This window comes from Cupressus sempervirens, chromosome 8, assembly GCF_028749045.1.
Source record: "Cupressus sempervirens isolate cs-2001-9-10 chromosome 8, ASM2874904v1, whole genome shotgun sequence".
Lineage (NCBI taxonomy): Eukaryota > Viridiplantae > Streptophyta > Pinopsida > Cupressales > Cupressaceae > Cupressus > Cupressus sempervirens.
The window spans coordinates 60,004,452-60,076,540 of NC_143125.1; the positions used below are offsets into that span (position 1 = coordinate 60,004,452).

The 72,089-nt window shown below is 33.3% G+C and overlaps 2 protein-coding genes across 2 annotated transcripts; both read right to left on the bottom strand.

The window, feature by feature from the left end:
* Positions 1-32,497: 32,497 nt before the first annotated feature.
* Positions 32,498-34,183, bottom strand: LOC149541596 (uncharacterized). The gene is made up of 4 exons (XM_089796090.1): positions 33,937-34,183; positions 33,125-33,441; positions 32,886-33,033; positions 32,498-32,805 (listed from the first exon to the last, which is right to left on the bottom strand). Exons 1-4 carry the CDS (start codon positions 34,061-34,063, stop codon positions 32,744-32,746), a joined length of 654 nt encoding a protein of 217 aa, XP_089652216.1. The 5' UTR covers positions 34,064-34,183; the 3' UTR covers positions 32,498-32,743.
* A 4,656-nt stretch (positions 34,184-38,839) lies between these two features.
* LOC149541597 (uncharacterized) lies at positions 38,840-40,552 on the bottom strand. The gene is made up of 4 exons (XM_089796091.1): positions 40,356-40,552; positions 39,534-39,850; positions 39,325-39,442; positions 38,840-39,240 (listed from the first exon to the last, which is right to left on the bottom strand). The coding sequence occupies exons 1-4, from the start codon at positions 40,480-40,482 to the stop codon at positions 39,179-39,181; spliced, it is 624 nt and encodes a 207-aa protein (XP_089652217.1). The 5' UTR covers positions 40,483-40,552; the 3' UTR covers positions 38,840-39,178.
* Between the last annotated feature and the right edge of the window lie 31,537 nt (positions 40,553-72,089).

The following is a 72,089-nucleotide window of genomic DNA, read 5'->3' on the forward strand; positions in this document are numbered from 1 at the left end:
AGTTAAATCGAAATTGATTTGAGCCACTAGGGATTTTTTCAGAACTAGAAAGATGCTAAGGAGGATCAACAAAACCTTTATTGCTTTAGTTCCTAAAATCCCTACTCCTTTGAGCCTACTTGACTTTAGACCTATCAGCTTATGTAATACTATTTATAAGATCTTTGCCAAACTTTTGGTGAACAAATTAAGCCTTTCTTGGAAAAAATTATTGGTAGCCCTCAAAAAGGATTTGTCCCGAGAAGATAGATATTGGATGTGGCTATAACCACACATGAGGTTATTCATTCTATGGAGAAAAATAGAAAATTGGGGATGTCATTTAAATTAGATATTTCCAAAGCTTATGATAAGGTCAATTGGGACTTCCATCAGGATGTGCTACAAAGAGTGGGATTTAATAAAAAGATTATAAACTTGATCACGATGATAGTTAGCTTAGTGCAATATTCTATCTTTCTTAATGGTTCCAGCTGGGGCAACTTTGCTATGGAGAAAGGGTTAAGATAGGGCGATCCACTTTCCCCTTATCTCTTTATAATGGTTGCTGAAGTCTTAGGGAGGTCATTCTATAAATTAGTGAATATGGGCTATGTCAAAGGGGTAAAACCTGCTACTACTGCTGAAATTGAGATCATTTAGTAGTTTGTTGATGACACTTTCCTATTTGGAGAATCTTCAGTAATGGAGACAAAAGCTTGGAAGATGATATTACATAAGTATGAAGAAAGTTCAAGACAACGATTTAATTACCAAAAGAGTAAGATTTATTTCTTTAATACTCAAGACTCATTACAAAGGAGGATAAGGAAAATTCTAGAATGCCAATCTGCTAGCCTCCCTAATACTTATCTTGGATTACCACTTACTACTAAGGAAGTGACTAATGACTTCTAGAATACGATAGTGGAGAGAATTCAGAGGAAGCTTGCAGGGTGGAAAGGGAAGATATTAAGCAATGATGGAAAATTACAACTGCTCTCTTCTGCTCTTCAAGGAATCCCTATTTACTTCTTATCCATCTTCAAAATTAATCAAATTATGGTGGAGAAAATTGAGAGAATACAAAGGAATTTCCTTTGGTCATGGATAGAGGAGAAAAATAAATTGAGCTTAGTTAATTGGAAGGAGGTGTATAAACTAAAGAGTAAGGTGGGGTTGGGTGTAAGAAGGCTTCGAGACCTTAACAAAGCTTTCCTTATGAAAGTTGGCTAGAGACTGGCTAAAGAAAATATGAATTGGGGCAATATCATGAAAGCTAAATATTTTTCTAATACCTCCTTTAAGTGGAATCTATTTAGTAATGACCTTCCAAGAGTTTCAAAAATCTAGTAGAATATTGTTAGAAATAGAGGTTTATTAAGAGAAGGTTTGAGGTAGATTGTGGGAAATGGATTTAATATCAAATTTTGGGAAGACAAGTGGATGGGTAGGAAACTGTTGGTCTTCAGTAAATTCATAAGATTAATGGAATTGCTTAAAGAAGATGTGGGGAGAAAAGTCGAAGATTATATTGATCAGGGGAGGAGGTGGAAGAAGCTTTATAAGGAAGATTACTCCCAAGAGGATATTCTTCTCCTTAAGTAATTGGAAGAGTTGATAAAGGAATAGAGACTCCCCTTACTACGTCAAGAGGACACTACGGTTTGGGACTTAACTTCAATTGGTAACTTCACTATCAAATCAGCATACACATTCATGTTTATTAAGGACCCCTGCCCAACATTGTGGCATAAAGTATGGATTATTGACCTTATTCCTAAAATTAATTTCTTTTGGTGGATGGCTCAGCATGGTAAAATCTTAACTTTGGACAACTTGAAAAGAAGGGGTTTTTATATAATAAATCATTGTTGTCTTTGTAAAGAAAAGGAAGAAAGTATCTCCCACCTCTTCTTAGAATGCTAGTATGCTTTAGGGATTTGGACTAAGGTCTAGGAAATATTTGTCTTGGATTGGGTTATGAAAGATAATCTAGGACAATTTGTGGAGAAATGGTGTTGTCCCTTTTATCACCCTAGATTAGTTTTTCTATGGAAAATTATTCCACCATATGTTTGTTGGCACATATGGAAAGAAAGAAATAACAGATTATTTAGGGAGGAGAGTAAACCATAGGAAGAGGTTTTTGGAATTATGGACAAATTGTTGAAGGAAAATTTAAGAGTGGCTAAATGTAAAATGCCAAAGGAAGAACTAGTTAGACATGAAGGCTTAGTTGCTGAAAGATGGGGTTGTCATGAGGATTTTTTCCTCTTTGATAACTCAAAAATGATAATGAGATAGTAGACGAGATGGAGACCCCCCACCCTAATGCAGTATAAACTAAACTTTGATGTTATTGCTAAAGGGGATTTAGGAGCAGCAAGAGGAGTGTTGTAGGATAAGAATGGTGATGTGTTGTTGGTGTATGTAGGAAAGGTGGGAAATGGAAGCAATAACTTGGCTGAGGCCATGGTGCTATTATCAGGCCTTCAGCTGACTAGGCAAATATAAATTAATAAGCTAACCATTGAGGGGGACTCCAAGTTAATCATTGACTTGGTTAACGGAGTGGCTAGACTGGGTTGGAATATTCAAAACACCATTATAGACATCAAGAAAGTCTTGAACAGAATGGAAAGTGTCCACTTGCAACACATCTATAGGGAAGGTAATAAGGTGGCAGAAGCGATAGTTGCAATGGGGTTTAATGCTATGGCAACCAAGTGGTGGAGGAATTGGGTTGATCTCAACAAAGATATCAAGTTGTTGATAATCAAGGAGAGAGGCAAGAATAATATATGATGATAACTACAAATTTTAAAAGTAGGGGCAAATTTGGCAACAAGGTGATAATGTTTGCTGAATTTAACAATGGCTTTTTGGAAATAAAAGGAAAATGTGGTTGTACAAATAGTAATTGGAGTGATTATGAATTAAGAGAGATGTCATTTCACAATTATGGTAACCCGTTACGAGCTTCAAATTACTTCCCAGTTGGAAGTACGAAAGATATCATTAATCAGGATGTCAGAAAGTGTCGGGGCACAAAAATTATGATTTTATACATTCATGAATCTCATAATTATCTCGCATGGGATTTTGGAGCTTATCAAGCGTGGGTCTGCAAATTTTATTTTCTTGTTGTTAAAGGGCTTAAGGTGGAGTATAGTTGTAGAGAGATTGTAATTGAGAAGGTTCAAATGAGTATTACTGAAGAAGGGGAGCCAAAAATTGGTGAAATAGAGATGGGTAGGGACTTGAATAGGCTAGAACCCATGAAAATGGAAATGATTTAAGATAGGATGGCCACTTAGGTTCTTCTGAAGGAAGGGGGGTTTTTTCCCTACATGCAGTTGATGGTGAAGTACAACAAGAACTGTGTGCTCCAATTTGTTAATGGATGGAATGATAGAAAGGTCACCATTAATGAAATCACCTTCCAAATCACTAAGGAAATGATTTCCATTGCAACTAACCTCTCAATGAAAGGGAAAAAATGGAGAAAGGTAACCAAAATTTTTGATGAGGCTAGTATGAATAGCTTCTTTGTGGAAGATGAGGAGATGATTCATTATAGAGGAGGGTTTAAAAGAGACAAGCTACCCACCCCATGGGATGATGTGTGCTTGGTCCTTATGAGGTATTTGACACTAGAGGGCAGGTTCAGTGTCTACTATTACTATCATTTCCCTTTGTTGAATCATTTTAGGAATAGGGATTTCATTTCTATCCCTTTTTATCTTCTGCATTCTCTTGAGGATATGATTGTTGATGTTAGAGAAAAAAGGAGTAAAGGTTTAAATTTTACCATAATTCATCAAGGTTTAATCTTTCACCTCTATCAGTTTCACCTTGCCCTATGCCCCCCTAGGGTGGTGGTGGTGGATAACAAGTGCCACCGCCAGAATTCACCCCTGAGCTCTAGTACAAGCACTAAAATTCATAGCCCCTGACCCTCCCCTAATAGGGAAAATAAGAAAAAGAAAAAATCTGATATAACAGTGGAACAAAAGGGAAACAAGAAGATAAAAATTGAAAAACCAGTTGAGGTTGATGGAGTAGATTTAGAGGAGGAGACTGGGGATAAGGCTAGGAGGAGATCTGGTAGGATTGCACAATGTTAGGCTAGGTGCAAATAGAAATCCATTAGAGATCTGGTTGAGGAGGTTGAGGAAGATAGTTCTGAAAACAATAATGAAGGAAGGGAGGAGGAAGATATTTCCAACTCCAAGAAGGATGATGGAAAGGAGGAGGGAGAGAAAAGTTTTAATTCGGGGGACAATTTGGTGGACAGCACTCAGACCCAAGCATCTACTGGTAATGCTATGAATATGGAGATCACCCATGTGTCTACCAGCTTATCCCTCAAACCCATTACCTTTTGTGAAGAGAGTAGAAAGATGGACACCTCCCACATAACTATTTCCTCCATAGTTAAGGATAATTCTAAGGTTTCCTCTAACCCAAGGTTTTTTTAGGATGATATCTAGGTGCAAAAAGGTAAGGAGGAAGCAGAGACTAAGGAAGGGACTAAGGTGCTAGAAGACCGGTATGCTAATCTGGAAAGGAGTGTTAAAACTTTGGAGGAAGGGTTTTTTACCTTCTCCAAATTTGGTCTCAAAGTCACACATGCTATGGCTACCACCCTCTAGTTGCTGACACAGGAAAAGGAGGACACAGATATGGATATGGAGGACCACAAGTTGCTCTTCAAGTTCCTTATAGATGACTAGGCTCAAATCCTATTGGACATGAAAGGAAAGGGGAAAAAAGAAAATTATGTTTCTTAGTTTACTGGGATCCTTGGATCCAAGATTTTTTATGTTTTACTATTGGTTAAGGTTTTGCTAGTATACAGCTGTTATTAAGACTCGGGTTGGCCTATTATGCCAATTTTGGTTATGTTGAACTTTTGTAGTTTGCTAGCTATCTTTGTTTGGTTCTAGCTTAGTTTCTCTTAAACTCTATTGGATTTTTGTAGACATTTGGAACTATGTTGATGTTTAGTTAGTCTTTTGTCTATTGGTGGTTTCTGCTAGTAATGTGTTGGATACCATCTTTTTGCTTGTATGGGATGACCCCCTCATTTTGGTCACTTTTAATTTCAAAAACATTGATCAATTGTGCATATAAGGAAATATATGCAATGGAATACATGTGAGTGCCCATTACAATTGGTATTCTACAATGGCAGATCTAACATATAGAATTAATGAAACCTTGAGAATCTTATTAGGCTCTACATCATAACTAAACCTTGAGAATCCTATTAGGCTCTACATTGTAACTAAACCTTGGAATTAATGTCATGTATTCTTTTCAATTTCAGATTTGTTATATGTCTGTAATAATAATTTATGATAAATGTTTAGATGCATAACATAGAAGGCAGGCTTTAAACATGAACAAGAAGATCATAAATCAATATGACAATGACATAAATTGCAAATGATAAATTTTTGGCTATATGTAATAATTTATGTTTTGAACTGAAATTTTGTTTTGACTCTTGAAGTATGATTTTATATTTATATATATATATATATATATATATATATATATATATATATATATATATATATATATATATATATATATATATATATATATATATATATATATATATATATATATATATATATAAGTTATTTAAAAACTAAAATAAACTAGTAGTAAATTTAACTTGCTTGTAAGTTTTGTGGCCTATCTACACCTAAAGAATCAAAGGCATCACAAGCCTCAATTTCAATAACCACAATATTAGAAGAAATCCATCTAGTAATCTAATAAATCTAGAGAGTAATTCTTCCTTGTATCCCCTAGTAGGTAACCTAAGAGATCACATAACTAATAAGGGTAAAAGTGGAATAAATTTTATTCTATTTTTTAAACCAAAATTGAAGCACATACATTTCATTTTCAATTCTTCTAACATTAAATATTTTGATATATCTCATTGATTAAATATATGAATATTCTATATTAACTCAACAATCAAGTTCTTATAGGTTCCCAAACATCACTACTAGAAACGCATACATAATTTCCCATAAGTAAAAACCATCATAAATATATGAACGAGATTTCATTATAAATAATTGAATCCACTATTATGATTAGATAGCATAAAAATCACATAAGCATACCAAGGACAATCATCTTGATAGACCCATTCTTCTTTATTGCAACTAAGCACGTGTAAATATACATATTACAAGGAGCAAGTAATCATTATATATCTTGTTTTCATGTAATTCTAACATTTTTCTCCTCCAACATAATCTCTATACAAAATGGATACATAAGTATTATATCATAGTCATGTTACAAAAATATGATGTTGCAACATCTAGTCACACACAAGAAAAGATGCAAAATTGTAATGTGTGAAGAAAGATCATCCAAGGCTCTTGAAAAACTCTAGAAAAATACTCAATGGATAAAAGACTTTCCACCCAACCATGGAGCCTTATGGCTCCACTCCCTTAAGCTGGGAGATAACACAAGGCCCTACACCAAGTTCAAACATAAGAAAGGGGATAAAATAGCTACTTTAACATTGATAAAGTTTATTGTTGATCAATATTGTATAAAAATTTCAAACTGATTAGGTATTGAATTAAACTTGATAAACAAATGATAGAGAAGGAAAAATTTAAACATGAACAAGATCATAAATCATATGACGATGACATATTGGAAACGATAAACTTATGCTTAAACAGTGATAAAGTTTATTGTTAATCATTATTCTATCAAAGTTTCAAACTGATTGGGTATTGAATTTAATGTCATACATGAACATATCTAATTTAATGTCATACATGATCATATCTAAGTTAATGTCATACATGAACATATCTAATTTAATGTCACACATGAACAAACATATAATATAAATGATAACCAATAATGTCATGTGCATTAACAAACACATAATATATTATGATAACCAATAATGTTGTACATGAACAAACATATCATATATAATTAACCAATAATTTCATAAGTCTAATAATGTCATGCATCAAATAAATGTCATACATCAAATATAAAATGTCATATATACATCAAATGTATATCAAATATGTCCACTGACATAAAATCCAACATATATCTCCGCTGATGCCTATACATGTACATGTCTATCAACTATATCTTCTCCTTCCCATGAGGGGAAGGAAAAAAATATCTAGAGGCCTTCGGTCATCGTGTGGAGGGAGACGGTGGCAATGATGGGGTCCTCCTCACACGCTCACTTGTCCTCTTGTTGAGGCTCTTCTCTAAGTCAAGATGATACAAACAAAGTAGATATGAATCAATAATTCTTATACATTGAAATCAAATATATGTACACACAAAATTAATTATTTTCTTACCGCCATCATATAGTCGCTCTGCAAGTCCACCTCAAAGGCTCATGGACGATCAGGTGTAAAAAGACCCTACAAAAATTGAATCAATATAATCACTTATAAATAAAATTAGAAATTTTGATACTAACTATTATGAATAACAACTAAAACCAAGAAATTTTTTTCATACCTCAGTCAATGGCTATGAACTAGCCATAGCTACAGCCACTTCATGATTGATGAACTGCCGAAGATGAGGAGGAGTCTCTGATGTCAAGAACTGCATGTCATACAATACACATTAAATTTAACATAAAACATGAAAAAAATATAGTCAAATTAATTAAATTAACATGAAACAAATGTACCTCTATGAAGCTCGTGTTGCATCTAGGCTCAAAGTCTGTAGTGAATGTCGATAGTCCTATAGAGAACTAATGCACATCCATAAATTTTTTGTCAATCCTTCATATTATTACTTAATAAATATATGTATTAATTTAAATGATTAAATTGATACATACCTCTGGACTCATCGAGGGGACAAAAAATGGGGCCAAGGAATCGCTACTACGCCTGCCAACACTCTAACCCTAAATTTTGAATAATATCAATAGATCCTAATTAATTAATCATTCACTATACATATGAAATGTGATCAAATTAGTAAATTATAATTGTAATTTACCTATGTATCAATGCCAAATGTCTCATTCAGGAACTGATCAGTGACAAGCCCATCATTTGCACCATCTCCAATATGAGTGCCAAATGTGCATAAGGATCTGCATGATGTGCACATGTGGCCATGATGCAAAAAAGGCTCCCCCTCAAATAATGGGCTCGTGCAATGAGTGAGGGTCTGCGTCAAAGCATTAATGGTCCTTAGAGTGTTGGCCTCTACATGTTCCTTCATAATTGAAGGAATAGTAACATGCTCACCCTGTGGCTTGACCACAAGTGCCCTAACTACATTAGGGTCATGATCTGCCCCCAACCTCTCAAATGATGACCTCCCACTTATACCCTAGGAGTATAATATATCAAAATAATTAGGGATCTCCCCAAGGACAAACTCACAATACAATTTCTTTAAAAAATGCATGGGGACCTCATGATTGTTGCAAGGAGGGGCATCAAAAACCATCCACCATCTATCCCAAAAATTATTTCTAATTGCATCGTATATGCACCAATGGATGGGGAACCATCTAGTACCCTCTCTAACAGTATTTTGTTCACTGAGTTTTCTAAATAATGCACATATTGCACCTTTTGGTATTTCTTTTTTTTTAACATCTTGATATGACAATTTATTTGCATAATATCTTTTTTGTTCATCCCTCTTAACCCATCAAACATCTAATTGACCACTGATAGAAGCTATGTGGGTCTTAATGGATTTGAGGGATGATGCCAATTGAGCTCTCATTGGATTGGTTTGTCCACATTGTTTGAACCGACAAATGAGTCCTTCTAATTTCTAATTGGTTCAGGTTGTGAAATTTTTTGTTCTTCTTGTGGAGGGTTTCAAGTTTTATTTTCTTGAGGGTTTTGAGCTTCTTGAGGATTTTCCTATTCATTATTGACATTTCCTGATAAGAAATCTAAATAAATAAACAAATCTAAAGAAAAATTGTAAAAAACCTACAAAACAATATAAAAAACCTACAAAACAATATAAAAACCATATCAAACAATGAAAAAAGGAATTTAGATGACATACAACATGCTTGTGATCTCAAACTTTGATGGTGAGGAGGCATATTTGCAAGGTGGGTGGTGAAATGCCTGGTTTGATGCAATCCACATATGTGTTGCTATGAGGAGAAGTAGGAAAAATAAGTTAAAATGAATGGGCTATGGGTATGCAACCCATTTATAATTTTTTTTTTAAAAGCATGTACATGTTATGGCTCAGGTTACCCAAGCCATAGCGTGTGTGCACTATAGCCCATACATGTTATTGAATTTTTTAAAAAAAAATGTGTCACCATTTTGGCACCACAACTTGGTGCACTTATCCTATAGCTCAGTTCCTAAATGCAACTCGACATTCATAGTATGTGACTCAGTATTCACTAAAACTTGTTGTTTATCTGCAACTTGATTTACAACATCTTCATCAACAGGCATACCTTCATAAAAGTATATAAATGATTTTTTTTCTTCTAGTTCCTTCATAGGTTCAACCTCATTTACTTCTATATATTCATCAAATTTCACATTTCCACTTTCCATAACTTTGTTAGTGTTAGTATTTAAACACTTATAAACTTTACTTCTTGTGGAATAACCAAGGAATATAACTTCTTCACTTTTTGCATCTAATTTACCATTTTTCAAATCTTTGAGAATATAACACTTGTTTCCAAATACCTTAAAATATTTTACATCAGGTGAGTATCCATACCATAGTTCAAAAGGTGTTGAATGAGTACCTTTCTTGACTTGCACATGATTCAAGGTATAGATAGTTGTACTTACAACTTATCTCTAGTATTTCAAAGCAACATTTTTCTCCATCATGAGTACCCTAGCATAGTCCATTACAAATTTGTTCCTCCTTTCAGCAATTCCATTTTGTAGAGGGGTCTTAGGAATAAATATCTATCTTTTGATTCCTCTATCATTAAAAAATACCTCAAACTCATTTGATGTAAATTCTCCTCCTTTGTCAAATCTCAAACATTTCAAAATTTTACTTGTTTCCTTCTCAACTCTTACTAAGTACCATTTAAACATTGGGAAAGCATCGAATTTTAGTTTTAGAAATATAACTATCATCATTCTAGAATAATCATCAACAAGTAGCATAATGTACTTATCTCCTTTGTAGCTTTGCACTTCAATTGGTCCACACAAGTTAGTATGAACAATCTATAATATTCCTTTAGAAGTCCGAGTGTTACTCTTAAAACTTGACTTTGTCATTTTGCCTAACTGACATTCTTTGCAAAATATATTGTCAGACTTCTTCAACTTAGGAAAACCTCTGACTCTTCTCATGTTACTGATACTAACTAAGTTATCAACATTAAAATGACATAACCTCTTGTACCATAGCCACACATCATCAAATTCTACAATTATCAAGGCATAATAGATTACCTCTAGTTTGATTACCTTTCCCAATTAGTTTTCCATCAGTATCATATATCTTAGAAATCTTGTTTTCAAACTCAACCTTAAAACCTGAATTATTCAGTTGTGACACACTCAAAAAACTATAGTTAAGTCCTTTAACATAATAAGCATTGTCACACAAAATCTTTTCTATGAGTTTGATAGAACATTTTCCTTTTATTAGACAGGGTGCATCATTACCAAACCAAGTACACTATTTCCATCATAATAATTCAAGGTAATGAACTTACTTTTATCTCTAGTCTTGTGATGTAAATACCCATTGTTAATGATCCATCTTTCATTCTTGTTCACACAAAACACTAGTGCAGTTGTCTCATTCTCATCAAATTCATCCTTGATTGCAAAAAAAATCACTTCATCATCATGATTGTCAGATCCATCTTTTTTTTCCTCTTCAACAATGTAGCAAGACTTCTTGCCTTTAGGTTACATCATTACCAAACCTTACACTATTTCCATCATAATAATTCAAGGTAATGAACTTACATATATCTCTAGTCTTGTGATGTAAACACCCATTGTTAATGATCCATCTTTCATTCTTGTTCACACAAAAAACTAGTGCAGTTGTCTCATTCTTATCAAATTCATCCTTCATTGAAAAATACATCACTTCATCATCATGATTGTCAGATCCATATTTTGTTTCCTCTTCAACAATCTAGCAAGACTTCTTGCATTTGTCTTTGTAATCTTTGTTGTCTTCATCTCTTCAACTTTTTTACCTATCTCCACCTCTATAATTCTTCTTCTCTGGACATCTAGTAGCAATATGACCAACCTCATTGCAATTGAAAAAAATGATAGGTAACTTACCTTTGAATTTTTCTTTACCTCTATGAAATATCCTTGCTAGTAGTGCTTCAAGTTGATCTACATCTTCCTCATTTGTATCACTATCACTGGACATATATTTTTCCTTTTCCTTCTTCTTTTCATTAGGTTCCTTCAATGATAGCTTGGCTTTGAAAGTAGATTCAGCATTGCCAAGTTTTTAATTATCAAAATTAGATAGCTAAAAAGAAGTGATCCTACCTACTAGACCTTCAAGAGTCAGATCATTCATTAGTATACATCTCAGTTCTTAAATTGAAGAAACTATAATAGCATAAATAGGCAACAATGTTCTCAAAACTTTTCTTAGTATAGTCTCATCATCTATCTTACCAATAGTTCCTCTTATTGCATTAACAACATCTTTTATCCTAGAGCAATATTGAGCAATATTCTCACCTTCTTGCATTCTCATATCATCAAACTTACCTCTAAGACTTTTAGATTTGGCTCTTAAAACATTTTTGTCACATCCATACATAGTGTGTAGAGTATACCACATTTTCTTTGCACTATCACAACACTTTATATCATCAAACTTGGCATAACTTAGGATAGAGGAAATCTCCAACATTTTATGGTTGTGTTTCTTTTTCTTTTTCAAATCTTCAGTAGGTAGGTATCTAGCAGGATCAATATGCTCAACACCAATAGTAGATTGTGCATGATCTCCAAGATCTCTGAGGTGTAACTTAACTAGAATTTTTCATGCAGTAAATTTATCTCTATTAATCTTGGGTAACTCTCTCTTTGACATCTTGATATTTTTCTTCTATTACCTTCAAACTAGTCCTCTTAAGTAGATGGTTATGATACCAATTGTTGGAATTCTTTAGAATAAATGAGATGTGGGGTGAACTAGTTATCCAAGATCTAGATGTACAATTAAATTTTTTCACAATTTAGTGAACCCATATCCATAAAAAAAAAAGTATCACGCATGTATCCATTAAATCATACAATCTCTTAAACTTGTAGGTTATTGTCAAATCAACTTTGCAAAAATGTAAACATGAAACACGTCAAACTCAATAACACATTTGATGCAATGATTTAACATGGAAACCCAATTCGGGAAAAACCACTAACTTAACATGCTACTCATTCTCACTCTTTTAAAGTGATTCCCTATGAAAGGCCAACCCTATTAAAGGTTACAATGCATAATATTAAATGTGACTTGGTTAAAAGAATTCAATTACCCTATTAGAAGTAGGCCTTCACCCTACTAGGAGTGAGCCTTGTTATAGGACTTTAGATTATTCACTTGGAATGTCACCTGGTTAAAGGATTTAAAAATGACTATTAGTTCAAACTTAATCCAATGTACAATGATTAGAAAGTAATAGTAAGGCTTGATCTGACAACAACTTACAACACACTTGCAAATTATAGATCTTTGTTTTCAGTCCTCCATTTTGCTTGGTTTTCAAACACTTCATCTCTGATAGCAGTTCATCCTTCAAGCATTGAAACCATTAAGCCTTCTTGCTTTGCTTTCCAATGTAGTCTCTACTCTTAGGTCACTAAATGAAGCAATACCCTAGACTCCTTGTCTTCCTTAGGTTCTTGGACATGACAACCTTTGCTCCTAACTAGCCATCTCTACCAATAGAAAATTAAGATATTTTGCCATTCATCCTCCATCATCAATTTTAGGGTTAGGTTATATTAGGTAGAATTCAATGAATCTACCCATCATTTCTTTCATCCCCTTTCTAAAAATTTCTCTTTCAATCCTCTTTGAATTCACTTCCCTTGGCACATGTTGTGTTGCTCGGCATCCACTGTCAAAACACTCGGCACAAACTAAAGTTTACTGTGCTTGGAATCAACTAAACTTTACTCAACTTATATTGTATCACTCAGCTTACACTAAAGTTAACTTTGCTTAGCTCCAACTGATTTTTTGCTTGGGTTACACTAACTTTACTTGGAACCTACTATGCAGATTGTTAAGCTTGGCAGACATACTTCATTTAACTTGCTCTTTTGAACTTAATTAGTGTATCCATCCTTTGCAACCTTAAGTATATTATTAATGCACTATAATATCACTATCTTAATTGATCCTTGTACTCCTTTTCCATATCATAACTCAACCTTTCCTCTAGGTTCCATTGTTAACTTATTTGATCAAATCCTCTTCACAAGTCAAATAAATGATAGTACTCAAGTCATATAAGAAATTGTCTTGCCAGCAAGTAGTAGGTTTGATATTAGTGAAAAAATAATGATTGAAACACACATATCATACTTGTATCAATCTATTTTCAACAAGCCTATCCCTTTTCCTGTAGTTTTTATGTTTTTGAAGCTCATATTGAGGGCTCAAATGGAACACTACTAAAAAACCAAATGGATGATGGTAGTACCTATAATGATCTTCTTAATGGTAATTGTTGAATTTGACCAAGGATCAACCCCATAGCTCCCAAGAAGCCCTACATGCAAACACCTATCATAGAAAGAAAGAAGTAAAAGCTATGGACGCTAGAATTCCTAGACCTATAGATGAGACATTCTTGATGAGTAAAATGATAAATTGGTATAATCAAAATTAAATGAATCAATTACAAAGAGAGATTAATCCTTATAAAAGGAGATCAAAAACCCTAAAAGGTAAAATCTAGGTTGCATTATAATAATATAATCTAACACCCCCCCCAAGAATCCTAAGAAAAAAACTTGACGATGTACCCAACAACAACCAAAACTCTATAAAGAGGAGAAATAGAGAAAACCACATCGGAAAAACCCTACTCCAAGAAGAGATTGAAATAATGTTGAAAAGAACTAGTGAAGGACTAAAGAAGCCTCCAAGCTAGGAAATGTCACAGATGATAGGAACAAAAGGATGATCATGTGGAGAAAAGGTAGGTGAGTGTTGTACTAATTGCATGGGTCACTTATTCTACCAATCACATGGGTTGCTCAACAAAACATGTGCTCCCTCCAAGTCCAAGAATAAATAGTGAGGTATTCAATTATGCACATGGATGCATACAATCATGGGTCCATTGATGTGGCCAAAAATGCCACACATGAAAGGAGTTGACGCAACATGGGTGCCAAGAAATAGCATGGAGATCTCAGGCACTTCGAGGCTACACCAAAATTAAGACCCAATTTTGTGAAAAATTAATGCCAACATAACAAAGCATCCCACCAATAGAGCACATGGACACTGGCAGAACTCCAAGCCATAGGTGCTAAACTTTTATCAAGGACCTATGCATTGGAAGAGGAGGCTAGTGTACAAGTACAAAGTGTAGACTGGGGAGCCCAATGCACTGCCAACAAAGGATTTTGAGAGTACCTTCGAAGGGGTATATTGGGGGCCACATCAACTAGCGCTCCCCCAATCATACAAGTGCAACACCCTAAACAATTAGGTAGGAAAAAGGGATATAATGCATGCACTTTGTGAATAAAGACATGCAATTTTGTCAAGAAAAAGTCCCATGCACTCTATGTTAAAAATCAAACTTGTATTTTTTTTCAATCACTTAAAAAATCACCACCTTGATTTTTGAGCCCAAGGTTGTCTGGCCTTGGATTAAAATTTTTGCCTTAGACTTTAATAGCATCCAAATTAGACATATTTTATATGAAAATGGGTATTTTTGAACACTCTAAGCTCAACGGAGATGTTCGTTTGGGCTCAAAGTGCTCCAAAAAATAGGTCACCCTAGGATCCAATACAAAAGACTTCTAAAACTTGAAACCCTCTAAAAGAGAAAACACATATTTGAAAACCAAGTCGAGATCTAGTGCTCTAATACCTTGTTGAAGTTGATGAAGCATCAACCCCATAGCTCACAATAATCACCTATATGCAAGGACCTATCATAAAAAGAGAGAAGCAAAAGCTATGGAGGCTACAATTTAGAGATCCATAGATGAGACATTTTTTTATGAGAAAAAAGATAAATTGCTATAATCAAAACTGAATGAATCAATTACAAAGAGAGATAAATCCTTATAAAAGGAGATCAAAAACCCTAAAAGGTAAAACCTAAGTTGCATTATAATAATTAATAAAAGAATTAACTATTAGATGCCTATAGTTTAGCTTAAGTAGAATAGAGTTAATTAGAAAATATCTAATTACTCTAACAATTATTATTTTAATGTTACAGGTTTTATTACAATTTATAAAGATTAATTAATTGTAGTTTTCTCACAAAACATTGACCCCTGCATTCATTTCTTATGGAAAAGGATTAAACAAGTGAAAATAAAATATAAAATATATATACATAACCAAAAGTAAATTATATTTTTAATAATAAATAAATAAATAAATTTGGACATATATACAACAAGTTACAATGGAACAAATGAAAATATGCCAAAATTATTGTTAACTCAACTTTAATCCTTTAATAAAATAGTACATATTATGGATGCTTACCTTAGGATAGTACAACATTATAGTGATTTTATTTAAGAAAATTTTGCACTTAATTAAATTTAGAATTCATATAGCTATAACCTTTTTTTAAAATCCCTTTGTTAAAAATTAAAATGTTCTTAAATTTTTTTAAAAAAATCATGTTGAAGAATGTGGAGACATTGTTAAGAAAATGATTGTCAGAAATCAATAGCATTTTTCTTTTATGATGTCATTTGTGCAAAAAAGGTATTCAAATGCTTATCATGAAACTAAGAAAATTAATGCATAAAGAAAGACATATAACAAAAGAGAAGAACCAATTTTTTTAATAAATAAATAAAACACATATACAATAAAGCATTATATTTTTTTACCAAAAAAAAGAAGAAGAAAACTATGTACTAATAACTTGAAATACAAAAACACAAAAGATAAGGCTTTTTTTTTAAATTAAAAATAATTATTATTATTATCGTTATTGAAACTAGAAGAAATCATCACAACATGCTTTTGGTTTATGTGGGTTTGTAGATGTGTGCTAGAAACCATTAATATTCTATACTAGTATTTTATATTAGCACACTCCATAATTAAAGCATCAATGTGTGTGTCTATCTACAACCACACACAAACATGTATAGACATAGCCACACATGCACACAATTTGGACCATGGAAGCACTTTATTATGCATATGTAAGTATAAATGTAATCAAATATTCATAAACTAGCAATTGCAAATTTTTGTATGTGCAACAATGAGCTGATAGGAGTGACTTGTTTTGTACAATAAGAAAAATTGACCATAAATACTAATGAAAATAGAAATAAATGATTTCCTAGAGATTTAATAAGTTAATTTTTTTATATTAAAAATAGGTATAAAATTGTTATTATTGTTCATTTATGAAAATATATAAGTATTTACTCCAAATTAGAAAAGAAAAACTTGCTATCACCACTATGATCTTGGTCTTACATTTGCATTGGTCAAATGATGATGGTCTCTTTTATCAAGATTTGATGATAGTTTCCCTCAATAATTTAAAATTATTAATCAAATTAAGTTTAAAAGTTTTTATATACAACAATAATTTACCTCTTCACTTTTTCATATCTCGACTCATTTCACAATATTACAAAGACAATTGATTAATAGATCAAATATATGTATTTCAGTATTTCAGCTTTCCAAAAACTAGTTCAAATCAAAACTTCAGTTCAAAGCATATTAGAGCAAGTCTAACCATATCACAAATTTCTAAAATATTTAATCTATGCTAATTTATAAATATGATTCAAATGTTTATGTTATTAAATCTAAAAGCTTACAAATTATATAAAAATCTATTCTACCAAATTCTATGCATCTCATCATAAGTGATAATTATTTATACAATCAAATTCAAAATTAATTTGCATCTTTGATCCTTTAGAGCTGAATTGATTTAATGAAAACAGAAAGATTGTACAACAAGTGTGGGGAATGTTAGCCTTCTGTTGAATAGATTGAAGACCTATTCACTTTTAAATAAAAGCATGCAAAGCTTCATTTCAAAATATAATATTCAAATAAATAATTACAAAATATATCTAAACAAACCCATTAGAACAAATAATTTTTCTAAGACATTGACCTAAAATAATATGAAACCACATTCCACAAAATTTACATGATCAAATCCAAACATTTCTTTCAAATTCAATTACCAATTGCCTCTTCAATTTATAGTATCTCAATTCATTTGCACTTTCATATAAACAAAGATTCTTTGAACAAATTAAAAATTCACCTATTTTTCCAAAGGTGACCTACAATACATGTTTAATTTATTTCAAAACAAACTAGGACATATCAACTGAGATTTGTTTTTCAAACATTTGTCTTCCTTCACATCTTAAAATACACACTAGATCTACAATTTGTATTCCAACATATTAAAACTAATTTTAGACAAAATGTATAATACACATTCTCCCAAAACCCATCTCAAATGGAATGGAGAACAACATAAACTCAACACAAGTGAAGCATATGCTTCGCAAAAATGAAGTTAAAAAATTAAAGCTCTGTAATTCAACCCACCAATTATTGGTTTAGTGATTTAAGAACTAGAGAAGACTTTTCAAAAAAAATCATAATATCTAAAAGAATTAGCAAAGAGATAATTAGATCTCACATAATGAATAAGAAAAATTCTAAAATACTTATTACAATGGATTTTTTTGTTGCAGAATCCAAATGCTTAGTAGATGAAACAAAAAATAAGAAACATTTTGTTTTTATAAAAAAAGCTATATAAAATCTAGTAAATAATGAGTGGAAAATAGAAACTCAATATATAATTAGAAATATAGAGCATGCATGATGATTAAAAAGTGAACACTTAAAAACGTAATTCTGAGTAAATATATTTGAAAAATATAAAATAGAATAAAGTAACTTGCCAAAATGATATGTTGATATTTTCATTCCAGGTAAAATTTATTAGTCAAGAAGGCTTGACAATTTTTTGATGAAATTTTTTAAAATCTAGGAGCAAAGCTCCCTTATATAAGCCTATCAGCTTAAAAATTCATGCAGTTTTCCAAACTAATAGAGATATATTTCATGTTGATGGTAAAGCATGATCATTGTTATTATGATGACATCCAATTCCATGTCGAATTAGGTTCCATAGGTATAAACAAGTCTATGATTCATGATACGATTAATTATTTATTTGCAAAAAATGAACTTGCACAAATCTATAGCATTACTTTCATTTCAACTATCTCAATCAACTTATACTTAAAATCAAAAGACAACTCTTGTTATCTTTTCTTCTCTCGACAACCACAAAAAGAAAAACCCAATGATTTAATTCATTGTCAAACTAACTGCAAAAATAAATATTTTATGATTTACATATAAAATAATTAAGAGAAGGAAAATATGAAATTGTATATCTATTTTATCTTATGTGATAACTCTTTTATGTTATTATGTTTTTAGATTCATGTCTACTTTTTTAATGTACATAAAATTGGCAGGCTAAACTCTCTAAACTCTAGATAATGATGTTTTTTTGGTTTAAAGTATTTTTTCTTCTATGTGAAATAAAATTCATCAATTATTTTTTCATTAGGTTTGTTAAAAGAATAATATGACAATATTATTGTATATTTCATGTAGTACTTTGTCAGATATATTGAATTTCTTGTTTATTTTTATTTATTTTTCCTTAGATTCCCAAAAGGAGCATAAAACTTCAAGGTTGGAATAAAATCCACCATTGATAGCATTGTGGTTGATGTTTATGCTTTGATCCAAAGCTCCATTTTTCCACACAGTGAACTTCATACATGTAACTAGCATGGAGATAATCTAGCAATCACAAACATTTTTATTTTTGTAATACATTTGGATATCTAGATTAGCAGTCCTTGTGATGGATTAGCATTCCTTATTGTCCCTTGACATCCTATAAAATATCCATTCCCTAAAACATTTACATTTTTTTTTTTGAAATTGCTTATGGGATGGAAATTTTTTCTTCCCATTCCTATACCCTTGTTGTGTTCCACATCAAAGAAAAAGGTTAGATCATGTAGGGGATAGATTCTTGTGGTAGATCCCAAAAGTGCTCCCACACATTTGCTTCATCGAGTAATTTATCTTATCTCAACACAAGACTATGATTTCAACAGAACCATTATTTTCTTAGATAATTTTAGAATAATTGAACCTTCCATTTCAAATTCCTTTCATGAAAGACAATATTCAACCAATATCTTCTCTATATTATACGTTAATCATTCCCTCAACCTAGAATTATGGGTTTTTGTACTAGTCTATATATTATTGTGCATACATTAATACCATAATGTAAATTAGGTAATATATACATATCATCAATAATCTTTTGGATCAACTTAAATAGGTGAAGAATATTTATAAACATCAATCTTAATTCTAATCCAACTAGATTCTTAGCTTGGATTTCATTTTCATATCTCTTAATATAGAATTTTTTTTTTGAAGAGTGTAATTAGTAATGTGAATTTTAGTGTTGCAAGGAATATATCTAATGTAACAAATAGAAAAGATCCAACTTTTTTAGCTGTTGATTTAAATTTAGGATGAAATCATCTAGATGACATCATGACACCCAAATGTTTACCTATCATGATAATATCCTAGAAGGTTTTGATATTCAAACAAGCATATTCCATTTACAATTTTTTTCTAAAACACGCATAATGATTCCTTACACCCATTCTAAGGAAATGTGATAGTTTATTCATTGTTATTTTTAATTGACTATGTAAGAATTATTCAATAGAAACAACCCAATATCTAAAGGCCAATGAATAACATGCAAAAGAAAGAGAGATCTAAATTGGCCAATAAAAAATTATATTCTCATCAATGACGTAACAACTAAATTGAATTGTAGAACTACAATAGATGAATTACATGAATCTATTATTGAGTACAATGTAGATGTGCATTCTTATATAGGTAAGGTAATAGGAAAAATTTGTAGCAAGGAGATATGTTGTCACCCACATAAGGTGAAATCACATGTTTGCTAATAGATGGTCATTCTTCATTGTGCAATGAACTATATGAAACATGTGAAAAATGAGTGAAATGTGATAACTGCTACAACCACCTAAAGTGGAATTCCTCCTAGACACCATGTGTAACTTATATGTCATGTCCTAAGTGTCTCGAACAAAAACTATTATGGAGTGCATTATTGTAGGTAAGCTTAATTAAAGTACAATTAGGTAATATATTAATTACACCAATAAAATAATTTTGATCAAGTAAATTAGTAGTTTAGACTAACCATTAGATTTACTTCTATTTAGTTAATCACACTTGAGGAAGAATTTTATGAAATATAAATAATTATATAAAATAATTATACAACCTAGATCATAATTAATTAAATACAATAGAATCAATTATTGGAATGAGGAGAATTAACATAAATGAATTTGAAGCAATAAGAAGATGCATCTTAATAAATTCAAGCACTTGAAATTAGGGTGTCTGTAAAGTAAAAGATGAATTAGATAAATAATAAATATATTTTTTAATTAGATAGAATATGATAAAGTCAATTGTGCTTGGGTATCAATAAATTCAAGTTTTTACACCTACTAGTAGTCCTAAAATATGAATATGGCTTCAAGAGATAACCCAACTCTGATTCTAATTTTATCTCTTATCTAATCCTAGCCTTCACCTAAATTCTATAGATCTAACTCTATCCTTTTTCGTAATCCTAATATAATATTTCTAATAAAATTTCTAACCCAAATCATAATGTTAACCAAAACTCTTAACTCTAATATCGTGTCTCCATTTTATGCTTAAATATAATCAATTGGAGTGTTCGCATGGAGAATCATGTGTAGAAAAAGGGTAATATAGAATATTATCTAACTTTTATCGAGTCACTATTATTTAGGGAGTGAAAATAAGCTATGAAGAAAATAGAAAGGGAGCGGGGGGCTTAAAACAAGTGAAGGTTTCTTATTGGGAAAAGTTCATGTGTCATCATGAATTTATTTCCTCCCTTTTTTATTTCTAATTTTTATTTTACTTTTCTGTATCACCAAATTTTCTAGCGAGGTTTTACACAACTTTTTAATATTAAAATGGTTAGTAGATTTATTAATAGAAAATGACTACTCATAAAAAAAAAATGATTAGTGGCAATATTAGCAGTTGCATTGGGTCCTTAGCTCCTCAAAATACTCCTAAAATATCTATGCATTAGCTTCTAGGAAAAATAAGTCTAGCTTCTAGGAAAAATAAGTCTAACCTTTTACCTTACCATGAAAAGAATCTAAAGTTGAACTCTAATTTTACCTTGAACATTGCCTTAATCCTAATTTTAAGCCTACCCTTAACTTTATTTCTCTCACTCCTTTTGGCCCTAACCATAATCATAATAATGACTTGAACCCTAATCTTAATTCCTCTAATATAATTCTAAACTTAATACTAACATTAAACTTAACCATAATCTTGAACCTAACCCTAAGATTATATCTTGTGAAATATATTAACTATATTACCCAAACATAATCCTAACCCTAACCTTAAATGCAACTCTAATATTAATGCAACACAAATTCAAATACATTAATATTATTATCCTAAGTATATCACTAACCATAACCCTAGGCATAATTTATATCTAGATTTCTAATCCTAACCTCAATACTAAATCTAATCGCAAGTATAGTAGTAGCATGAAGCACATTTCTATATCTTATCCTAATACTAACCCTAAATTTAACCAAAAAAAATTATTGTTACTAAATATAATATAATATATCATATATTATATATTATCTATTCTATGTTGAATATTATATATTATAGAATTGATATTAACATATTTATACTTATGCCAATAGTGGCATGTTGTGATGGTTAAGTTGTTGTGTTGTTATCCTTGCCATCCAGGTTCAAATCTCATGGGGATGAGGTCCCCCATTTGTGGCCTCACTGGTTCATAGCTCCAGGTCAAAGCGTTTACCCCTCTTTAAAAAAAAAAAAACATATTTATACTTATAATATATAGTTTCAAGTGCTCCTCATAATGTTTGCTTCCGCATGCAAAGATTGATCAAAAAATATTTTGCTCGTAGGAAAATGCTCCTTGAAAATCTACACAATTTGTTGACAAATTAATTGAATTTACTCTGGAGAAAAAACTAGAGGGATTTCTTCTTTAATATTGAAAGCTTTGTGTGACATGGTTATTTCATTTGCTTGTTACAACAATGGGAAAAAATGTGACAAATAAACTAGAAACAATTTTATTTTTTACAAATTCAGTTCGAGCAGTTTCTTCAATGCGAATTGGCATTACTTCCAATATTAAAGCACATATATTTGATGAATATTCCTATAAAAATTGAAGCACGTGTATATCAGAGATTCAAAGATATTTGATGAAAATTCCAATTAATTGAAGCACATATCTGCAACAATATCAATATCAAGGATCTAAAGGTATTTGATGAAAATTTCTATAAATATTGAAGCGCAAATCGACATCAACACCAATATTAAGGATTTAGAGATGTTTGATGAAAATTTGTGTAAAGATTGAAACACAGATTGAAGATTTGAAAATATTTTATAAAAAATCTTATAAATATTAAAGTACAAATCAACATCAACATCAATATTAGGATTTAAAGTTATTTGATGAATTTCCTTGTCAATATTGAAGCACAAACCAAGGATTCAAAGATATTTGATAAAAATTCTTGTAAATATTGAAGCACAAATCGACTTCAATGTCAATATTTAGGATTTAAAGGTATCTGATGAAATTAAAAAATGAAGAAAACAACTTACCTAGTCTCCTTATAATTTGTCAATGGAACTAGTATTTTCTGTGGCACTTTTTGTTGGAGTTAATTTTCCAAAAGTCATAAGTGATTGTTGCATATCTTTGGCAACCTATGTTTGAATAGCTGGCAACATAAGTTCAATTCAATTATATGTGTCATAGAGTTTTAGTTTGAAACAATAACTAGTGTCCATTTTAATGTGTGTGTTGTCAATTATGAAATAGTAGTTGTCAATTAATTTAACCAATTTATAAGAAAGTAGGTCGTGTCTATGATTGTATAAATAAGAACCATTTTGATCAAATATAATATAACATATTATTTCTTTGTTTTATCTTCTCTATTTCTACTATTTCCAATTTCTAATACTTTCATCACTACTAGTTCCTTAAAAAAAGAAGAACGATTGTGACCAGCTGAGGTTCTGACATTTCTTATCAAAACAGATCTAATATAATGTGTCCCTGCAAATAATTAAGATAATGGGAGGATTCATAGTTATGGTATTGAAAGAGTATTGAAACTAAAGAAAAATAATGGCTGATATTTCACAGTAGCTAAGAAACGTGAGGCAATTTCATATGTAAATTAGAGCACGTGTGAGAAAGTAGCCATGAAAATCTCATTATCATTTAGCCGCTGAAAAAGCGTTGTCATGGGCGGCAATAGTGAAACTCATTCCAATTGGATACGAAGACTAGAGGATCGCCCCATGCATGTTTTACATATTCATCTATCTAAAAAAAGTAGTCTTTCTTACAAATGGATATCACACTTTGTGACCACGTTATGGTTGGGTCCATACCTCTTCCTAAAATGACATTTTATGCATGAATAACATTGCTACTCTATGGATCTCCTCATTTTTGTTTTTAAGTGGATCATATAAAAGGAGGTTTTATAGTTATATTCATTTTGATTTAAAAGAAGATTTAATGGTTCTACGAGTTTTAATTTATATCAAATATTTTATAAATTTTATAAAGTATGTGTTTGAATATATATTTATTCATTTTATAAGTAATGTTCCAATAAGGTATGGGAAATAATATTAGTCATTCATAAGACGTGATGAGTTTTAATGTGTCATTTTTAAAATTTGATACAACATTAGATACAAAGTCTTGATATGAGTTACAAAAATCTTGTATTTTATATCTATCAATATTTCTTATATTGATTTTTATTATTTATGGTATTCTATTGAACTCGTGATTCTATTATTGAAATCTCCAATATACCATATAAGGTTAAAATCCCACCATGGAACTGCAACACTTCATTGCAGTCACCATGACTCACTTATTGGAAATAATGTCCAACATTCTTAATACATTTTTCCTACCTCATACAATCACCTTCCTTACATCACTACCTTGCCTCTTTTATATTTGTAATGCATTTCATGTCTCTAATTGCTACCATATCTAATGTAACATATAAAGAAAGGTGGCATTGTAGCTACAATTTTGAAGTAGAAGACTATGTATAGATAAACTGATGGAGAGAACAATTCAATGAAGGCCACAACTAATTAGTTTATGTTTTAAAGAACAAGCATCAAACTTATGTACCATGTGTGACTTTTTGTGAGAGAGCTATTATTTTATGTTGAAATGAAACTTATCAACAAAAAATAAAATACACCAAAACAAGACCTATGTCTAAAATAAAATATATGTCAATATATAACAATTTTAAAGGAACTGGTTCAAATGTTTTCTTTTTGAAAGTACGAATAATATCATTACAGATACTGTCAGAGATTTCAGGGACATTGGATTTATGATGCAAAGTATGCATGAATCCCATAATGAAAAGGGATGGGATTTCGAAGCACCTAGAAAAATAGCTTATAGGATGTTTAATGGCCCTAAAGATATTATTTTCAACATCATAGTGTTGCCATCGATGAAAAATATCTTTGTTGTTAGCAAGTTTGAGGTAAGAAAGTTCAAATGCAAATTACTTAGGTGGGGGGGTCAAGAGTTAGCAAGGAAGAAATGGGTGGGAATTTGAATTGATTAGAGCCAATAAAGATAGAAATTTTTTAAGATAGAATGGTGACCCGGTTCTTGTTGAAAGAAGGGGAATTTCTTCTGTATATGTAGGCAATGGTGAGTTACGATGAAAATTGTGCTCTTTAGTTTGTGAATGGATGGAATGATCATAGAGTTACCATTAATGGTATCACATTCCAAGTGAATGAGGAGGTTATTGCAATGGCCATTGGGTTGTCCCTAAAAGGGAAAAAATGGAAAAAGGTTATGAAAACAACAGACGAAGCCAGCATGAATAGCTTTTTTGTAGAGGATGAAGAACTTGTTCACTATAGGGGAGGCTTTCAAAGGGATTAGCTACTGGCTCCTTGGGATGATGTTTGCCTCATGATCATGAAATAGCCCACACTCAAAGGAAAGTTTGGAGTTTATTATTATTATCACTTCCCTATCTTGAACCATTTTAGAAAAAAAGATTTTATTTCTATCCCATTCTTTTTGTTACACTCTTTTGAGGACATGATAAGTGATGTTAGGGAGAAAAGAAGTAAGGGTAATAATTTCACCATCATTCACCAAGTCTAATTTTTAGATTTTACTAGTTTCATCTTGCCCTCTATCCCCCTAAGGTTGTTGTTATTGATAATCAATGTCACCATCGTAATTCCCCTCCAAGTACCAATACTCGAACCAAAATTCACATGTAACACGCTTCCCCTAGTAGGGATAATAAGAAAAAGGAAAATCTAGACGAAATATTTGAACAAAAGGGTAGTAAACAAATCAAAATTGAAAAGCTAGTTGAGGTGGACATTAGGGATTCAGAGGAGGAGGAGGGAGGAAATGGCAAGAGAAGGTCGGGAAGGTTAGCCAAAACACAAGCAAGGTATAAAAAAAAGTCTAATAGATTTAGGGTTGAGGAGGCGGAAGAGGAGAATTTTGAAAATAATGAAAGAGAACTAGAGGAGGAGAAACATTTTGACTCCAAGAAAGAAAAGGAGAATGAGGAGAAAGAAAAAAGTGAAAATTCTATTGATAACACCTGGGTGTCTACTGATAATGTCAATACCATTGAGACAAAAAATGTGTAAGCTAGCTTTACCTTGCAACCTATTGCCTTCTATGAAGACAAAAATAAAGTGGATACCTCCCTCATTACCATCTCATCCCCGGCTAAGGAAAAAACCAATGTTTTTACTAACCCCCAGGTTTTGTAGGATGAAAACTAGCTATTGGCAAAGACTAAGGAGGCACATAAGAATGTTGAGAAAGGAAACAAGGAGAAAGAAGAGGAGCAGAATGAGAAGAATGCACAAATAGAGAGAAGGGTCAAACCTTTAGAGGATGGGTTTTACTCCTCTAATTTTCCTTGAAGGTTACCCATGCTACTGCTACAACCCTTTAATTATTGGCTCAGGAGAAGGACAAGATGGGGTTCGACGGGGAGGACAACAAGCTCCTATATATAATTCATTGCTAAGGTTTGAGCTAGAGTGCTTCTAGTTGGGAAGAAAAAGATAAAAATGAAAAATAGTGTGGAGGTTTCTAGGAGTTTTTTTAGCCCTAGTTGTTTATTTGTTTTTTGATGCTATCTAGTTTGGTAGTTTACAGCTCATTTACAGACTTGGGTTGGCTTGTTTATGCCAACAAATTCAAAAATTGAACTTTAATAGTATGCTTGGTACTATAGTCTTTAGATTTACTATAAATGATATGTTGATAGATGTAAATGATCATTTGTTGTTTTTGGATTAGGTTGGTTTTGTTTATGCCAACAATTCATGTTTTGAACAATCATAGTATGATTAGTATTATAGTTTATGAATTAGTATAGTTGACTCTTTGTTAGCTATGTTTTTTCGTTATTAGTTGCAGTCATCTAATGTAGGTGACTGCCTTCTACTTTTTGATGGTAGTATGTTAGTTGACAACTTTTTGCATGTAAGGGTCACTTTTTATTTCAAAACAATTTTAAAAGAACTACATTCGAACCTCTTGAAAAGCTAACGAATTATAACATTGAATTAATTTATAGAGAAAATCATTATAAGTATCTAGCCATTATACATTACAATATTGCATAGGTGTCTTGAAACTTATGGCACTATAGCCCCAAACATAAGAAAACATTCTTCTACTATATAAAACTTCATAGAACAAAATATACTAGTGAAATAAATAATAGAATTAAGAAATCTTGTATTGCTACATTTTAAAGTGAGAATCAATTGAAAACATTACACCACCACTACAAGATAAAAGAAAAATAATTTAAATGCAATGGATTTAATTAGACACAATTACATTACATCAACATGTCTTATAAAGCTTTATTTTTAATTCAAAAACTTACCAATAAGAATAACTTCCCAGAAACTTAGAGGTACCAAATTATTTATTTATTTTATCTAAATCATAAAACTAAACTAGATTAATGTAAAACACAAAAATTTTCCCCTTAATAGATTAATCCAAATGAGAGGGTACTAATGCAAGGCTTTAAACCAAACCCTTCTACAAACTTAGATCAATGGCCTTAACTAGTCATCTTTTCTCACCCTTGAAAGAAAATACAATTTTTCCCACCCTCTATGCATGATGATTACCATCTCCTTTTAAAGTTTACATCTCCTCTAAGCATGTCTAATTCCTCCTCTACTACACATCAAACTCATTTCCTTTGAGTGGATCTAATGCCTCCTCAAGTGACATTAAAATATTTTTTCTCCTAGATACTACATAAAAAAACAACTAAACATATGCTCATGAGAAACCTTTCCTCTATAAGTCCACATTTGTAATTTTGTTCTAGGTGTGTCAAATGTCCCTTCAAGTGCCTGTAGAGTAGGGGATTTTCTACATTTAGAATATTAAGCTCCTTAAAAGAAAATGTACCTTACCTACCTCACTTCTAATAGCACTCCAATAAGATAGGTTGATCAAGATGAATAATTGATATATTTAAGAGATAAGGACTTAATGGAATCATAATGCAATATTAAGAAGCTATGTCAACTAAACTATGTTTAAAAAATCTCTCAAAATAGAATTGAAGTCAAAATACTAAAATAAATAGAAAATTTGAAAGGCCATAAATATTTTGGCTATAGGATCTAAAAGTAGAAATAGAAAAGTTTACACCATAAATTTAGCAAGGTCTAAGCCACGGGCACGAGTGTGCCATAGTAAGACCTATAAAGACATAAATATTATAACTCTAGAACAACTCATGTGCATACTTCTTCACTTTATATTCATGTTCATCTGCCACAAAAAAAAAAGGGAGAGGTATTAGAGTTTCAAATGGACATGCTATAGGGAAATTTTCATTTTGGTTTGTATACTTCTATAAACAATTAGATAAGAAGATGGAGATAAATTTGATAAATTTGATCTAGCTTAATAGGGGGGGAAAAAAGAAAAAAAAACCTCTTAATGGAGGAAAATCCTATTTTATAAGACATGCAAATATTTTTTTTCTAGACCCACTCAATGAAGGAAAACCCTATTGTATAAGGTAAAATATATAGAAAAGAAATAAAAATTAACTCTACTTGATTGAGAAACTATTGCACAAAGACCGTCACATAAATAGAAAATAATTTAAACTGATTAATAAAATAACAAATTGATAGATAAGTAAGAAGAAATTTCATTACATATAGTTTAGACCCCTCTCTAAGGTTGACATATTTCTAGGCATAAACAAGAAGACAAAATTGCAATAGCAATAGTTATAGAGTATGGATTTAGTAGAGTTTCACTTGGAAGAACAAAATAAGAGGCAAGAGAGGGAGGTTTAGAAAGTCAGGGAGTCAAGATCCAAAGATTTGAAAACTAAGAATGGATCTTTTTTGCTTAGATTGGCAATGATAGCCATTTTGAATGTGCCCAAGAGGATAGATACACATCAAAATAGGTTCAAAATAAAATAGCCTTTTTTAAATATAGAATCTTTTGGGGATAAATTCACACTACATAAACAAATGTATGTTGCACTTTTTTTGGCCACATTACTCCAAATTTCGTGGGTCATTAATGCCTTGTTATTATAAATCAGGATTTCATAATATGAATATTTGATCATATATTTTGACATAAATGCACTAGGATTAGTGCCTAGGTTTTAAAATGAACAAGGTGTAAATTGTGACACTACAAAAGAAAAAAATTAATGCACCATTGTTGTTTTAAAATGTTTGGAGCATTGAAGATGCAATATTTTACATAAAAGGAGTTGGCTAATAGATTTTTTTTTTTACATATAATGTCATGTAAGTGTATGTCTCATTTGTGAGGGAAGAGTGTTGATTGTAAAAATAACCTCAAGTGTACGAAACTAGTAACAATTTCTTTTTTGAGATTTTTTTCTTTTTTTAAGTTGGTTGATCTCATAGATTTGTATTATATGAATTATGTTAGATGGTACCAAGTATGTTAATTAGAATTTCAAGATATAGACTTTAATGGAGTGTCACAATGTTTGGGCCACTATAAATGATAAATAGGCCAAACCTACAACACCTTTAGTTAATGTTAGTGATTGTTTATCAAGAGGTAAGGAATTAAGGGTTAAATTACTTAATGTTTGTGAACAAGCTTCTAGTAACTATATAGTAAAAGCTACTTTGAATGAGATGATTAGTGACAATCATCCATTTGTTACTAGTTTGGCTACAAGGGTAGATGTTATTGACTTGGTGATCAACACATCCTTGGAGATGTGTGAGATGGCTTAACCTCCTCACATTGGTTGGGTTAATCCTGGCATTTGTATTGGTCATTGATAGTTCTAGCTTTTGGTCCAATGACTAATGATTATAATAATTAGTATTAGAGCCTTAGGTCATGGGTTTGAGTCTCCCTTCAGTTAGTGCCAAAGGCTTAAGTAGTACTAAGGGGAGATTAATGTCAAAGCTTTAGGTAGTACTAAGGGGAGATTGTTGACTTTGTGGTCAACACAAAGTTGTGTCACCTTTCAGGTTGACTTATCAAAATGACTGAATTTGACTATTTCTATCTAAAACTTAGTTTTGTTCAAACATATGATCTTGATAAATTTATTCTAGCTAAGTTATATATGGTCTCACACTTTTCCAATTGGAAATGTCTATTAAAATGCATGTATTATACTAGTTAGTATCAAATTACTAAAGAAATACAATTATTTAAGAAAACTCATATTTCAATAACTCTTACTATTTTTTATGATTTTTTTTAATAACATATAAACACCATCTTATAGAGCTCAAAGTCAAGAATATTCACATATAGAGTTCATAGTGTTTTAATTAGATATAGTAATTTGTAATTAAAAAATTCTACAAGTACGTATTTTAACAATCGGGAATATGTTGATTTTAACAAAGAAAAAATATTAAATCAAATCAATACAAATTAAAAATTATATGATGTTCTAGAGGAGAGAGTCCTTTTTCGAAATCTATAACTTTTGGTTAGAATATAATTATTTTGAAAATTGTGGTGGGAGATGAAAACTATCAATTTTAATAAGTTGAAGTTTGAATCATTATAAAAGAGAAAATATAGGTCTAAAGCCAATTTTATTTTTGATTATTCTAGTTACATATGTTATCTATAAAATAATATGAAATCAAAAGGAAATAAGTTTTTTCTCCATGTAGTTTTGTGGTGGGAACTAGACCCCTGATTTCTAGTGTTTTTCAGTAACTAAAAAGTTATCATTAAAAAATAGGAAAATATATATTTCTTATTCCAAATAATTATTAAAAATTATAATCCTAAAATTCATCCATTTCTACACATTTCATTAGTTTACTTCATTTTCAAATTCTAAATAATAAGACCAGTTTTATGTCATTGAAGGTGAACAATTATAGTTTTATTAGCCTTTTCCTTTGTAAAAGGGTGACATAGGTTTGTGCTTTTACCACATTGCCTTGGAGATTTTTAACTTGGCTTACCTTCCTCTCATAGATCACGTTAAATATTGCATTTGTATTGTGTTTTGAAAGATCGAGCATTTGGCAAAATGATAAATGATTCAAAAAAATGCACCTTTTTGAGAACTTGGTAGGTATCTTTACATAAAAGAAGCTTCTGGATAACATATTTCAAAGTGTAGATTCATAATTGATGATGAGAGACAAGAATCGATCTAACTTAGGAAAGAAATGTAATCAAAGAACAAAGAAATGGGTAAATTTGACAACCAAAAGAACAAAGAGGATAAAAGGTATCATGATAAGGTAGCTTCCAAATCAAATGTAAAGAAAATAAGAATTGTAATTATTATGGAAAATTATGACATTATGAATGGTAGAAAAAGAAGTGTAATAAGTCTAAAAGTAACAAACATGAAGGTAATTATGTGAATGGATGTGCTAAGTTAAATGACAACCTTCATAATTTAAATTTTCTTGTTTCTAATAATACTCTCTTTACTCAAATATTTGTGAGAGAAATGATGGAAGTGAGATTTATTAAAGAGATGATAGGTCTCATGATATAAAAGGTTATGGTGATATAAGTGTTCATCTACCTAATGGAAATGTAAAATAACTTTCCAATGTCATACGCATGTCTTTGGAATTAAGAGAAAATTGATATCAATTTAAAATATCATTGATCAAGGTCTAGAAGTTGAGTTCTTCAACACAAGTTGTCTTTGAAGTTAAAGATATAAAAAATCACAATAATGTAGTTGTTGAAAGAATTGGGAAATAGAGTTTGTATAATATCGATGTCCAAATTGAAAGTAATTATGTAATAACTTTTAGATGTATACTTCTACTTAAGAGTTATGCCATAAGAAGCATGGTTATTTAAGTGTTAAAGATCTTATTTCTCTACAAAGAAAAGAGATAGTGTAAGATCTTGTAATATTTAAAAATGAATAAATTTATTGTGATAATTTTACATCAAATAATTAACAAAATAATCAATTTTCAATAAGAACAATCAAAAAATTAAACAATAAAACATATATAAAATAAATATAAAAAGAGAGTTGCATATATATATATACAAATTTGTACATACACATCAACATACTATGTTCTTTCTATTGCCAATTCCCAAAGTTATATTCATTTTTCACATTAAGAGGATTCTTAGAAGTCATTTCATTGCTTTCAATATCTTTCATCTAAATTGAAAGATAATTTAAGGTGTCGTAGATATTGTACTTTACTGAATACAAACATTCCATTCAACCGGAAAACTAATTACATGTCAAATACCATTATATTATATATAAACAAAAAAAAGTTCAAATATAGCTTTGGTTGACCAGTCAGGTAACGTGATTGACAAGTATTCTTTATTAGTCGGCAACGAACACAATATATATTGAAATCCAGTGCCCCAATATAGAAAATTAAACTTCGCCGCCTACGGTGGAACAATGCTTTGAACTCCTTTCTCTAAAAGTGAAACGAATATGTCAAAAAGATGTGGCACAATGCTCAACTGCTTCGCAATATTTGCTTCCACACCCCCAAAAAAATCAACTACCACACTGTCCTCTAACAAATATGTGACGCCCTCTCGCAGAGAAATAATCCCTAAAAATTCGCGCATACAGCGGACAAATTAAGCGAATTTACTGTACAAAATATTATCCTTTTTGTCATTCAATCTTCATCGCAAATCAACAAGAAGCTCAATCTACCTAGCCGTCCGCTTCTGGAGAAAGCGTCCAAGAGATTTTTTCTTCGCTAATGGAAGTTCTGCATAACAGATTCCCTCGTTAATTCATTGAAAACAATTTTAACCTCTTAACATGTAACAAATTAATTCGAGCACTTACTCCAATGCGCTATGCCAAAAGGATGTCTTTGACTTGCCGATCCTTCTAATTTGAAAACACTTTCTCTTAATCCCTTTGAAAAATCTACAGAACCTGAAATATTTGCCGCATTTCCGTTACGCGCTGCCATGGTAATTATAGCCTTTGCCTGTTAATAAATAAGAATGTGAGTTCCATGTTGAAAGCGAAATAAGTCTCCGTGATGCTAAGAAATCTCAAGGTTAAAAATTACTTCTTACTTTCTCAGAAGAAACGTTATAGACATTTGCTGCTCCGTTGTAGAAAAGCATTAGCTGAGAAGACGAGGTTTTGGTAGGGGCTTTGAAATTCAATGCTTTGGAAATGCTGATTTCTGTGTCGAGGAAAGGCTTTTCGCTGTCTTTGGTATCCGATCGAGATTCTGCGGCATATTGCGGAAACAACTCCAGTGCCTTTAAATCTTCAGAAACCCCGCAGTGAAGCTCCTTCTGAGAATGCTCTGGATTGCTCAAATGTTCATCAGAGAGCACTTGATGCACCATATGTGGTTTAATCTTTCGCAGGCAAGACTGTATTCCTGTAAATATTGAAGTACAAATAGGCATCGATATCAATATTAAGGATTTAAGATAATTCAAAGGATATTGCTTTAAATATTGAAGAACAGATCCAGGATTCAAAGATATTTGATCAATATTCCCGTAAATATTGAATCACAGATCCAGAATTTAAAGATATTTAATGAAAAATCCTGTAAGTATTGAAGCACAAATTGGTATGGATATTAATATTAAGATATTTCATGAACATTACTGTAAATATTAAAGCGCAGATCTAAGATTTAAACATATCAATGAAAATTCCTGTAAACATTGAAGCGCAGATCAGCGTAAACATCGTATTAAGGATTTTAAGGTATTTGATAGATCCTGCTGTAAATATTGAAGCACGATTTGAGGATTTAAAGATATTTGATGGAAATTCATGTAAATATTGAAGCGCAAACCGGCATAAATATCAATATTAAGGATTTAATGATATTTGACGAAGTAAAATCAACAAAATAACATACCTCGCCTATTAATAATTTGTCGCTGACAATGCGTGGCAGAACTGGTATTTTCTGTGGCATTCCCGTCACTTCCTATTCCCAAGAAATCGATTGTGACCAGGTGAGACTGAGATTGAGATTGAGCCATCTCTTAATCAAAAGAAATGCGTGATCTAATGTAATGAATGAAGTCATTGTCCTGGCATTTAGATAGATAGATAAAATTTTAACGTCCGCGAGGCTAAAACAGTTTATAAGAGATTAAAAACTGGACGAACACAGTGGCTGGCGTTTCAGACTAGTAGAGAACGTGAGGGAATTTAAGCACGTGTGAGAATGCCGCCATTTGGCAATCAAACCATTCAGTCGAGTCCTTTGGTGAAAGAGCGGCGTCGCGGGGGGGATTGCGCCGACCTGTTCAAAAAGCCACGTGCCTATTTTAGACTCTGAAAATTCTAAAAAGGAAGTGTGCTGTACAAGCGGATAGCACACGCTATCGAAGCGGAGATTACGCGATGTGAATGGCTTATCGACGATCCACGTCGGTGACATCTCACATCATGTAGGGCAATCAGGGCGGGTTCTTTCGTTTTCCTCACATTAAAAATTCATTTGCCAAGGTAGTAGGTCTTACTTTAATGGAGTACAGAGGATGTTCGTTGTAGTGTAGCTAATGAAGTCAAGATAGGTAGTCTATTTATTTATTTCTATGATAGTGCTATATCTAACTTTTATTTTATTATAAAAAACCAATATCCAATTTTAAAACTTGGTGCTATATGATTTTGAAGGTCAAGTCTATGAGATAATGGTTAAGTTTTAACAATATTGAAATGTCAAGCAAAAATTGGATTGACAAATATTTTTTATTGAGTTTTTTTAATGTATCTTCAAGGACAATATTACCATTAGACTCCAAATAATCAGGGAGAGTTCATTATTATTTAGGAGTAATTTCTTATATTGAATGAGCATGGATTAAGGAGATAACCAAATCTAAGTATGGAACTTTGTCATACTCAAGACACCCAACAGTAGCATTGCCACAAGAGGTAGTTCTTGAGAAGATGGAAACCATCCTCCATGAGTGTTATCTATGGTATCTAGACTCCAAATAATCAGGGAGAGTTCATTATTATTTAGGAGTAATTTCTTATATTGAATGAGCATGGATTAAGGAGATAACCAAATATAAGTATGGAACTTTGTCATACTCAAGACACCCAACAGTAGCATTGCCACAAGAGGTAGTTCTTGAGAAGATGGAAACCATCCTCCATGAGTGTTATCTATGGTATCTAGACTCCCAATAATCAGGGAGAGTTCATTATTATTTAGGAGTAATTTCTTATATTGAATGAGCATGGATTAAGGAGATAACCAAATATAAGTATGGAACTTTGTCATACTCAAGACACCCAACAATAGCATTGCCACAAGAGGTAGTTCTTGAGAAGATGGAAACCATCCTCCATGAGTGTTATCTATGGTATCTAGACATTATGAGCTATAAGGTTCAGAACCTCTCAACACATTTACAAAATCAGCTACAACCACAAATGTCTTTAAGGAAAAAGGGGTCAAGAGGAACTCTAGGGCAACAATACAAAGAATATTCTCCCAATGCTCTAAACTCTTTTGCAAATGATTCATAGGAAAATAAATTTGTAGTGCTAGCAAAGAACTAATCAAAGAGAAATTGATTGAAGGTACCGTAAGGATGAAAAGGAAAATCCAAGAGAAAGCATACGAATATCCAAGAAGAAGACACAAGATTTGCAAGAGAAAGAAAAGATCCCCATGATTATGTAGATGGCATAAGGCTTGAAGAAAATGCAATGAGGGAGAGTGTAATTAACATATAAATATTTCCATCTAAGAAAGAAAATTAATAGATGTATGAGAGAATAGTTAAAAACTCTCAAGTGTAAGCATGATATCTAGCACCCTATGTGGGCACAATGTATCACCTCATAAGGAGGAAATGTGTAATTTTAAATATTTAAAATAAACAAAATGAGTTGTGAGAACTTATATAGGACAATAGACTTTTAGGTATTCCTTTGGAATACTCCTACTAGAGATAAAAGGAGGAAATTAACTTTACCAAGTAAAGATTAATTTCTAACATTGAGCAACTTCAACTATTACTTTACAAGCTTGAGTTGTAATTCATATAAGAATATTATAACATATAATTATTTTAGTATACATAGAAAAATGTTTATTTGTAGAAGAATATGAAAAAGGAGTTGTATGTCTATCTTTCCAAATGTTGAAGAAGATTTTTACCATAAAAGAACTCTAAATTTATGTTTACTTGAAATGAAGACAAGACCAACCTCCCAAATAAACTATATTCCAAGGTAATTTGAAAGTCTAAAATTTCAAATGCCCTAGGTCCAATACCTTGAGCTTTTTGAGATTTATTACAAATTTAACAAAAAAGACACTTGAGACTTTCAATTGGCCCCCAAAAATGGGTGAGTATTGATAATCCCAAAAGGAGCCAAATAAGCACCTAAGAAAAGATATTGATAAAAAAATGCACTAAGAATCATATTCAATATTATATTCAAGAATAATCAACTAGACAAAATAGAAATAATATGTTGGAGAACTAGAGCATTGGGTCGGGGGTGAATGAACTATCACTAAAAAAATTAATAAGAATGATGAATGCTTAAGAACTATACCTTTCTAGAACTATTGCATCTATTAAAATAAATAATGTGCATTGAAACAAATGAAACATGTCATATCAAACCATTTAACCAAAAAATAGTACAGTACTAAGAAACATAGAATATAATTGTAATATTCATAAGGCACAAACACAGTTATTTGAATGGAAAAAATTTAACATAGTTGTTGTCTTAGGTAATCCAAGAACAAAATACATACTAATGTCACTTCAAGGATTAATGGAAATAGGTGTATGCAATCCAATATTCTAATTTACTCCTTTTGCAACTTGAGAAATTCCACAACTCCTTACAAACTTCTGAGCATCCTTATACATTTGTGGCCCATAATACTTATAAGAAAACTTTAAATATCTTATCAATTTCAAGATGTCTAGCCAAGTCACCACAATGATTTTCCTTTATTAAATTAACTCTCATAGAACTTCTTGGTATACACAATTGAATTCCTTTGAATAACATACCTTCTTGAATGAAATACTCATCAAACTTATCTCATTTGATCTAATATATTTGGTTCTCTACACTCTTTCCATGCCTTGGAAAAATTAGGGTCAATATCACAAAATTCCTTCATTTCATCAAAACCAAGAACTTCAACTTTCATCTCAATCAACAAAGAATGTCTTCTGCTCAATGCATTAACAACTAGGTTAGTAACTCCACTCTTATGCTTTATAAAAACTGTGAAACTCTACAAATATTCAACCAACTTCATATGTCTCTGATTCAACTAATCTTGACTTTCCAAATACTATAAAACTTTATGATCAATATACAACACAAACTCCTTAGGAATCAAATAATGTCTCCACTTCTTCTAGGTTTGAACAATTGCATAAACCTCTTGATCATACATAGAATGCTTCCTTTTAGCATCGTTCAACTTCTCATTAAAGAAAGTAACAAGTTTACCTTCTTGACTCAACATAGCTCCTATTGCATTGCCACTTGCATCACATTCAACTTTAAATACCTTATTGAAATCATGAAAAGTCAATACAAGTAACTCAACAACCTTTTGTTTCAAAGTCTCAAAACTTTTATCAGCCCCATACGCCCACTTAAATTTTTTTGTATCTACTCTCATTGTCCCAATCATAGCATTACAAATAGAACTGAAATTCTTTATAAACTGTCTATACTTGACTAACCAAACAATGAAATGTTCTTACCTGACCCACATTCTCTAGTGTAGGCCATTCCAAAGTTGCTTTAACCTTTTCAGGATTCATTCTCAAACCATTAGCTGAAATCACAAATCCAAAATATACAATCTCCTCTTGCATAATAGAACACATCTTCAAATTAATCAATAACTTTTTTTCTTTCAATCGCTTCAATACTTGTCTAACATGCTCAAGATATTCTTCCTTAGTCTTATTGAATATCAAAATATCATCCAAATAAACAATCATGAACTTACCCAAAAATCTTTTGAGAAATTTTTTCATTAACCTCATGAAAGTATTTGGTGCATTAGTTAAACCCAAAAACATAACCAACCATTCATACAAACTATGTTTTTTTCTTAAAAGAAGCCTTACATTCATCACCTTCTTTAATTCTGATATGATGATAACCACTCTTCAAATCAATCTTGATAAAATACTTTGCTCCACTCAAACAATTCATTATGTCATCCATCCTCAGCATAGAAAACCTATATTTCACTAGGATCTTTTTAAAAGCTCTAAAATTAGTATATTTTCTCCATTCTCCATTCTTCTTAGGTGCCAATACAACAAGTACATCACATAGACTCAAACTTCTCTAATCAAACCTTTTTGCAACAACTCTTGCTTTTGTCTAATAAGAACAATCGAAAAAAAATTAAACAATAAAGCACATATAAAATAAATATAAAAAGAGACTTCCATATAAATTTATATATACACCCAAAAAAATTACATATAAATTTGTACATACACATCAACATAATATGTTCTTTCTATTACCAAAGTTATATTCATATTCTACATTAACATGATTCTTAGAAGTCATTTCATTGCTTTCAATATCTTTCATCTAAATTGAAAGATAGTTTAGTGTGTCGTAGATATTGTAATACAATGAATAAAAACATTCCATTCAACCGGAAAACTGATCACAAGTCGAATACCATTTTATCATATAAACAACAAAATTCAAATATAGCTTTGGTTGACCAATCCGGTAACGTGATTGACAAGTATTCTTTATTAGTTGGCAACGAACCGTTGTCAAACACAATATATATTAAAATTTAGTGCCTCAGATATACAAAGTTAGTCTTCGCCGCCTACAGTGGGACAACGCTTTGAACTCCTCTGTCTAAAAGAGAAACGAATATGTCAAAAAGATGTGGCACAATGCTTAACTGCTTCGCAATATTTGCTTCCACACCCCCAAAAAAATCAACTGCCACACTGCCCTCCAACAAATATGTGACGCCCTCTCGTAGAGAAATAATCCCTAAAAATCCGCGCATATAGCGGACAAATTAAGCGAATTTACTGTACAAAATATTATCCTTTTTGTCATTCAATCTTCATCGCAAATCAACCAAGAAGCTCAAACTACCTAGCCGTCCGCTTCTGGAGAAAGCGTCCAAGAGATTTTTTCTTCGCTAATGGAAGTTCTGCATAACAGATTCATTCCCTCGTTAATTCATTGAAAACAATTTTAACCTCGTAAAATGTAAGAAATTATTTCGAGCACTTACTCCAATGCGCTATGCCAAGCGGATGTCTTTGATTTGCTGATCCTTCTAATTTGAAAACACTTTCTCCAATATTTGCGGTATTTCCGTTACCCGCTGCCATAGTAATTATCGCCTTTGCCTGTCAATAAATAAGAATGTGAGTTCCATGTTGAAAGCGAAATAAAACTCCGTGATGCTAAGAAATTTCAAGGTTAAAAATTACTTCTTACCTTGTCAGAAGAAACGTTGTAGACATTTGCTGCTCCATTGTAGAAAAGCATTAGCTTAGAAGATGAGGGTTCGGTAGGGCTCTTGAAATTCAATGCTTCAGAAATGCTGATTTCTCTATCGAGGAAACGCTTTTCGCTGTCCTTATTGTCCGTTCGAGAATCGGTGGCATATTGCGGAAACAATTCCATTGTCTTTAAATCTCCAGAAACCCCGCCGAAAAGCTCCTTCTGAGAATGCTTTGGATTGGTCAAATGTTCATCAGAGAGCACTTGTTGCAGCATATGTGGTTTAATCTTTCGCAGGCAAGATTGTATTCCTGTAAATATTGAAGTAATAATCGGCTTCAATATCAATATTAAGGATTTAAAAGTATTAAAAAAATATTGCTTTACATATTGAGGAACAAATCCAGGATTCAAATATATTTGATCAATATTCCCGTAAATATTCAAGCATAGATCCAGAATTTGAAGATATTTAACGAAAATTCCCGTAAATATTGAAGCACAAATCGACATCGATATTAATATTAAGAATTTAAAGATATTTGATGAACATTACTGTAAATATTAAAGCACAGATCCAGGATTTTAACATATTCAGTGAGAATTCCTGTAAATATTGAAGCGCAAATCAGCGTAAATATCGTATTAAGGATTTAAAGTATTTGATGGATACTGCTGTATATATTGAAGCACAATTTGAGAATTTAAAGATATTTGATGAAGACTCATGTTAATATTGAAGCGCAAACAGGCATGTATGTCAATATTAAGGATTTTACGTTATTTGATGAAATTAAAATGAAGAAATCGACTTACCACGCCTATTCATAATTTGTCGCTGGCAATCCATGGCAGAACTGGTATTTTCTGGGGCATTCCCGTCACTTCCGATTCCCAAGAAGTCGATTGTTACCGGGTGAGAATGAGCTTGAGATTGAGCCATCTCTTAATCAAAACAGATGCGTGATCTAATCTAATGAATGTCAATTGCAATGAAGGGAGTCATAGGCATGGTATTTATAAGAGCTTAAAAGCTGGACGACAGCAGAGGCCGGCGTTTCAAAATGGTAGAGAAACGTGAGACAATTTAAGCACGTGCGAGAATACCGCCATTCGGGTCTCGATGAAAGAGCGGCGTCGCGGGCGAAACTACGCCGAGCTGTTAAAAGAGCCACGTTCATAATTTAGAGATTGAACATGGTAAAAAGGTCGTGTGGTGTACAAGCGGATAACACACGCTGTCTAGGCGGAGATCACGGGATGCGAACGGTTCATCGACAGTCCACGTCGGTGACATCTCACATCATGTTTTCCAATCAGGGCGGGTTCTTTCTTTTTACTCACATTTTAAATTCATTTGCCACGGCGGTAGGTCTTACGTCAATGGAGTGCAAATGATGTTTGTTGTCGCGTAGCTAATGCAAGTCAAGGTAGGTAGTCAATTTATTTATTTCTATGAAACAGTTATATCTAACTTTTTATTATATAAAAAATAAAACAATATGCAATTTTAAAACTTGGTGCTATTTAAATATATGATTTTGAAGGTTAAGTCAATCTATGAGCTGACGGTTAAGTTTTAACAACATTCACTAGTGAAGCAAAATTTTGATTGACAAATATTTGTTATTAAGTTTTTAATATATATCTTTGGGGACAATATCATCATTAGACTCCTAATAATAATCAAGGAGAGCTCATTCTTATTTAGGAGTATTTTCTTAGGTTGATTGAACATGGATTAAGGAGATAGCCAAATCTAGGCATGGAACTTTGTATTAATCAAGACACCCAATACTAGTAATGCCTGGAGATAAAGTGTTGTTGAGAAGATGGAAACCATCCTCTAAAAGTAGTGTTATCTATGGTATCTAGAAATTAAGAGCTATAAGGTTCAAAGCCTCTTAACACATCTAAAATATCGGCTACAACCACATGTCTTTAACAAAAAGGGGGTCAAGAGGAACTCCCAGACAACAATACAAAGAGCATTCTCCGAATGCTCTAAATTTTTTATGCAAATGATTCAAAGGAAAATAAATTAAAGTACTAGCAAAGAAATAATCAAAGAGAAATTGTTTGAAGGCACCTTAAGGATGAAAAGAAAAATCCAAGAGAAAGCATACAAATATCGAAGAAGAAGACACAAGATTTATAAGAGAAGAATTTTTTTTAAAAAGAATCCTCACGATTATGTAGATGATATAAGGCCTAAAAAAAATGCAACGAGAGAGAGTTCGATTGGCATATAAATGTTTCCATGAAAGAAAGAAACGAGGCAACTCAAATTAATAGATGTATGAGAGAGTAGTTATAAACTCTTGAGTGTAAACATGGCATCTAGCACCCTATGTGGGCACAATGTGTTACCTCATAAGGAGGAAATGAGATATTTCAAATATTTCAAATAAACAAAATGAGTTGTGAGAACTCATACAGGACAACAAGTTTTTAAGTATTTCTTTGGAATATTCCTATTAGAGACAAAAGGAGGAAATTAACTTTACCAAGTAAAGATTAATCTCTAACAATGAGAAACTTCAACTATAAATTTACAAGCTCCAGTTGTAATTTATATAAGAATATATTAGAACATATCTTAATTGTAGTATACATATAAAAAAGTTTATTTGTAGAAGAATACAAAAAAAGAGTTATGCGTCTATCTTTCCAAATGTTGAAGGAGATTTTTACTATTAAATCATTCTAAATTTATGTTTACTTGAAAGGAAGACAAGACCAACCTCCTATATAAATTATAATCCAAGGGAATGGAAGTCTAAAATTTCAAATGCCTTACATCCAAGGCCTTAAGTTTTTTGAGATTTAAGACAAATTTAGCAAAAAAGGGACCTGAGACTCTTGATTGGCCCCAAAAATGAATGAGTATTGATAACCTAAAAGAATATTTCAATATAAAAATGCACTAAGAACCATATTCAAGCTTATATTCAAGAATAATCAACTACACAAACTAGAAATAACATGTTGTGGAGGACATGGCCACTGGGTGGGTGAGGAGAGTGGGGGTGGCGGGGTGGGGGGTGGGGACGGTTGGGGGGGTGGGGGGTAGATTAGCCATCATTATAACAACTTTTGAGAATGATGAATACTTAAGCAATATACCTTTCTACAACTATTACTTCTATTAAAATAAACAATATGCATTTAAACAAATGAAACATGTCATATCAAACAATTTAACCAAATAACAATAGTACTAAGAAACATAGAATATAATAGTAAGATTCATAAGGCACAAACAAAGTTATTTGTATGGAAAAAATTAAACAGTTAAGAAACACTTGAAAGTTATCTTTATTAAGTCTCATTGACCAAAACCTCACTAGTTACAAGTATGTTTTGCTATAAAAAGATCTCACTAATCATATGTACAAGGTCTAATAGCAATATTGAATCAACCAAAAATATTGTCTAGTTTTTCAAAAAGGGCTATTTTGGGTAGGGCTACTATTTGTGGCAACTAAACTATTTTTATCAAGATTTTATTTAAACATAGATTTCTCCAATTACTTTCTTGGAGGTTCATTTTACATTTTTCGATTTTGGGGGGGTGGTATGAAAGAACTTCGAACCAAGTTTTGAAGTTGTTAGAGCCTCTAAAAGAGGGTCAATTTTTTTCCAAGTGTCTTCTTTGATAGTCAAGTTTTAGATAGCTTTGATAGGTTTCTAAAAATTGGTTATAATAGCCAATCAGATACATGAATCACAAGATATGGCCTTTGGAAGTTACACTACTTCAGGAGGAAAAATAAAATCCCTTCAAATACTCAAATGAGTACCAAAACTCATTTGGGGGCATATTTCAGAATGTAGGGGGGGTAAGTGCACAAAGTTGTCGTGCCAAAAGGGGGGTATAAGTGGACACCTTTTTCCTGAAATCTGCAAATTTTAAACTTCAACAAGAATTTGAAGATATTTACGCTCAAAGTTTTTAGATATGACAAAAAAAAAAGTCATAGTCCTTTGAATCTAGTTTCTAAACTACTATTTTTTTTTCAAAATGGTTTAGTTTTAGGTCCTCAAAAAAGGGGGCCACAAAAAGTGGTACTGTTTATTCCAAAAAAAACATAGCACAGTACAAAGTGTGGCCCCCTTAGAATTTTAACTTTTTTTTTTGAAATTTTTTAATTTTTCGAGTAATTTTATAATGTCTATTTTTTTTTAACGAATTTTTTAACTAGACACATCCCAAAAATGTGAAATATCTGTGTGCTCCCCCTAGAAATAATTGAAAACTAATCTAAAATCAAAACTTTTTTTTTGCAAAGTGTGTAGAATGGAGTCTAGTTTCTAAAAAACTAAGTTGTTACAAAATTCGATGAACGAGCTAAAATCTATAGCCCAATTAGTATGTGGTGGTTTTTGACAAAAAATGAACATACATTCAAAAAAAATTATAGATGAAAGGCTTGAAACAGTTCAAATAAAAAATAAATTATATGGTTAGATAGCTAATACAGAGACCTATAATGCTATGTAACTTGATCTTATCGATACCCAAACACGAGAAATCTTGAAAGGGAGCAGAGAAGAAAAAACAATCATTTTTTGTATGTTTGCTAGAAAACACGTCTTAGGCCTGTTCATCAAATCCAAACCTTTGGGTTGGATCTCCAAGGCAAAACCAAGCCTTAGGCTTGGGTTTGATTAAGGTTTAAATAGCACGTGCACCCTAGAGCGCACACACACTATAGCATGCACACGCTATTTAAACCTCAGTTCTAAATAGCGCGTGAGCGCTATAGGGCACAAGCACTATAGTGCGCACATACTATTAAGATGTAAGTTGCAAAAGAGAACTAGGTGGGGGGGGATAGGGGATAGAGAGAAAGTAGGGGATAGGAGAGGGGAGAGAGTACAGGATAGGAGAGAGAAAGTGAGAAGGAGTAGGGGTGGCAAAGAGAGTATAGGATGAGAGAGAGAGAGTAGGGGATGGGAGAGAGAGGAAGTGTGTGAGAGAGTATACGTTGGGAGAGAGAGATTAAGAGTAGGGGATGGAGGAGAGAGAGAGAGTAGGTGATGGGAGATAGAGTGGGAGAGGAAGAACTTGAGAGAGAGGAGGATGGGGGTGCATGTGTGTGAAAGAGAGAGAGTATGGAATGGGAGAGGGGGAAGACAAAGTAGCTCAAGAGAGAGTAGGGGATGGAAGAGAGAGTAGGTGATGGGAGAGGGAGTGGGAGAGGGGGAGACAGGGGGGAATAGAAATGTGTGTAAGAAAGAGAAAGAGAGAGAGAGAGAGAGAGAGAGAGAGAGAGAGAGTAGGGGATAGGAGAGAGTGAAAATTTAAGAGAGACTAGAGGGTAGCAGAGAGAGAGAGAGAGAGAGAGAGAGAGTGGAGAGGGGGAGAGTAAGAGTGAGAGTGAGAGAGAGAGTAGGTAGTGGGAGAGGGAGTGGGAGAGGGAGAGCAAGTGAGAGAAAAAGTAGGGGATGGAAGAGGAGAGAGGGGGGATGGGTGTGTGTGTCAAAGAGAGAGAGTCAAGAATGAGAGAGGGGAGAGAGAGATAGAGAGAGTAGGCAATGGTAGAGGGATGGGAGAGAGAGGGGGAGAGAGAGAGAGAGAGAGAGAGAGAGAGAGAGAGAGAGTAGGCGGTGGGAGAGGGAGTGGGAGGGAGAGAGAGGTGGAATGGAAGCATTTAAGAGAGATAGAGTAGGGGATGGGAGAGAGTAGGCAGTGGGACAAGGACTGCGAGAGAGAGAGAGAGGGGGGGAATGGGAATGTGTATTTATTTATAAGAGAGATAGAGTAAAGGATGGGAGAGAGTGTGAGAGTTTGAGAGAAAGTAGTAGGGGATGGGAGAGAGAGTGAGAGTAAGGGATGGGAGAGAGAGAGAGAGAGAGAGAGAGAGAGAGAGAGAGTAGAGAGGAAGAAAGAGAACTTGAGAGAGATAGATAGTAGGTAGTAGGAGAGGGAGTGGGAGAGGGAGAGGGAGAGGGAGAGAAATAGGGGGGATGGGAGTGTGTGTATCTATGAAAGTGAGAGAGTAGGGGATGGGAGAGAGTGTGAAAGTGTGAAAGTAGGGCGTGGCAGAGAGAGAGTACGACGATGGGGGAGAGAAAGTAGGTGATGGGAGAGGAAAAGAGAGAGGGGGGATGGGAGTGTGTGTGTGTAAGAGAGATAGAGCAGGGGATGGGAGAGAGTGTGAGAGTGTGAGAGTAGGGGGTGGATGAGAGAGAGAGAGTACGATGATGGGGGAGAGAAAGTAGGCGGTGGGAGAGGGAAAGAGAGAGGGGGGATGGGGGTGCATGTGTAAGAGAGATAGAGTAGGGGATGGGAGAGAGTGAGAGTGTGAGAGAGTAGGGGATGTGAGAGGAGAGAGAGAGTAGGGGATGGGGGAGAGTGTGAGAGTGGGAGAGGCAAAGAGAGTTTGTACAAGATGGGAGAGAGAGAGAGAGTAGAGAGGGAGAGAGAAAACTTGAGAGAGAGAGATAGTAGGTAGTAGTAGTTTGAGTGAGAGAGAGAGTAGGAGGTGGTAGAGAGAGTACGACGATGGGGGAGAGAAAGTAGGCAGTGGGAGAGGGAGAGAGAGGGGGAATGGGAATGTGTGTAAGAGTGACAAATTAGGGGATGGAAGAGAAGAGAGAGAATAGGGGATGGGGAGAGAAATTAGGTTTTAGGAGAGGGAGAGAGATAGGGGGGATAAGAGTGTGTGTGAGAGATCTAAAGATCTGGCGATGGGAGAGGAGAGGGGGTGAGAGAGGTAGAGAGAGTAGGTGGTGGGAGAGGGAGAGTGAGAGAGAGTAAAGGATGGGAGAGAGTAGGAAGAGAGAGAGGGAAGGGATGGGAGAGAGAGTAGGGAGGATAGAGAGTAGGGAGGATGGGGAGTGATGTGTTTTGAGAAAGTAGGGGGTGGTAGCGAGAGAGTACGACGATGGGGGAGAGAAAGTAGGCGATGGGAGAGGAAAAGAGAGAGGGGGGATGAGAGTGTGTGTGTAAGAGAGACAAAGCAGGGGATGGGACAGAGTGTGAGAGTAGGGGGTGGCAGAGAGAGAGAGTACGACGATGGGGGAGAGAAAGTAGGCGATGGGAGAGGGAAAGAGAGAGGGGGGGATGGGGGTGTATGTGTAAGAGAGATAGAGTAGGGGATGGGAGAGAAGAGAGAGAGTAGGGGATGGGGGAGAGTGTGAGAGAGTAGGGGATGGGAGACAAGAGAGAGAGAGCAGGGGATGGGGGAGAGAAAGTAGGTGATGGGAGAGAGAGTGGGAGAGGCAGAGAGAGCTTGTACAAGATGGGGGAGAGAGAGTAGAGAGGGAGAGAGAGAACTTGAGAGAGAGAGATAGTAGGTAGTAGTAGTGTGAGGGTGAGAGAGAGTAGGGGGTGGTCTGAGAGAGTACGACGATGGGGGAGAGAAAGTAGGCAACGGGAGAGGGACAGAGAGGGGGAATGGGAATGTGTGTAAGAGAGACAAAGTAGGGGATGGGAGAGAAGAGAGAGAGTAGGGGATGGGGGAGAGAAATTAGGTGGTAGGAGAGGAAGAGGGAGAGAGATAGGGGGGATAAGAGTGTGTGTTAGAGATCTAAAGAGTCGAGGATGGGAGAGGAGAGGGGGTGAGAGAGGTACAGAGAGTAGGTGGTGGGAGAGGGAGGGTGAGAGAGAGTAAAGGATGGGAGAGAGTAGGAAGAGAGAGAGGGAGGGGATGGGAGAGAGAGTAGGGAGGATGGGGAGTGATGTGTTTTGAGATAGTGCATATGTGCTTTATAGTGCATACGCACTATCTCAAATCACCAAAAAATGGTCAAAAACCAACCTTGGGGCCCATTTCATCCATTTTTAACTTTTGGTTTGTTATGCTCTCTGTTATTTCGACAGAAAACACGGGTTTCAACATCTAGCAAACACTATTTCAACACTTTTGGAAGCTAGCAAACACCAAATTCAATCATTCGATACGTGATTTGAAGAATTTTTGAATATTCTTTTAATAGAAAAGGTTAGTGCAATCCATTTTAAATATTGTTTTTCAATATATAGATACAAATTTGATTATAATTTGATATGTTATGTAATATATAGTGAATTCATTAAAAATTGTATGTTTGAATGAAATGTTATTTCGAAATGGTTAGAAATTTGACAAGTCGTTTGATATATATTGTGTATTCATTCAAATAATTATAATTTTTATATGTAATTGAATAATTTTTAATTTACACATTTTAAGTAATTCGGATGTTTGAATAATTTGACATGTAGAAATCATCATCATGCCAAGGAAGAAACCAAAGATTCAAACAAATGCAGATAGGGAAAGAGATTTGACAATTAAAAGAGATAAAATGAAATTACTATGTGAACAAAGAAAATTGCAAAGCAATGATGAAGAATTAACTTTCAAAGAGGATCAAGAACCACCAGTACAAAGAAACAAGGAGGAAGAATTAGAAAGACAAAGAGAACGAATGAGATTGTTATGCTCAAGAAGACAATTGAATTGTGAAGCTACACCATCCTCCAATGTTGGAGTCATATCGTCCACTACACCATCTTCGAATGTTGGAGTCATATCATCCACTAAACCATCTTCCAATGTTGAAGTCATATCATCCTCTCATGTTGAAGAGACACTGATTTATAGATCTGGCAATATACACACTCCATCATGTCATGTTGAAAGCACAACATCAACACATCAAGTAGGTGATATTCCATCTTTTACATCTTATTGCCAAGGCACACCATCTTCAGTTCAAGGTACGCAATATACTCAAACTTATATTGATGTTCAAAATGTTGAGAGAATTGAAGAGATTAGAACACCTTCTAGAATTCGTTTTAGAAAACCAAAATATTTGATTGATATTGATACTAACATTTTGAAATCAATGCTTGACAAGATTAGCAAGTGTACTTGTCAAAGAAAAGTTAATCATATGTGGAGATTATTTTTTGAAGAATTAAATATTATAGGTCAATGCCAATTATTTTTTGAAATGATGAGGAATTTGAAATTTAGGCCTATCATGAAGATTCTTCCAGGCTAAGAATGATGGATGATTCAAATGAAAGAAATATTGTAAATAATCTAATGAGTGCTTACGACAAAGTTGGTTCTAAATCACGCACCAAAGATAGTAATATCACAAGACGAGTACTCACATCGACAATAGTAAGTAGCCAAATGAAGAAAGCTCGACTCATGAGAAAGACAAGCAAAACATTAAAAATTGGTAGAGGTACCTTAAGGAGAGCCATGCTAAGGCGTGAGAGATTAGAAGATCCAACAAAAAATGAGTTATGGATATTTAGCGGTAGACTACTGTGAAAGGATAAAGAAATTAGTGAAGCCTTGAAATCATTGATCGAAGATTTTTGGAAAAATAACACACGTTTTTCTCCTAATCAAAGAGATGTTGTAAGAAGGAGGATTGGTAGCCAAAATCGTGAACCACATGCGAAACATTTTTTGGACTCAACTCAGACACAATTTTTTGCAAAATTTATTGGTATGTATCCTCAAATTCGAATAAGTCAAAGATTTTTTGAGATGGGTAAACCTTTTTATGTGAAAATAAATCACACACGCACAACTTGTTGTTTTAGGATACATATTGAATTTTCTAACCATTTTGATGTTTTTAGGCACATATGCGTAGTTTTGCATTCTCAGTTTGTTTTGCAGGATTGTGACATAAAAGAGCCACCAAGATCTTCAAGGGAATTCAAATCCAACATTTTATGTGAAATAGGGGACGGCCAAAAATTTTACAAGACATCATGCTTGGATGGTACGTGCTTATTTTGTCGTTCTTTGCAACTTTTATCAACTTGTCAACATATGGATAGTACACATGCAATTGGAAATGAAATAGTAGATTATGGAAAATTCAAGACAGTGACATATGCTCTAAAAGATGGGTAACATGGTAAAAGATGTGATCTAGTTATTGAAAAGATTCTAGTGTATGAGTTCATGAAGATTTTTCGTGAAAAGATTATGTACGAGTATGCAAGGCATACCCATAGAGCTCGATGGTTGGATTTGCAATTCAAGTTGTGCAAGGATACGTTTCCATTAGATACCATTGTTTTGGTTGTAGATTTTGCAAAGAACTACACACTACAACCACAAAATGAGGTGCAAGAAAAGTATTATACATCTCAACAGGTTTCTATATTTGTTCACATAACATTCATGCATTCACCTAAAAGTACAAAGGATGACAGGAAGATTATGAGGGAGTACCATTTTTACATCAGCGATGATCGATCACATTCTATGGAGTTTGTACATGGTTGTTTTCAACTATTTTATGGAGATTTGGCTATCAGGGGCATATCATATCGTCAACACATTATTTGGTCAAACAATTGTGCATCTCAATTCAAGAATGCACGGATGTTCTATTGGTTGAGTAGGATGCACAGGTTGTGTAGAATTCAATATATGTGGAATTTCACAGAGGTTGGTCATGGTAAGGGAGAGCACGATGGTGCAGGCGCATGCATTAAAAGAGCCTTGGCTCATGAAGAACTAAAGTACAAAGATGGAGCAATATTGATAGATGCAAAGTCCATCGTCCAATGGTGTAACGCTACAATGGGTCTAGGTAAGGAAGGTGAGTCTACAATTCGTAGATTTTTTTGGTTGATAGATAATACTAACATTGCACCATATCAAGATTGTTGCACACTAACAGGATCTAGTGAGTTACACTCTTTTAGAAGCTCTGATGCAGGTTCATGGAGTATCCACACACAAAAAATGGCATGCTATTGTCCATCATGTGCAGAGGAAAATTGGGATGACTGTGAGTCAACTGAATGGGTGGACAAATGGGATATATAGGTTTTGGACCCAATTGACACCTATCGTCCCCCACAAGAACTGGAAATGGTAGAGATGGATTCATCTATTGACTTTGACCGCTTGTCAGATTTAGTGCATCCTGGTTATATATATATATATATATATATATATATATATATAGTTATATATTTATATATCTTTGTAATTTCAATATGTAACTTTATAACTTTTACCCAAGTATTTTCTGAATTAATGACTGCATTTTGTACATTTGTCACTGCAGGCCATGTTTTTGTTGTTATTGCACCTGAAGACAATGAAGAAGGGACAGATTATTATTTGTGTTGTTGTGTTGAAGCCAAACAAAAATTGGATCACTCGGTTATAGATGGTGAAGGTTTAGAGTACCATGTTGGTGTGGTGGTTGTAACAAGCACATGGCTTAGACGATAGCCTATGAAGAATCCTAACTTGTGGTTATTCGAGGATTGGCAAACAAAGAGGAAGATTCTTCATTATTCAAACCTTGTTGTCACATCAAATGTCCACTTGATAAAATATGGTGGAAAACCACATAATAAGATACTTTGGAAAGTTTCCTAGTTAGACCATGAGGCAATACTTTAGATAATAAAATGTCGAGCAGATCCAGTTGGCTCATTAGATTGAATTGGGAGAGAGAGAAAAAGTGATCAATTGGATCCAAATACAATGTTACAACCTCTTCCCCAAGACTATCACATGACTAAGGTGGACCATATTGTTATGATGTGTAAGTGATGAGATTTAGTTTTGATTTGTTTAGAATATAGATACATTATTTGAATTTATATTAGATTCTTTAATAGGACCCATTTTTAAAATCTTATCTTAGATTTGTTACTTTGCTAATTCTTCATTTGTAGGTCACCAAAGAAGAGGGCTAATAAAGTTGACGTACAAGTGATAAATGGTGAGATGCCAAAATCATCTGCAAAATGGTATTATCAATTCACATCCTCAATATTTATTAGTGTTCTTTGTTCAAGTACCATTGTATGCTAATCATCTTATGCCTGGAATTGAAGAGGTTAAATTATGTCAATACTAAGGTTTGTAGCATCAATACTAAGCTTTTTAGCATCAATTGGTCAGGCTAAGTATAGTAGTTGTATCATGAATCCTTCTGAACCAATATGACTAAGATTCTCAGAAGAAGACTAAACCATATCATCTTTCTACTCCCTCTTTATATAAGAGTTTGTCAAACAATGAGAATGAAACATTGATTATTACTCCCCGCTCAATGTAAAATTCTCATTGATTGCATTTTGTAAAATTTTAAGTCACTATCAACCTCTATATCATTGTATTCTTCTTATCATCAAATTACAAAACAATGAGAATATGAATGATGACTTCTTCACATGAACCTGACAATTATAAATGCTACACCTTAATAAATTTTTGGGCTTGGTCTTTACCATTTGAGCTTATAATACAATACATTGGCTTCATTTGTATTTGGAAGTATTTATTATGTTTGTTCCAAAAGTCATTCTTCATTTGCCAATATGAAAATGTGACTATCATGAAAGGCATAGTCTTATAATTTGTAATTTGTATAATGGTATAAAAGCTTGGTTGTGGGTTTGAATCCATTGCCCCCATGACCCTCCTTCTCATGCATTTATTCTATTTATTCTTCTACCTCCTCCTCGGCTTGGCCATTTTGCAACACCATCTGGATGGAACTCTAGCCTTCCTCAAAACCATTATACATGACCTCTTCTTCTTCAAGATATTCTATAAAAAGTTCCTCAACCCTTGAACCTTTCAAAACCCCAATCTCAATGGAAGGCTTCTAGACCAAAGGAACTAGTAGATCCAGTTCTTTAAGAGATAGAGACAAAAAATCCAATTTTCTAGTGACTAGATGGAAAATTGGGGAAATCATTTCAATTAGTTGTAAATCGAAAGGAATTATAAGTAAACTATATCAATATAATAAGTAACTTAGTAATTATATCAATATAATTTAATTACTAAGGAAATGAATTTATTACTCTAACATATAGTACATTATTTTGCAGACAAAGGTGTTGAATTTGATGCTTAACATATTTACATACATGTGTAATAAATAATAAGTGTTGTAGCTTTGGGATCAAGACTATAAAATGAAGGATGTCATACTACATTCACAGAGGTACCAAAATATTTTATTTGATATGGAGGCAAAAGAAAATGTTTATTCTTCATAACTACATTTGAGTCTCATGTATTATCATTTTCAGCTATTGACATCAGAGATACCTTTACATCTTCATCATTGTATTGATCAACAAGTCCTTATTGCACTCACTAGTTCTAAGCCAATGACTAAGGTATGAAAGAGTTTACATTAAAATTTCATTAGTACTAAAATTCAATATAAAATTCATAGGCATAATCGAGTGGTAACTTTGATGGTTTTTGTAGGGTCTTATTATTCCTAACCATCAGTGTATCCCTGAGGTGTATATACAGAGGAATTATCAGCTACCTGTAAGAAAATATTAAGTTTTATGTGTAAACATTTTTTTTTATTTTATATAAAATAGTTATTTATTCATATATAATTTTGATTGTAACATGTCGAGTTACAGAAGATTCTAGACTAATGGACTAGTGAGCATGTTAGGAAGATCTTGTTATATACACTAGTCATCTCCCACTTGTTGGCAATTAAAGACAATTAGGGATTTATTTTGTTCCCCTAGTTGGAAAGAATATATATCTGATGAGGTACATTTTACACCTATATGGCATTATTGGGCATATGTTTTGTATAAATTTTTCTACGTATGTCATTTTTTACATATATTTCATGTATGACATTATTAGACATATGCTTATGATGTTTCAAATTATTGATAAATGAATTATATGATATTGTTAGACCTTATGGAATCAACTTTGATTTTTTGTTATCACATTGGTTTGATTCTTGTATTCAATCAATCAACATATTTTCCTTTTAATTCTTCCACGCTTGGCATATCCATCTAGAGATGAACTTATGATACTCCCATCAAGAAGTGCATGATTGCATGGTTTTATGGTGGATGTCCCTCTCTTTTTTAAATTCCAATTTTATTCATCTACATGAGTAAGGGAGATCAATTCCATTTCTTTCAATTGTATTTAAAGGTCATTAAAGTTTTTTCAAACAATGTGATTAAATAAATATTATTCAGCATTTACCTCTATCATCAAGGTTGATTCATTCCTCCTCTTATTTTACCAAATAATTTGGATGAATCACCCATGGCTCCTTACATTTCTTGAAGAAAATTTTCAAAGACTTTGCAACATGTCTTCTCTTCTTCCATATAGTTCATGTTCATTGAAGAGATTTGGTCAAATAATATATATGCTTTGTATATTCTCACAACACCAATAGTCATGGTACAATGCTTACAAGATCCATAGTTGAAGAGAAGCTATGTGAAGCTTCTAGAACCATGGGCCTATACTTAATTTAGTATTATTGCATCCATGTTACTTATGAAAGTGGAACTTTCACATAGATAAGTAGGGAAACCAAAATTGAAAGCCAAACTTAACATAGAAAAGTAAAGCAAGCCTCAACTATATTCTCATTAAACACTGTGAATTCAAATATCTTTGATGGGGCATATCTCGGAGCTCGTGCAAGATATGGATGAGGTTCCAGTTCCTACAGGATCGTGTTGCAGAGACCTACAATAACCTCTCTCACTTTTTGGAGATTGCATTACATTTTCATTCTATAATGCCATCTCGGGTGATGTTGAAACTTGTAGTGTTGGCGAGTACAAAGTTGCCAACTGCCAAATCTCTCTCATCTTTCATCGTGGGATGAAACTGTCTACTCCATTAGCTTCGGGTGGCCGGGTAAACCCTATCCCCAACCTTGTCTTGTCCCCTTCAGTTCTCGAACGTTCTCAGGCACGCTGAATCAGAATGTCCCTAAGGGTCACTAAATGCCACAGGGCTGCAATCTTTGACGGGGCATATCTCGGAGCTCGTGTGAGATATGGATGAGATTCTAGTTCCTACAGGACCATGTTATAGAGACCTACAATAAACTCTCTCACTTTTTTGAGATCGCATTTCGTTTTCATTCTACAACACCATCTTGGGTGATGCTGAAACTTGCAGTGTTGGCCAATACAAAGTTGCCAACTGCCAAATCTCTCTCATCTTTCGTCATGGGATCAAACTTTCTACTCTATTAGCTCTGGGTGGCTGGGTAAATCCTATCCCCAACCTCGTCTTTTCCCCTTTAGTGATCGAACATTCTCAGGCACGCTGAAACGAAATGTCCCTAAGGGTCACTAAATGCCACAAGGCTACAATCTTTGACGGGACATATCTCAGAGCTCGTGCGAGATATGGATGAGATTCGAGTTCCAACACGACCATGTTATAGAGACCTACAATAACCTCTCTCACTTTTTGGAGATCGCATTTTGTTTCCATTCTACAATGCCATCTCGGGTGATGCTGAAACTTGCAGTGTTGGCCAGTACAAAGTTGCCAACTGCCAAATCTCTCTCATCTTTCATTGTGGGATCAAACTGTCTACTACATTAGCTCTGGGTGGCTGGGTAAACCCTATCCCCAACCTCGTCTTGTCCCCTTCAGTGCTCGAATGTTCTAAGGCACACTGAACTGGAATGTCCCTAAGGGTCACTAAATGCCACATGGCTGCAATCTTTGATGGGGCATATCTCGGAGCTCGTGTGAGATATGGATGAGATTATAGTTTCTATAGGATCATGTTGTAGAGACCTACAATAACCTCTCTCACTTTTTGGAGATTGCATTCCATTTTCATTCTACAATGCCATCTTAGGTGATGTTGAAACTTGCAGTGTTGGCCAGTACAAAGTTGCCAACTGCCAAATCTCTCTCATCTTTCATCATGGGATCAAACTGTCTGCTCCATTAGCTCCGAGTGGCTGGGTAAACCCTATCCCCAACCTCATCTTGTCCCCTTCAGTGCTCAAACATTCTCAGGCATGCTGAACCGGAATGTCCCTAAGGGTCACTAAATGCCACAGGGCTGCAATCTTTGACGGGGTATATCTCGAAGCTTGTGCAAGATATGGATGAGATTCCAATTCCTATAGGACTGTGTTGTAGATACCTACAATAACCTCTCTCACTTTTTGGAGATTGCATTCCATTTTCATTCTACAATGCCATCTCGGGTGATGCTAAAACTTGCAGTGTTGCCCAGTACAAAGTTGCCAACTGCCAAATCTCTCTCATCTTTCTTCGTGGGATCAAAGTGTCTGCTCCATTAGCTCTAGGTGGCTGAGTAAACCCTATACCCAACCTCATCTTGTCCCCTTCAGTGCTCAAACATTCTCAGGCACACTGAACTAGAATGTCCCTAAGGGTCACTAAATGCCATAGGGTTGCAATCTTTGACGGGGCATATCTTGGAGCTTGTGCGAGATATGGATGAGATTCTAGTTCCTAAAAGACCTTGTTGTAGAGACCTACAATAACCTCTGTCGCTTTTTGGAGATCACATTCTGTTTTCATTCTACAACGCCATCTCGGGTGATGCTGAAACTTGCAGTTTTGGCTAGTACAAAGTTGCCAACTACCAAATCTCTCTCATCTTTCATTGTGGGATCAAACTGTCTACTCCATTAGCTCCGGGTGGCCAAGTAAACCCTATCCCCAATCTCATCTTTTCCCCTTCAGTGCTTGAACGTTCTCAGGAACACTCAACCGGAATGTCCCTAAGGGTCACTAAATGCCACAGGGCTGCAATTTTTGACGAGGCATATCTCAGAGCTCGTGCAAGATATGGATGAGATTCTAGTTCCTAAAAGACCATGTTGCATAGACCTACAATAACCTCTCTCACTTTTTGGAGATCACATTCCGTTTTCATTCTACAACGCCATCTCGGGTGATGCTGAAACTTGCAGTGTTGGCCAGTAGAAAGTTGCCAACTGCCAAATCTCTCTCATCTTTCATCATGGGATCAAACTGTCTACTCCATTAGCTCTAGGTGGCCAAGTAAACCCTATTCCCAACCTCATCTTGTCCCCTTCAGTGCTCGAACGTTCTCAGGCATGCTCAACCAGAATGTCCCTATGGGTCACTAAATGCCACAGGGCTGCAATCTTTGATGGGGCATATCTCAGATCTCGTGTGAGATATGGATGAGATTCTAGTTCCTATAGGACCATGTTGCAGAGACCTACAATAACCTCTCTCACTTTTTGGAGATCCCATTCTGTTTTCACTCTACAATGCCATCTCGGGTGATGCGTATCTTAATTATATTGTTGGAAAGCATATCTAGCATGTCATTTTTGGAAAGACAAATCATGGAACTTGGTAAATGTTTCATAAATTAATGAAATGTGTTACTACCAGATTATGTAAACTTAGGATTATATGATCTCCAAGAGTTTGGTTATGTTCTTTAGCGGACCTTGGACGCAAGGTAGTGTGTAGCTTCTACTCCCTCTTTGTGAGTAATGTTAGTCACTTTGTATATGTAAATTGGTTTTCAATTGGGTATGTTATTTTCAACCTTAATGGTGATGAAGGATTAGCTTGAATCGACTTGTAACTATCTAGCCACCAAATTTTCTGTGATTCCATCAAATGTGGGTTTTGTTCGTATTTTTTTTTTTTGTTGTGCTCTTGACCTTTGAGGCTTTGAATTTAAACTTGTGCACTTTGGTTTTTGAAATTTTATGTTCTTGAGGTGGCTAGGAGGTATGTTCTATGTTGCTAGTTATGTGTTGTGATGTTCTCTATCAGTTTCAATGTGAAACATTGATAGAATGTATAAGGGAGTAGATTGTGAAGAACATACCATTCTCCTTTTTGTAATACACTATTTATTATGTTTTAATTAAACTCACTTCTAAATCCTATCTTCCACTTGGACCCATTCCTCTTTTGGAAATCCCTGAGATTTCCAATTCTTATTAATTCGAGTAGAGACAAGATGAACTAGATTAATATAGTGACCTATAGATCGAAGGAGGATGGTTAAGAAATGGTCTACCAAAGATCATCCAAGGATAAGGATAGCATAGTAAGAAAATGAGTATTTATCTAGTGGATAAGTCTTTTATATAACAAACCATTTATATGCATAGTAAAAGAACTAAATATAGATTTGAGACATATTGATCACTTGCAGTCTGATCATCTTCACAAGTATGCAACTTTTGTTTCACTATTTCATGCAGGTTTATTGAACTTTCTTTATGAGGTCATTTACATATGGGATGTTCAAAGGTTGAGTTCCTATGGGCTGTCAATACTTTGACTATACTTTAAGTCAACGATTATGAATATGGGAAAAAATGGAACTCGTTGTATTTTGAAGTACTGAGAAGATGGCCTTGCCCTTCCCCAGGAGTTTCAGAAATGGGAGACATTAGGTAAGAGAGTGAAAATGTTACTATCGCTTCAACGCACATGACACAATTGGAAATGCAAATTTTGATGGTAATCATTTTTTGATAAGGGAGAGACTAGGGATGATCATTGTTACTATCTTTTTAGTAGTGGATTTTTGTTTTCTCTTGAATTTGGTGGTGGGGGATCAGTGGTAATTCTCCTTGGATATTCCTTCTTATGATGTTAGTGACAAGTTTTGCTCTTTGAAAACACTTGTACAATCTTTTTTAAATTATTAGATAAAAACAAAGAATTGTAAGTATTAAACATGATTATCCTTTAGTTCCTAGAAGATCTTTATTTCCCCATCAATCCATTTAGAAAGTTAAGTTTTAAGAAGATCATAAATAGAAAAAATTAGAGAAGTGATTTAAACATTTATATTGATTGGAAACATGCGAGTCTTGAGTTTCCTCTACCTTTTAAAGAACGTTCCTTAGCTAGCATACCTAATTCCACATTCCATAAGAGTGTCATTACGCTAAAGATTTAGGAAACCAACTGCTCTAAGATAAAGCTTCCCGGTCAACAATAATCTAGCCTGTTGAGGTACATAATACTTCTCAATTAAACTTGTGTTAATTCAGTATTAATTTTGTAATTAACTACAATTTCAGTATCTATGTACAGGGGGTGACTGAGAAAACTATTTGAGGACCAATTTGAAAATATATTTGTAAGGATCTCGACCAAGGTTCACAACTTCGATGATTAATACATTCATTCAGGCTAGAACCTCACTACAAAAAAAATAATATATAAAAAAGGGAGTGAATAATGTCATGTCTAGACCCAAATCAACCAATGAAATTCAAATCAGCATAATGTGGAACAACAATGTATGCATTGAGTGGGTTGTCATAGAAAAGCTTCAGAATAAAATTCATGTCTAGAATTAAAAGACCTTAAAGAAAATTTATGCTTGTAACACAAATGGCCATTCAAAATTGAATATGATTACAATATGTGAAATAGCATTACAAGAACTTGTAATGCTCTTGTGAACATCGTGTTAATTCTTGTAAGAATCCCTAAGATGCTTTTTATACTCAAAATTTTGTTGAAATTGAATTAATTTTTATCCTGTTGGTTAATTGGCTTAGGGTGATATATGCTTCTTGGATGGAATAATGAGTTCGTGATTAACTTTGTATTAAGATTCATAGCATCTTCTAGTTATTTGCAAAAGAAATTTATAAATTAACCTAATGTCATATGGCTTGCTTGAGAAAGATGTCCGTGTTCTTATTGATGGGTACTAATGACTGTCCACATTTAGTTCTTCAATATCCTATTTGACAAGCTTTCCATAGACATTTCTTTGCCATACTAAGTATTTTTGAAAACATATTTGAGTAGAAGCACTATAGTAGATACTACATGATGTTTTAACAAATAAAGTAATGGGTTAAATACTATTATTTCCAAGGTATTATGTCATAGTATTTTAATTGTAATGATCTTAGACTAATGATATTATTGTAGGTAACTTTGACATGCAACAAGAAAGACAACCTACAGCTAAGGCTATATTGTCCCTACAACCAAAGCCATAAATGCTCACAGCCAAAGCCACTAGTGCACATAGCCAAAGCCATGGATTCTTATAGCCAAAGTTACGAGTGTTCGTAGTCAAAGCCATGAGTACATGAAGTCGATGATCACAATTGTTTACAACTATTCACCAGAAACAACTTCTTTGCAGTTTTTGAGAAATACTAATAAAGCAAAAAATAACATCTACTAGTTGGTAGACATAATGGCAACTCTCTAGCAATTGAATTTAATTTCATACATGCACATATCTAATTTAATGTCATACACGAACATATCTAATTTAACATCATACATGAACAAACATATAATATAAAATGATAACCAATAATGTCATATACATTAACAAACACATAATATATTATGATAACCAATAATGTCGTATATGAACAAACATATCATATATTAACCAATAATGGCATACATCAAATAAATGTCATACATCAACTATAGAATGTCATATGTACATCAAATGTATGTTGAATATGTCTCTCTGATGCGTATATATATACATGGGGAAGGAAACAAGTCTCTATAGATATATGTATCGAATATCTCAACTACATCTTTTCCTTCCCACGAGGGGAAGGAAACAAGTCTCTCGACGTCCTCTGCCATCATGTGGAGGGAGACAGTGGAGATGATGGGGCCCTCTTGACACGCTCACTTGACCTCTTATTGAGGCTCTTCTCCAGGTCCAACTGATACAAAGAAAGTAGATATGAATCAATATTTATTATATGTTGAAATCAAATATATGTACACACAAAATCAATTATTTTCTTACCGCCAACAAATAGTCACTCTGTAAGTCCACCTCAAATGCTCGTGGATGATCAGACGTGATAAGACCCTACAACAATTCAATAAATATAATCACTTATAAATAACATTAGAAATTTTGAGATTAACTATTATAAACAACAATTAAAATGAAGAAAATTCTTTCATACCTCCGTTAGTGGCTGTGAGCTAGGCACAACTGCGGCCACTCCACTATCAACAAATTGTCGCAGATGAGGAGGTGTGTCTGACATCATGAGCTGCATGTCATACAATGCACGTTATATCTAACATGAAACATGGAATAAATATAATCAAATGAATTAAATTAACATTAAACAACTATACTTGTGTGAAGCTCATATGATGTCTCTACTCTGTGTCTGTGGTAAAGGTTGAGGGTCTTGTGGAGAACTGATGCACATGCATAATTTTTTTTGTCAATCCTTAATATGATTACATAATAAATATATGTATTAATTAAAATGATTAAATTGATACATACCTCAAGACTCATCGAAGGGACAACAAATGGGCCTAGAGGATCACTGCTAGGCCCAGCAACACTTTGACCCTAAATTTTGAACAATGTCAATAAATGCTAATTAATTAATCATTCACTATACATATGAAATGTGATCAAATTAGTAATTTACCTGTATGTCAATGCCAAATGTCTCATTCAGGAACTCATCGGTGACAAGCTCATCATCCACACCATCTCTGGCATGAGTGCCAAATGTGCATAGGGATCCACATGAAGTGCACATGTGACCACAACACATAGAAGGCTCCCCCTCAACTAATGGGCTCGTGGAATTGATGAGGGTCTGCGTCAAAGCATTAATGGTCCCTAGAGTGCTAGCCTCTACATGTTCCTTCACAACTGAAGGAATAATCACATGCTCGTGTTGTGGATGGACCACAGGTGCCCTAACTACATTAGGGTCACGACGTGCTCCTGGCCTCTCAAATGATGACCCCCCACCGCTACCCTAGGAGTCTAACATATCAAAATAATTGGGGATCTCCCCAAGGACAAACTCACAATATAATTTCTTCAAAAAATACATGGGGACCTCGTGATTGTTGCAAGGAGGGGCATCAAAAACCATCCACCATCTATCCCAAAAATTATTTCTAATAGCATCGTGTATGCACCAATGGATGTGAAATCATTTAGTACTGTCTCTAACAGTATTTGACTCACTGAGTTTTCTAAATAATGCACATATACTACCTTTTGATATATTTTTTTTTAACATCTTCATATGACAATTTATTTGCATAAAATCTTTTTTGTTCATCCCTCTTAGCCCGCCAAATATCTAACTGACCACTAACTGAGGCTATCTGAGTGTTAATGGATTCAAGAGATGATGCCAATTGAGCCCTCATTGGATTGGTTTGTCTAGATTCTTTCAACCGAGCAACGAGTCTTTCTAATTCAGTTTTTCCTCTCTGTATTTCATTTCTTATATTTTCTTGTGTGCCTGGCAGAGGTCTTGCAATTGGTTCGGGTTGTGGAATTTGTTGTTCTTCTTGCGGAGGGTTTTGATTTTGAGGTTCTTGAGGGTTTTGTGGATTTTTTGGTTGATTATGGACATTTCTTGATAAAAAATCAATTGAAATCCAACTAAATAAACAAATCTAAATGAAATTTGTAAAAACCCTACAAAAGAATATCAAAAACCAATAAAACAATATGGAAAAGATATTAAACAATGCAAAGTTAAGTTTATATCACTTACCTCATTGTCGTGGGTGTGCTCGTTGTCTTGGATTTTGTCGGTGAGGAGGCATTTTGGCAAATAGTGGTGAATTTTTGTTGTCAAAATCACATACACGTTGTTGGAGAGCCAAAAAACAAAATGAAATTGATGGGCCGTGGGTCTGCATCCCATCATATAACTTTTTGGACATCATAATAGCGCGTACACACTATTGGAAATTAGGAAAAAAAAAAAACTTGTCATCTTTTTGGCACCACAACTTAGTGCATATGCCCGGGGAAAATAATATTGTTTGAAATGTAAGTACTGAAAGTGGGGTGGGGGGAAACAATACTTGTAAACTTCAGTTAGTTCAAACTTTTAACCATAAACATGAAATTGTAATTCACATTAACTAATAATAACTATTTTACCAATATGTTGTTGCTAGAATGATTTAGAATAATTGGGGGGGATGTGAATCATTTATCCTTGGATTTAGATGTACAAATTGAACTTTTAATCACTTCAAACACCTCAGATCTAAACATTCAATTGCTCGGTCTCTATAGAAGATAATTAGTAACATAAACTTGCAGTCCACTATCTTAATAGCAACAAACTTGTAGAATGTAAAACATAATAGTCAAATATCTCAAATGACATCCAACAAGTATGATGGTAAGGTTTAACGTAGAAACCCAATTTGGTAAAAAAATACTAGTAATCTGTCACAAGTTTTTCAGTCTTTTGAAGCGAGTTCTATTATGAGCCAACCTTATTAAAGATTACAAAACACACTATTAAATGTTACCTTGTTTAAAGATTTAATCACCTTGCTAAGAGTGGCCTCGTTAGAGATCTTAAGAACATTCCATTAGAATGTCATCTTGATTAAAGGATTTACATATTGACTATTAGCTATTAGGTCAACCTTGATTAAAGGATTTCAAAACTAATACAATGGTTAGAAAGTAATAATAGGTTGATTTGAAAAATATAACTCAGTTAGAAAATATAGATCACAGTTCAGTCCAATAGTTGACTCATTCACTAGCCTCCATTATCATCTCCACTACAGATTCACTTAGCATCCCTTCAAGCAATCACTCTTCTTCACAACTCTTCATTATTTAGCCTTCTTCTCAAGTTCTCCAACAAAATCAACACCTTCTCCAACCTTGTTAAGGTATTCACCAGCTCTAATAACTTCTCCAAGTGTTGCCCTTGTACCTCCTTAAATAGGTAATTTTGATCTTTTTCCTCTTAAACATCATCATAGATCTTAGGGTTTGGTTAGATTCATCAAATCCTTCAATCATTTCTTCTCTTCTTTTCTCTTCTAGAAACTTCTCCAAACTTCTACTTAAAACCTTGAATAGAAAATGGTCAAACATAGTTTCCCTTGAATTAAATACTCTGGGTCATCCATCCTTATCTTCAACATGCTTTACATATTCCAAGAAATCAATTGTGTTGGCTAGAAAACATGATTTCTTCATAATCTATCAAATGTTGTCCCTTAGCCAACACTATGTTCTAACACTCGGTCATCACTGAATTACTTGGTCGCTACTAACTATTATGTTCAACACATTTACTGATGCTTGATCAATACTGAGGCTCAGTCAACAACATATTTTCTTCGACTTATACTATTGCTCGGTCAACTCTAGCATCACTCATGTAATGTCCCCATTTTTTCCACTATCAGAGTTTAAGAGATTAGCCTATCATTTTGATCCTCCTAGGATAATTATTATGGATAGAGGGTCTTTTGAGGCAGTGGCTTGGCTTGATAGGGTCTTATCTTCTCCACAATTAAGTTGCAGGTTGCTCTTTATTTGGCTCAAATCGGACTTCATTTGGGCTTAGTTTTGTGGACGTACTATTTGTGGTAAGTTGGGTATTGATTGAGATAGACCCTTTCTATTTTTGGAAAGTGAATTTGGTCACATGGAGAAATAATAGGTGTGACTCCTATTTTAGATGACATATTTAAATGATGAGTATTTTGGGAGTTATAATATTTTTAGTGGCCAAATTATTATTAGATCATTAAATCACTTATTATAAAGTTATAATGTAATTTTATGATATCACTTAAGTTGAGGGTTGTGTCATCATTGGAAGGGGCCATTTATTTCATTAATATTATACCTAAGCCAAGTATTAAATTTTTCCAAATATATTTAAGTTGGAAAGTTTCAAGAGTTGAGTTCTTTTGGGAAACTTTCACAATTTCAAAAGTTGAGTTCCTTTGGAAACTTTTTTCAACAAAGGCATTATAAATATGAGCTCATCTGATTGGGAAAAGTATACTTGAATATTTATTTATTTTTATTTCCTTTGTGGCTTTTTGAGGTTCTAAAGTGTGTGCCCTTGCTGAAATATAAGGGTTTGTTCTAACAATTTGTTATCCACTGGTAAAGTATAGCGGAAGATTGTCCAAAATTGGTAGTGCAAATTGTTGTTGAAGTATAGTAATTTGATTTGTCTTCTCAACTATATTAATTGTGCAAGAGAAGCTAATGTTTGTGAGTGAATTGGTCTAATTCAAAAGGGTTTGGAGATTGAAATTATCAATTGCAAACCTTCATTTTCCTTTGGAGTTTGGTGTTTTCTTTATTGGGGCAACATCTATTACATGCTAACTGTGATCTGCCTTAAGTTGGAGGGAGCATACTATTGTACATTGTTCCTCATACAAATCTACTACAACTTGATATCTATAGCAATCACCTACATATTCTTTATTTAACTGCAAATTTTATGAGAGTTGTAGTTATGTGTTTCAATCATTAGATTGCATGCCAAGTGTTTGTAAAAATGACTATTGGTTGTAGATGTACATTTTGCAAGTTCAAATCACATGTATGTATTTTAATGGTCAAAAAAAGATTACATTTGTACTCCAGCTTCTTTGTTTGGACACTAATAACCATTTGCATGTGTCTAAACTAAATTTGTACCATTACAAGCAAGTGGAAGTAATTTGAAGATAAGAGACAGTGCGAAAGATATTTCATACAAAGTGTTTGACAAAATATCAAACCATTAATCTTGTGAAGAAAATTTGATGTTTAATTAAGCCATCACCTATTGAGGGTTATTACTACCTAACATAAAATTCAATTTCCTTAATCTTCATCTCTTTTTCTTAGTCAAGCCTATGCATTTGGTCATTTTTATAGGCTTTGATACAACTGCCATCTTCACTTGTATAATGATTAAACAATCACTTTATCCTATCAAAGTCCAATTGATCAAGTGCCCATAGTAGTTTCTCATAACTCAATCTTTTCTCTAGGTCCTTTTTTTATGTCCTTCTTTTCAAGTCCTCTTAATCAATCATCTTGATATTGAACTCTACTCAGATAGAAAACTATCTTACCAATAAAGGTTGACATTAGTGACAACAAAACAATTGTTCCAATTGTATTTTCCAATAGTTGTAACTATAAATAATAAAGTAAAAAAAAAAAACCATAACACAATTCAACCACACATAACACAAAGGTTTTTGGTCTTCTAGAAACCCTTGGTTAGAGGTAAAAACTATGGTGAGGATGGTACCCACATCTCTTCATTGCTGCAAAAAGAAGTGTCAATTTAAGAGATTACAAATGTCACTTTCTAAGTGACTCATCTAATTAGGAGCAACTAATACATTTGTAGATGTATGTTATAGTTTTATAAGGAACTATTATGTTAAGATATTTATCAAACTTTTTATTGATCATATGATTAAGGGATTTACAATAAGTTCAACCTAGAACTTCTAAGTCTTTTTAAAGACTACCTAGTTAAGGCATTTGCAATACCTTGTACAAATGTTTACAAATCCTTACAAATAGTGAATGACTTGAAATCGTTTCCCTTCCAAATCTTATCATATCCCTTATGGTCTACTTGTTCCTTCTCTTAGTATTTTGATCTCAATTACACTTTGATCTATCCTCATTGATAACCTTCATTGATACCCATTTTTTACTTTGTATTTGTTCATTGAATCTAACAGAAACATGATAAGGTCAAACTACTCATGTTTAACACTTCTCTATTTTCTAATAACCTATTAGTTCTCCGATAGCTAGCTCCTTTGTTCCAATTACACCCTATCATGTCCTATATGTCGATACCCATCTAGTTTCCTAATAACTCATTGTTTATTTTCCTTACTTCCATTAATCCTCTTCATGCCAATAGTATAGTACTCTACACCTATAAGATAAAATTGTTTACATATTAGCTCTCTCCTTCACTTCTTGATTCTTCATATATATTTATTTGGCATCACTGGAAAAATTATCATTATCATCACCATATTCCAACAATATTCCCTTTTGGCATTGATGGTAAACTTTTCTTTCAAAAATTTCACAATTCATGATCTATTCATATCTATATCAAAATATTCTAAGTCCACAATGTGAGTTACTTTCCCTTAGATAATATTTATTGAAAAAAAAATAAAAAACTTTTTGTATGTGAAAATTTTACTTCTTCACCCTCTTTATTGGGAACAATGCCTAAAATTATCAAATAGTTATGCATGATAGGGGTTCATACCTCTTATAGTTTATCAAAGATAAACTTGTGTCTATTCCTAGATCCTTACAACAAGTCTTCCCATAACTCCTTTAGTTCACTCAATCTAATCATGTGACCTTGGGAATTTGAGGTTAATTCCTCTAGACTTTCAACTATGCTAAATTTAGGGGTTTAAACTAATTGTTCTACTTTCTCTATATGTGCCTACATAATATCCACATGAGTTGTAATTAATCATTGTAGATCCAATATCCTCATTTTCAAGAACTCCTCGTCTTTTTTCAGTTCTTGTTCTTTATAAATATTTTCCCTCATGATGGACGAATGAGCTTCATAAAATGAGAGTTCAAGGGTTGTACGTTGCTAGTATGTTGTGGTAGTTCAATTTGGATTGCAGAAATATTTCCTTGAATTCATCTAGTATAATTAGTAAAAATACATAAACTAGCATAAAGTTTACTTTCCTTGTACAAAGTATCTATCATTTCATTAATCATCTTTAATAGTTCAACTTTTAATACAACAATTGTTGTAGATGATTTCTTACTAGTTCCTCTTCTGTCCATTTCTTTGCTTCCTCTGCCAGTTTCTTTTCTAAATCATAGCCTCAATTATTAATAACACACACACACACACACACACACACACATCTTTAGTTGGTCAGTAGGTGGTTCATTCACATCAACTTTAACATCCATTACTAACTCTTCAAATAGATCTAAAGTTTTATTTAAAATTCTCTTTTTCAACTAGTTCCTCTTTTCCTTTTCCATATATGCCTTCTTCTCCAGTTCTTTTGCACAGGCTTATTTTTCCTGTGTTCTCTTGAATGTTCTTGGATCATTTGTAGGTATATCATCCTCTTCATCTTTGTCAACCCTTTTTCTTTTACCTTATCATCTTTCTCTTCCTTCTATCTCCATATCCTTATGCTTATCTGAATTTTCATTCTTCTTATCTTTATCATTATAGTCATCTTTCTTGTCATCGATATCCTTTTCCTTAGTGTCATGTTCTTATTTCAATGGCTCATCTTTTTTGAAATCTCTTGGGGCTTGTGTCAATTGATTAGTACTACTTAGTTCACCTTTTCATGTATCTCACGTGTCTTTATTTGTGCCCTTTTCGGTGTCTTTTTGTTGTTGTGAGGGTGAATGTTGATGATCAACAGATGTGGTATTCTATTCATTGGTATCTTGAACTTATTTTGAAGTATCTTCTTCTTTCTTACTCATCTCCTTAAAATTTCCTCAATACTCTAAAACTTTGGCTCAAGTAGATCCATGGTTTGTACTGTCAATACATTAACCTTTGTACTTTTTCCTCAATGCTCATCTTCCTTATTGACAACCTTGTTGACATTGGCATAAATCTTGTAGTTTCTTATTCAATAACATTAACTTTTACTAGTGTTTCCATCCTTTCACTTTCCTTGGTAGTCTTCTTAGGTTCCCCATTTGCCTTTTCAATTATTTATTTAGTTATGTCCATTGATACATCCATAACATGTGATACATCACTAACTAGTTCATTGACAATAAATGTATCTTTATTATTTGATGTTCCTTCATTTGTATATGCTTGTATTTTCTCTTCACTCTATATTTTCTTCCACAATTTTTTTAATGTCATTTTCCAATATAGATTCTTCATCTTCTAATGCCATAGTTTTCAAAGTTTTTCCTTTAAACTCCTCCTTATACTTCTCTATAGTAATATTTGCATTACAGTAAGATATTTAGGGAACATAGTTTTCAAAGTTTTTTCTTTGAACTCCTCCTTATACTTCTCTATAGTAATATTTGCATTACTATAAGATATTTGGGGAACAACTTTCTTTTGCATCTTCATTCTTATTTGTTCCACTCTATGAAATGCTGAGGTCCATTTGACTTTTAATATTTCATATAACTCCTCAAGAAAATTTTCCTTTATGTCTCATGGGTACTAATTAAACTTGATAAAACACATTGTAATGTATCTTCAATCAATTTCTTATCTTCCTTAATCAATTTAGAAATTTCAATGCACTTATTCTCCCAACTAATCTTGTCTTTGGTATAAAATCTACCATTTTAGCTAGTGTCTTCAAGGGTATCTTGAATGTTTTCTTTCTTGTTTGTCTTCCCCATTTTGTAATTTCTCTTTCTGATCATGTTTCCTCTTCATCTATTTCAATTTCTTATTTGGTGGTCAGTAGATTCCTTATTTAGCTTTGAGAAGTTCTTATATCATATACTTGAGGCTTTTATTTTTTCACTTACTAAAAATTTCTTGCCTCTATCCAATTTTGTCTTGTCCACTTTGGTTCCCAATTAATTGATAGAAATAGGTATTTTGAATTCTAGTTCCTTGGCTTCACTATTATCAATTTCATGTATTCTCATTAAGGCTAGTGATTTCAGTAGGTTTGGCAGTGTTCTTTGTTTTCTTCTTCTTCCCAAGTGTGGTAGGGAGCTCTAGTGGCTTTTCTTGTGGTTTCTCTTCAATCTATGAGTTGCTTCCCTCTTCACCACTTCTTTATTTTTCTTCCAAATTTTCTAACATTTTCCTCTTTTTCCTATCATTTTTTGACTTCTTAATATCCAATTTTTTTTCTTTTGTATACTTCTTCATAGGTGCCAAATCTTTTTTCTAGTTTTTCTTTAGGCAAGCTAAGTATATAATCAACACTTTTTATTCTATCTCCCTTATTTTCTCCATATCCAAATGTCGGCACCCATGAGGTTCTCAGCTCAATAGGTTGAGTCTTGCAAATACCAGTGTCTATAAGAAAATATAAAATATATTTATATTTATCTACTATTGATGGGGTATTTGACAATTTTCTCTCATTTTGATTTGAAACTCTTCAGAATATCTCCATGTAATCTTATTGAATGTATCTCCCAATTACTTAATAAATTCACTAATTTGGTAAAGTATGGGCCTATCTAAGCTCCAATTTACTTTCCCTATTATTGGAGAGAAATTTTTAACATAGAAAAATAAATAAACATGTAAAAATATGTTAGAAATAGGAATTGCTAGTGGGGGGGGAGGGGTTGAATCAATAATCTACAAACTTTAGTCCCCAACTAGATATTATTTATTAATTTCATCCATACATAAGAAAGTAAACAAGCAATGTTGAATAGTAATAGTAACCATGTAAAAAGATAACTCATAACACCATATTTTGTTAACTAGGGAAACCTTGGCCAAGGGAAAACCCTGATGGGGATGATACCCACTAGATAATATATTGATATATATGTTCCTTGTTAGAGGATGGACCTTGTTAGGAGTCAATAAGAAAATTCAGTATAGAGAGTCCCTATTAGGAGACTTTGAATCCCTATTAGGATTTTTAGTACACTAGATGCAAGAAGAGCTCACTGCCCAAACAAGTAATTAGTCTTCCAGATATATAGGTGTTGTAACTTCTTTCTTGACTGATTTTTGATCATAGCTCAATCTCAGATCAAAAAATCAGTTTCTCAAAACTTCACATATATCACTTTCACAAAAGTTTGCATATCACTTATCACAATACGAAATGCACACTTCTTCACAGTTGAATTCACAAGATGTCCTTTGCATAAATACCATTCATTTTCACAAATTTCCACTAGGCCATCTAAGATCATACTATAATTTTCCAACTTCGAGTAAACATCTAGGATGTTGGCCCTAATTGGTCAATTAATTATTTTGTAAACAAAATAATTCCTTTACCTTTAATTATGTTATTTTGTTTTACTAGTAAAATGTGAATATCTCTTTTCTGTATAGAATGTACTGATGTTCAAGGTTATACATGTCAACATTAACATGTATACTATCTCCATCTAACTTTTCTAATCATAATATAATGTCAGTAACAAGTTACCAACAAAACAATACATTGTTGTAAACCAATTTCATACTTAGACAATTTTCTAGGTACCAAAAGCTAAGTATCTTTGTTTCTGAGGTTTTCTACAAGCATGTACATCATGTGTTTCCATAAATGAAAAAAATTACATATCTTCATTAGCCAATTCTCAACGATCTCCCCCTTTGGCCTTAATGGCAACAAAATAGGGAAAATTGGCTAAGTAACAAAAACTTGTCCAAAACACTACAATATCAATACATTAATCATCTTTTACAACTTATCCATCTTACACATGCACCCCCTTTCGATATGATTTTATACCATAGCTTATTTACAATTTTCTTATACATCTTCTCCCCCTTTAGCATCAATGACAAAGGTCAGACTGTCAAAAACTATTCATCAGCTGTCAAAAACTCTATTCATTTGCCTTAAGCTAATAACATCTTCATGCAATTGCCAAAACTTTCCTTGAGACTGTTTAAACCTTTTACCCATGTATCCTTTGCTATTTTAAGAGAAGTGTGAATTACACATAGGACATATGATGCAATCTGAACTACATTTAGATTAGAGTATAAGAAATTTGAATAGGTATCCTTGGCTTTGACACATTCCTATAACTATCTCTCAATAGATGATATCTTTAGAGCAATATACTCTCTAAATTTTGATACTCTCTTCAAAATTTGTTCTTTCTAAAGTTCTAGTTTCCTGAAATCATTGTGAACACTAACCACTTGTCCTTCAAAGTCATCAACTTTGTTGGAAGGTTGTTGTATGTGGCTTGATAAAGCTTCTAGCTCATTTACCTTTCCTCCAATCTTATTGTCAAAATCCTTGGTCAACTTATGAGATAAAGTAAGCATCATGTACAATACATTTCCATCTTGTTGACATCTTTGAAGTTCGTTGATACAATTATCAAGACTTGGAAAATCATTCTTGATGTTTTTGATGGCCTTGGCTTCTGCAACATTCAACAAATTTGTAAATTCCTCATCAAAAGAATTTCACATTGCTTGTGCCATTTGTTTGGGATCTACCTCTGTATGCTTGACTTCTAGATTACTATGTAATCTATTAGTTACCTCCATTAAGGTTCTTTGTAAGCTCTTTACCTTTATGTTCTTCTCAATGAGTTTTTTTAGAGATGATATGAAGTCAGTTTGATCATCATCATTACTTGTTAGGCTAGCAAGTGAAAATGGAGTAGATGAACTAGATGGTTTAGTTTCATCTTCCCTTTGCTTCTTCTTTGGTACCTCCTTAGTTCTTCTCTCTTCTTTCTCTTTCTTTTTGTTTTCTTTTCTTTCCTTCTCTTTCTTTTCTTCCTCCTCTATTCTTTTCTTCTCTTCCTCAACTCTTATTTTTATTTCTTCTTCAACTCTTCTTTTCATTTCTTCTTCAATCAATTTCTATTTGGGTTCTTCAATTTTTCCTTTTTCTACCTCTAATTGCCTCTTTTCCTTTTAAATTATTTTCAATTTATCTTGAATAACCTTGGTTATTCAAAAATCTCAAAAGGGTTAGTGTCATCAATGTTAATAGTAACATTGGTCTAGTCAATCTGCATAGTGTCACCACTTACTGACATTATGAAGTTTTAGGTGTAGGTGAAGGTGTTGCCTTTGTTTCTATCATCATCTGACTGATAACTACGATTGCTTCACTTCTTATTTTATCCTTCTCACCCACCATAAATAGAAATGGTATCACCTTGTTCCTCAAGTAAGGTGCTATATTGTTCAATGATTTCTTGACTTCTTCCTCATCAATTTTTTTGCATATAGACTTATGAAGTTCTATATCCTCTTCCTAAGCTATTACTTTCTTCTCTATAAGTCTATCATAGACTTTCTAATTT

Excerpts from the sequence above, each read along its gene's own strand:
- LOC149541596 (XM_089796090.1), bottom strand. The coding sequence starts at position 34,063 with ATGGCTCAATCTCAATCTCAGTCTCACCTGGTCACAATCGATTTCTTG. Across the intron at positions 33,442-33,936 it reads ACAAATTATTAATAGGCGAG|GAATACAGTCTTGCCTGCGA; the intron begins GTATGTTATTTT and ends CAATATTTACAG. Across the intron at positions 33,034-33,124 it reads ATAACGTTTCTTCTGAGAAA|GCAAAGGCTATAATTACCAT; the intron begins GTAAGAAGTAAT and ends ATTTATTAACAG.
- LOC149541597 (XM_089796091.1), bottom strand. The coding sequence starts at position 40,482 with ATGGCTCAATCTCAAGCTCATTCTCACCCGGTAACAATCGACTTCTTG. Across the intron at positions 39,443-39,533 it reads ACAACGTTTCTTCTGACAAG|GCAAAGGCGATAATTACTAT; the intron begins GTAAGAAGTAAT and ends ATTTATTGACAG. Across the intron at positions 39,241-39,324 it reads GCTTGGCATAGCGCATTGGA|AACTTCCATTAGCGAAGAAA; the intron begins GTAAGTGCTCGA and ends TCTGTTATGCAG.